Raw genomic sequence first — 70,866 nt, forward strand, 5'->3', positions numbered from 1 at the left:
GTAGCAAACGGCCATATCTCTCGGACGTTCCAATTAGGGCGAGGCACCCATCAAGGCTGCCCGCTCTCACCGTTGCTTTTCGCAATCGCGTTGGAACCCTTAGCGGCCCAGATACGCTCCTCCCCACTACTGAAAGGAATTGCCTGGACAGAGGGATGGGAAGACCGCCTGTCTCTATACGCAGATGACATGTTGGTGTACCTGACAGAACCGGAGCGGAGTGTACCGGCACTGCTGAAGCTTTGTGACGACCAGGGTAGGGTGTCGGGATATACTTTGAACTGGAGCAAGTCAGAAATGTATGTACTGCAGGGCCCATCCCCCGTGCTGGGCGAAACATGCCCTCTCAAAATGGCGGGATCCTCCTTCCGATACCTGGGTGTCCATGTTACGAAGGACCCAGCGGAATTCTTCCAAAAGAACCTGTTACCGCCACTTGAACGCCTGAAACAGGATGTCAAATTCTGGGCGGCGCTACCGCTGACAATGTTGGGTAGAGCAGCACTCTACAAGATGATGTCCCTGCCCCGGTTCCTGTACATCCTGGAAAATACCCCATACCCAGTCGACACTCGATACTTCGGGAGGGTATCCGCGCTAATAGCTGGCCTCATGTGGAATACCCGCCCGGCAAGGATAGCTCAGGCTAAACTGCATAGAGGGTGGTATGATGGAGGGATCGCGCTACCAAATCTGCAACTCTACTATTGGGCCGCCCAATTGAAATCCATTAACCAATGGCTGCACGTACCTCAGGACGACCCTTCATATCGGGCGGACAGAGTGCAATTAGGTACCAACACCCTCCTGACCCCACTCTATGACCAGAGGAAGGTACGTCCACTCGTGGGGCCCACGAAGCTCACTGTGTCACTGTGGCATAAGGCACAAGCGAAACTGGGGTGGAAAGGGAAAATCGCGAGAAAGACCCCTCTATGGGACACGAAGGCCCTGGGTAACCTAAGGAGTAGTAAAGGATTCACGTTGTGGGACAACATAGGTCTGTCCACGGTGGGAGACTTGTGGGACAAGAACACAGTGATCCCCTTCGACCAACTGCGACGGCAATATGAGATGGGGCCCACGGAACTATATAGGTATATACAAGTGAGACATGCCTTACTAACCGCCATTCCCAGTGGCACGAAAATCCCAGAAGCGTCGCCCATGGAAGACAGGCTACTCACAGAATTTATGCAGGAGCGGGCAACCTCCCTCACGTATCGCAAACTAGTGAATAATCTAGCCGACCCGACCATAGCGCTAAAAGCTAAATGGGTGGAGGAGGTAGGGGACTTGGACGAGTCCGAATGGAACGAGGCGTTGGCGGCACCCAAAGAAGTAGGCATATCGGCGAAATTCCGCCTTGTACAACTTAAGATCTTGCATAGGGTGTATTACACGCGAACGATGCTATACGCAATACATAGAGTACAACACCCATATTGTCTGCGAGGGTGCGGGGAGGAAGGGACACTGTTTCACACCTTATGGGAATGCTCCCACATCCAGGAGTTCTGGAGACAGGTTATGCGGACTATTTCGCAAACTTTGGGAGTGTCCCTGACTCCCGAACCACGAAAATGCTTACTCAACGTATGGGAACCCACAGATCTCAACAGACACGGACGACAATGGTCCACATTAGGAATGATAGTCGCCAAACGGGACATAGCGCAGAAATGGGGGGCAGCGACCACCCCGTCACTAGCACAGTGGTGTGCGAACATGGACAGGGTCATGCTAATAGAAAGAACAGTCTACACAGTTAGGGCATGCCCGCATAAGTGGAACAAGATATGGCTCCCATGGAACTCATTCAGGGGGGACATATGTGAATACCTGGAAGAGGAAGACTCACTGACATCAGACGAGGAAGATGAAGAAGAATAGTTAGAATGTAGGGAAGGGGGAACACGAAACACAACTTGAGAGGGCCGTTAGAAGTAAGGAGGGGGAAAGGTAGGAGATGTGATCATGGCATGGGAGGAAGCGGGGAGGTCACCGACCATGGAGGGAGGGACGAAAGCAGACTGCGTAACACTGGACCTGCGTCCATATGACATACAAGCGATAATTAAGGCCGAAGCAGGGGAGCTGTACCCATTGCTAGGGAAACTATAGACCGAAAGTGGTAACTTCTAGTTGATTTTCTTGTTGAAGGTTATAAAATAAAAAATTTGACCTCTATGATTCGCGTTGAGATAATGGCACACCCACAGGGGTGACAGTGAACTGCCGCCGCGCCCCCGGGATGGCGGCTAATGGGCTGTGTAACACATCTAACAACATGCACTACAGTAATATGGCGGCCGGCCCCGGGGTTGTAGGCCAGAAGCTGTGTAATGTGAATAACCAAAAATAAAGGTCTCTTTTAAAAAAAAAATAATAATAAAATACTTAACGACCTCAAAAACAGGAAAGACCCATCTATCCCGGTGATCATATCCGGGCAGCAATGCCAGGACCTGGCCACCTTCTTTGTTAAGAAGGTGGAAGCCATTTACAAATCCTTCACTGTATCCCCTATAGATTCTGCTTCTTCGCATGCTCCTCTCCCCATTCTCACTCTGGCAGCTATCCCCCCTATTTCCCAGTTTGAGTTCCTCACGCTAAGTATGAAAGTCAAAACGGGCTCCCCTATGAATCCTCTGAGGCCTGCCCAATTTAGGGACTCCCTATCTGTACTCCTTACGCCTTTGCGCCAGGTAATCAACTCCTCTTTCACCACTGCTGTGGTGCCTTTGTTAAGAAAGTAAGCTAGGGTGGTCCCTTGCTGAAAAAACCCTCACTGGACCCGACTAAACCGGAATGCTTCCGCCCTATAACTTTACTGCCTTGGGCTGCTAAAGTTGCTAAGGCCCACACCAATAACATCCTCTCGGGCTTTCTGAAAAACACCGGCGTCTTGGATCGTTCCCAGAATGGCTTCCGTCCTGGCCACAGCACTGACACTGCGCTCTTAGCTGTGACCGAACACCTGCAGACCATTCTGGATGAGGGACATAACGCGGCACTGATATCACTCGATCTAAGCGCCGCTTTTGATACGGTTTCTCACCGGATCCTCTTACGTCACCTAGAGAAGGCTGGGGTGGTAGGTCTAGCCTTGGATTGATTTTGATCTTTTCTGTCTGACAGAACATTCCAGGTCACTGCCCCCCCTTTCTCTCCCGCACCCATTCCATCAAGCAAGCGGTCCCGCAGGGCTAGGCCTTGAACCCCGTACTGTTCAACCTGTAGGTTCAACCCTTGGCTACGGTGGCGAGGGACCTTGGCTTGACCATGGTCTCGTATGCTGATGATACGCAGTTGGTGGTGGCCCTCTCTGATGATCCTCGCAGGGCACCTCCAAATTTCGGAGCGGCCTAGCGGCGGTCGCACAATGGATGACCACCAACTGCCTTCAGCTCAACGCTAATAAGTCAGAAGTGTTGTTGGTGGGGAGAGATAAGGGGCTCTGGAGTACGCAATGGCGGCTGGTAACTTAGGGAAGCACCCCCACCCCTAAGTCGGTGTGAAAAATCTTGGGTTCTGGCTCGAATCCACTCATGGGTTTCAGGAGCACACTAAGAAGGTTGCAGGCACCTGCTTTGGCCTACTCCGGGGACTGAGGCCCAAGATGGGTTTCTTCGATTGACTCACCTGCCAGTTAATAGTCCCGGCAACTATTTTGTCCAGACTAGACTACTCTAACTCACTCATGTTAGGGACTAACAAGGCAGAAGTGACTCGTCTACAGCGAGTCCAGAATGCAGCCGCCCGAATCCTATTGAGGCTCCCTAGAACGTGTTCCGTGGCGGGTGCAAAGCTCCATCTACATTGGTTACCCATGTCTAAAATGATTGAATTCAAAACACTGTTCCTGACTTTCAAAATACTAAAGCTTTCATCCCCTGAGATTCTGTCCAACCTGCTGGTTCCCTATGTACCGACCCGCCAGCTACACTCTGCTGAACAATATTTGGCTACGGTCCCTCGAGCGAAACGCCTCAGAGCCGGGGGCCGGTCCTTCCGGTATCTTGCCGCTAAACTGTAGAATTCCCTCCCTATTCAGATCTGTCGCATGGATTGTTTGCTGTCTTTTCGTAAGGCCACCAAAACCTACCTGTTCCCCTTGGTTTAACCTAGCCTTCTTCTGACACTGCTACCAGCACCGGGACGCCTCTTCGCTGAGGCCGCTGCTCACTATATAAGAATACCTAACATAAGATAACATAACATTTGTTTCCTATATTTTTTATGGAAAAATTCCAATAACACATTGGTTCATTTTGAAGCTTTTATTATGGTGTTGTCACTACATCCGTGATAGTGAGGGAAAGAACAGCCAACACGTGTTTCCCCCCTTTACATGACCATCTGGCTGGGGCTTCCTCAGGGCGGTTTAAAAGATTTATTTTGTAGATCAGGTCGTCTTGGTCAATGGATTTCTTAGGATTCTCTAAATTTTGGCATAATGCCACTCCGGGTCATTTCAGTCAGTCGATGACGGAGTGGCATTACGCCGAAATTTAGAGAATCTTAAGCAATCCATTGACCAAGACGACCTGATCTCTAAAATTAATCTTTTAAACCGCCCTGAGGAAGCCCCAGGCCCGAATGCTATGTAAAGGGGTAAAACATGTGTTGGCTGTTCTTTCACTCACTATCACGGATATAGTGACAACACCATTATAAAAGCTACAAAATGAACATATGTGTGATTTGAATTTTTCCATAAAAAATATAGGAAACAAATCTTGCCCTGACAATCCTGTTATGAACCTTACTTACATTAGGGGGTTAGGGGTTTCCCCCTGTCAAGAACAAGCATCCAAGAAGATAACTTTTGCTCAAATATACGGCCAGTAAGGGATCAGGACCTTTTACCCCTATTCTCAGTGAAAGGGTAAATGGCTGGATGGATGAGTGAATAGATGGATGGGTGGAAGAGTGGATGGGTGACTGTATGGATGGATAGGGTGAAAGGTGGATGGATGAATAATGGATGGATGAGTGAAAGGGTGGATGGATGAATGAAATGATGGATGGAAGGATACATGGTGGATAGGTTTGCAAATGGTTGAATATGTTTGTATATAGATGGGCACACAGATGGAAGGACAGAACGAATGGTGAAAGACTGAATGATAGATAAAAGAATGATTACACCTTGTAGCACCCATTATCTTAAGTAGCATTTCCTATACATTGACTTTCACGTTTATGAGTCATTGTTTTTATATAATGTGTGTGTGATGTAATGCACTCCGACACCCTGCCATACATACTTGGGATGAGTAACATTATAAAAGAAATTAAATACACATGAGATGTTCTATGTAAAGATGAGGGGCACCATTGGAGGGTGGTAGGAAGGCCGGACTGGCCGGACTGGGCACTGGGTGTTTCCCTGGAAGGCTGGAAGGGGGGGGGGGGTTGTTTCCCGGTGGCTGGCACTGCAAAGCTCCTTGTATATCCAGTAGTTTTCAATCAACAATAAAAGCGGCCTCACTTATATTCAGGTGTGGTTCACCATTGTCTGGTGACTAATATTCCTGCTGGAGCGAGATGCGAGTTTTGAATCATCTAAGGTAGCAAGCTGCAGGCATGCTGAAAAACAGTGACGTGCACGATTGTCTGAACCTAATATAAACTTGTTTAGACTTGTACTTAAGTGGTTGTCTATTTACTTACTTAATACTATTGCTCGACCTCTTCTGACATGTCTGTAAAACGTACCTTTTGTCCCGAAGTTTTGTCCTAAATTTTGACCTCTTGTCCTGAATTTTTGTCCTGAATTTTGACCCTTTGTCCTGAATTTTTACACTCACCGTCCTGAATTTGCACCCATGCCAGTTGGTCACCCTACTCATAAAACACAGGCAACGTGGGATACTAACACGAACAAAGACAAATAGCATTGCTGGGAACGAACATGTAAAACTGAAGACAAGTGGCAAGCAATGGAGAAAAAAAAAGTATTGAGACAGTGATAGTAACTCAAATGCTGACAAAAGAAAGAAAGACACTGTCCGAGACAAATGATAGACGCAGCTTTTAATGCAAGGGTAAAGTTGAAGGACTTAACAACTGATAGCAGTGATAAAATGTAAGGAGAATGCTGGACCACGGGACGATGGACCCTGGAAACTGGCACTGGTGAGCAGTAGTGCGTCTCGGGCAGTGGTACTGGGAAAACAAGGGCAAACCAAGCTGGAGGCCAGAGACAAACACAGGGGGGCAATGTACGTTATAGCTAAGCAAGAAAACAACGGAGACAAACACAAGGGTGCGATATGTCATAAAAAACAAGGGCACAGCTGGAGACCAGAGGCAGACACTCTCAGTTGTTCTGAAAATGTGAAAAAATTAAGTGAGAGACCAAGACATGTATATGCTCTAAAAAACACAGGCAGGGGAGGAACACGGAATTGCGCGTGGGGGCGGGTGGTTACCAGGCGGTGGGTGACACCTGCGATTCAGCGCAAAGAGGCGTCACTTACGTGGTGCCCCCCCCCCGCCCCCCCCCCCCGACGCATTTCAAGGAGGGGCAGTAGAGACTTCTCCCATGCCAACCTCACCTCTTAAATACTGTCAAGGGTTTATCAGAAAGGCTGGGGCCAGTGCTTGAAATTAAAATAAGTCCGCGCTATATAAAAACGCATAAATAAATACATAAATAAATAAAGAGCCTATGAGAGGTGTGTAGGGTTGGAGGATGTGCGCGAATGGCTGTAGCCACGTCTGGGAAGGACCCTTATTCTTGCGCCCCCTCCCTTTCCCCACTCGTGGGGTGTTGCGGACGGAGACCCCCCTTCGTGTGGAAGGGGCGGCAGACGGAGGCCCGTGTTTGGGGAGTGCACGGCGTTCACGGGGTCCTCAGCCAGGACTCGTGGTCGTTTCCCGGCCCTGAGCCCCCTCTTCCCGCTCGCCTCGAGCCCAGGCCCCGCCTCTGTAGCCGGAGAGGGCCGCCCGCCGCTCCCGGTGGAGGCACACACCTCACCTCGCTGCCCGGACGCGGCGCTCTCGAAACTTCGCACCAGACCATGGCTGCTTCCGCAGAGAAGGGCTCCGTGGCCGTGCCCATGAACCCCGAGGAGCACCCGAAGTGCCAACACCCGCCGCCACCGTACTCGGAGCGCCCTGACTCGGGGCCCTCGCCCCCGCCCTATGTCCTGCAGCCCGGCACCGCGCCGAGCCCCCGGCGCTTCGACACCGTGCAGCTGACTGTGCCCGCCGCCCCGCCGCCCAAAGACTACGTGCTCTGGTCGCTCTTCAATGCCATGCTCTGCAACTTCTACTGCCTGGGCTTCGCCGCCCTCGCCTTCTCCGTCAAGGTGAGCCTGGCCCAAGCGACCCTGGCATCTCTTTCCTACGCTCGCCGGCTCTTTGCTTCACCCATTCGGTTTCCACCCGAGTCGTCATAGTTTTATCTTCTCACATAGTTATTAACTCGGCGTCACTTTCTTACCACCAGTTATTTTCTCCCAATCACTTTCTCTCCTTCACTCTCTAAACTATTACTTTCCGTTACTTTCTCACTTCCTTCCTCCGCATTACTTTCTTACTCCCCTACAACTTGTTATTGTCTCACTCACTTTCTCACGACAATGTCTTTCCCTTATTTTCTTCCTGTTATGTTCTCACTCTTCTTTACTTTCTTACTATCCCGTTATGTCCCATTTAGTAAGCACTCATTTTCTTCTCACTCGTTTCTGTACTCCTGTTGGCCCAATGCCTCTACTTCAATTTATTTTTCTCCTACTCGCGCCTCTTTTCTCTCTCGTTTCATTTATCCCCTACCTCTGTGACCTCACTCTTCCCCTCTTTGTTTTCTGTATAATATCTGGGATAAAGTACCCCCTTTACATTATAAGGCTATTGCTAGGCACTTTAGTGTTCCATGACCACATAAAGGTACTCAACCTTTGGCCTTATTGTTCTATATATATACGGTCATGAATCTACTCTGACTTGCAATATCCCTATAATTAGGGCAGGGGGTATTATTATATGGTCCTAGAACTCCTCAGTGACTTGCAGGGGGTATTTAATTCCTTATAGTACATGGCCATCACCTTTCCCACAAACCACTTATATCTTAGGTGCACAGCTGTTTCATAAAAAATAGAGAGCATGCTTACATGCATGAAGAATAAAAACAGAATCCATAGTGCCAAATTATACAGATGAAGGAAGCTGTTAGGTATTTGTTGCAAAAAGATATTAGAATGAGTTTAATACAAGGCAGTTTTTTTAAAGGAGGCGCATAAGCTTCGAAGATGTGGAAACCTGCAGAAAGATTCTACGTTTTCTATAATTACCTAGGCAGTGAAAAAAAGAAAACGTATTGCCATAAATATCTTTTCTGCTTGTCACTATACAGCTAGGCATTCAGTTTGTTCCTTAAACAGCTGCAGAACTCAACTATAATAAGTAATTACTTTTGAGTTCTGATGTAATTTCTTTATTACAGACCCTCGGTGCAGATCAAAGACATTTAAGACAGTTTTTTATGCATGAATTGCAGAATCCCATGTAACAATAATAATAAAGTATAATAGAAAAGCGCTTTATAATTCTTGCGCTCCTCCTCTCTCTTTTCCACTTCCCTCCTGTACTCTTTTGTCATTCTCCCCCTTTTCTTCACTTCCCACTCTTTGTTTCTCTCTACCTCTCACTTTGCTCTCTGTATCTACCTTCATTCAGACATTATCTCCTCCCGCTTTTTCTGTTTGCACATCCTTATTTTACATATTAATGTGCTTATGTACATAGACTGGGCATGCAAATAAATACACAGACACTGATACGTACCTGTATACATTTAACACACATGCTTGTATGCATACTTAACCTGTTTATAAACATGCACTCCTACATGCACTTACATGTGCATTTGCCCACAATAAAACACACACACAAAGGCACTTGTATGCACAGGTATGGGCACCCACATACACAACGTGTGTACACACATGTAGCTATACATCTTTTCACACTGTCAACTATGCATGCAAATCTGTGCACGTGAACCCAAAATACATATGTAAAGTAAAGAGTCATATGCAGAAGCAGAAATACCAATATTCACACTTACCACCACAGGCACATCTTGCACAGGTGGACACACATGCTAGAGTATACAATTATGCCCACACAAACAAACATACATAAGCGCATGCACAGATATACACAAATGTACACATATAGATTGTATTGGCATTTACATAGTGCTATTGCTCATGGCAAGACGCAGAAGCACATGAATATGTATACACACACATCCATTCAAATATGGGTATACTCACTAGTGTAGAAACACTAGTGAGCACACCCTCGAGAGGGACAGTGGCTAGAGGTTAACACACTTTAACAGTGCGGTAAACCACCGTTACAACGAAACTTTTACAACGGACTACTTTTACAACGCAACTTTTACAACGCAGGAACCATTACAACGAACTACCATTACAACGCATTTTTTTTACAACGCAATACTTTTACAACGCAATACCTTTACAACGTAAGTATTGGTAAGTATATTATTATAATAAAAATGTTATAAGTTTGGGTTTTTAGGTAAAGTGGTATTTTTAGGGTTTAGGGCCAGGTTTGGGTTTTTGGGTAAAGGGGTATTTTTAGGGTTCAGGGCAGGTTTGGGTTTTTGGGTAAAGGGGTATTTTTAGGGTTCAGGACAAGGTTTGGGTTTTTGGGTAAAGGGGTATTTTTAGGGTTCAGGGCTAGGTTTGGGTTTTTGGGTGAAGGGGTATTTTTAGGGTTCAGGGCTAGGTTTGGGTTTTTGGGTAAAGGGGTATTTTTAGGGTTTAGGGCAAGGTTTGGGTTTTTGGGTAAAGGGGTATTTTTAGGGTTCAGGGCTACGTTTGGGTTTTTGGGTAAAGGGGTATTTTTAGGGTTCAGGGCCAGGTTTGGGTTTTGGGGTACATGGATACAGGGTAAAAATAAATAAAAAATAATATTAAATGAAAATAAATTATATTAATTTTAATTAATTACATTAAAAAAATATTATATAATTACCAATACAAGGATACAGGGTAAAAATAAAATAAAAATAATATTAAATTAAAATAAATTATATTAAATTGAATTAATTACATTTAAAAAAATATTATATACTTACCAATACTTACGTTGTAAAGGTATTGCGTTGTAAAAGTATTGCGTTGTAAAAAAATGCGTTGTAATGGTAATTCGTTGTAATGGTTCCTGCGTTGTAAAAATAGCGTTGTAAAGGTATGCGTTGTTAAAGTATGCGTTATAACGTCATACATCCAACAGTGCCCTTAAAACACCACGAGTGCAAGAGCTGTCCCCAAAAAAGTTTGCGCTGTTGGCCAAAACCCTGAATGGATTTATACTTAACTTGGCATGAAAGTAGAGCTTTATACTAAATGCATGCTTTTGTTGGTTTGGTATAAATCTGTTCTGTAGTGTTGGAGATACAAGCGTTTTAAAAAAATGGCAATGGGCTATAAAGGGTTATGCATATCTCTTCCATTTGGGGTCTGCAGTTCACATGCAAGTCCAGAAATTGAAGAAAAAAAAAACGAATAAAGTACTTTTGAAATTGGAAAAAAAAAAGTCCAGAAATTGAAAACTTTAAAATCTGTGGTTTCAAATTTGGAACTGTGGATTCTAAGAGGCGGGTGTATGACAACAATTTCAAAACATTTTAGGACAACCCTTGCGTCGTGTAAAAAAAAAAAAAGGTCTTATGATGGGACAGCTTGGCCACTGCCTGACTCCTAGGCTAAAAGTGAGGGGATCCTAAGGTCTCTCTTTGGGAAAATAGAAACAAATGAAGAGTTGTGGAATCTAGGGTACCTTCCGGGAGCCGCAGATCATCGACACCTAAAATGATGGCCTGATCAATCGTACTAACAAACGTACCTTCGACCGTAGCCAAAAGTGGAGGTTCCTGTGATTTCAAAAATGTGCTGCAGATCCAGGCCAAGCTTCACGGCCTGGTATTGCAAATCTAAGGTAAGGTTCGCCCAGGCATAGGCCAGTGATACTTGCACTGTTTTTTCAGTTTTAAAATATGAAGTTTGAGCTGTGAATGTTAAATGAGGATCCGTGGACCCACCGTCCCCCCAAAAAACACAGCCAGGCAGCTTGGGCACCGGACCTGGTGAGGTTCGACACGACCTGGCAGTGAGGGTTTGCCGCATGCCTAGGGCATTGGCTGCTTGCAGTCTGTTGGCTGCCCATGACAGCATGAGAGTTTGACCTGGCCAGAGGCACGACCCTGCGACCAGCCCCTGCTGCGCAATGCGCTGCAGAGGTTGACCACCTGCGGCACATTGATACCAGGCCCTGTGGCCATCCTATGCTGCACACATCCAAAAGGACTACACAGCAGGAGTTGGCCAGTGCCACCCACTGTTGGTTAGGAATGCTGTATGGGCTATGGCCAGGTCCTGTGGTCAACCCCCACAGCGAAGGCACGAAGGCTGCAGTGCAGGGCTTGGCCGTCGGTGGTAAATTGGGCATAGGGCCTAGCCACCTGCGCAGTCCTAACTTTCACATGGTGCCTCACTCTCATTCACTGTTTTAGTCATCCATCTCTCCTGCTGTTTATTACTGTTGTCCATCACTCCCACTCACTTTCACTCACATTCAAAACAAACAACATATATATTTTTATCTTTTTCAAACCATAACATTTGGTTTTGAAAATAACGTTTTTGTTAACATTTAGTTTTTTGTGTTAACTTTTTTTTTAGTAAATGAAAAAAAAATTCCACGTGAACAATGGGGTAAAAAAATAACACTTCTGCTGGTGGAGAAATACTTGATATTCCCATGCTCTTCCAATTTGCTCTCTGCAAGAGATAATCGTTTGCAGCATCTTGTGGCACACCAAGGAATGCATGTTGGTCTTGCGTCTCCTGCAAGATGTTGTCAGGCGATCATTCTTTAGGAGGGATGAGGTGTTGTTGCCTCACTTAAGATGATGCCCTCACATCAGCTTCCCTTTTCATTTCAGCACTGAACTGCTGTTCATGCCTAGCTCCAAGACGCTTGTGCATTGAGATGTTCAGAAGCAATATTTACCTGCCTACCTCTGCTCAGCTTCAGGTAGTACAAAGCGAACGTCAAGACATTTTTAGGGCTTGGCCTACATCCCACGAAGTGGGTGTGGCTTCAGAGTCCTTTAGAGAGCGGTCCGACAAGCTAACCTACGAATTCCAGAGAAGCGCGTGAATTTTGTTCGTAATTTATGGCAGCTGCATGGCCATTGGCCCTCGCATGGCTGTCTTTTTACAAGCCAGCACGCAATAGGCCATAGTCTGTAGAGTTTCTCCACTTCCTGCATATTCCGTGCGGTGACGCGCAGCAGAAGGCTATAATTCATCAATTACCAGCTGTCAGGGGCCTCGGTAATTGAAGCCAGATGCTGGGCGCGCATTGAGCACTGTCCAGTTAATTATTTTTCATCTGTGTGTGCGCGCATGCTGGCTCCCTGCCAAAGCTTGTGGGCCTGTGGTAATTGAAGCCAGATACCGGGCTCGCTTGCCCCATTCTCTGCTGTGTGCTCCTTCACCGCGCATTTTTTTTAACAATAACGATCGCGAAAGTGATTGCTTTCAATGCTGCTTTATTGCCGTCAATCGCGAAAGTGATTGCTTTCAATGCTGCCTTTATTGCCGTCGCACGTATTTATTTATTTATTAACATGCCGGTTCTTAGTAAAGTACATGTCAAAGGCTAAGAAAAGTAGGTTATTGCAGTGAACTATATCAGTAATGGCAAACCCTTGGTTACAGGACATAAGGATTATTATAGTGTGAGTGCATAGTGCGCAGAGTGCGCATTGTGAAGAGTGCGCAGAGTGCAGATTGTGAAGTAGTGAGTTCAGAGTGAGTGTGCAGAGTGAGTGTGCAGAGTGAGTGTGCAGAGTGAATGTGCAGAGTGAATGTGCAGAGTGCAGAGTAGTGAGTGCAGAGTGAGTTTCCAGAGTGCAGAGTGGTGAGTGCAGAGTGGTGAGTGCGAGTGGTGAGTGCAGAGTGGTGAGTGCAGAGTGCAGAGTAGTGAGTGCAGAGTGAGTTTCCAGAGTGCAGAGTAGAGAGTGCAGAGTAGTGAGTGCAGAGTGCAGGCTAGTGTGTTCAGAGTGCAGAGTAGTGAGTGCAGAGTAGTGAGTGCAGAGTAGTGAGTGCAGAGTAGTGAGTGCAGAGTGAGTGTGCAGAGTAGTGAGTGCAGAGTGAGTGTGCAGAGTGCAGAGTAGTGAGTGCAGAGTGAGTTTCCAGAGTGCAGAGTGGTGAGTGCAGAGTGGTGAGTGCAGAGTGGTGAGTGCATAGTGGTGAGTGCAGAGTGCAGAGTAGTGAGTGCAGAGTGAGTTTCCAGAGTGCAGAGTGCAGAGTAGTGAGTGCAGAGTAGTGAGTGTAGTGAGTGTAGAGTGCAGAGTGAGTGTGCAGAGTGCAGAGTAGTGAGTGCAGAGTGAGTGTGCAGAGTAGTGAGTGCAGAGTGAGTTTCCAGAGTGCAGAGTAGTGAGTGCAGAGTAGTGAGTGCAGAGTGCAGTGTAGTGAGTGCAGCGTAGTGAGTGCAGAGTAGTGAGTGCAGAGTGAGTTTCCAGAGTGCAGAGTAGTGAGTGTTCAGAGTGCAGAGTAGTGAGTGCAGAGTGAGTTTCCAGAGTGCAGAGTAGTGAGTGCAGAGTAGTGAGTGCAGAGTGCAGAGTAGTGAGTGCAGAGTAGTAAGTGCAGAGTGAGTGTTCACAGTGCAAAGTAGTGAGTGCAGAGTGAGTGTGCAGAGTGCAGAGTAGTGAGTGCAGAGTGAGTGTGCAGAGTAGTGAGTGCAGAGTAGTGAGTGCGGAGTAGTGAGTGCAGAGTAGTGAGTGCAGAGTGAGTGTGCAGGGTGCAGAGTAGTGAGTGCAGAGCGAGTGTGCAGAGTAGTGAGTGCAGAGTGAGTTTCCAGAGTGCAGCGTAGTGAGTGCAGAGTGAGTGTTCAGAGTGCAGAGTAGTGAGTGCAGAGTGCATTTCCAGAGTGCAGAGTAGTGAGTGCAGAGTAGTGAGTGCAGAGTAGTGAGTGCAGAGTGAGTGTTCAGAGTGCAGAGTAGTGAGTGCAGAGTGAGTTTCCAGAGTGCAGAGTAGTGAGTGCAGAGTAGTGAGTGCAGAGTAGTGAGTGCAGAGTGAGTTTGCACACTAGTGAGTAGTGAGTGCAGAGTAGTGAGTGCAGAGTAGTGAGTGTTCAGAGTGCAGAGTAGTGAGTGCAGAGTGAGTTTCCAGAGTGCAGAGTAGTGAGTGCAGAGTAGTGAGTGCAGAGTAGTGAGTGCAGAGTAGTGAGTGCAGAGTGAGTGTGCAGAGTGCAGAGTAGTGAGTGCAGAGTGAGTTTCCAGAGTGCAGAGTAGTGAGTGCAGAGTAGTGAGTGCAGAGTGAGTGTGCAGAATAGTGAGTGCAGAGTAGTGAGTGCAGTAAGTGTGCAGAGTAGTGAGTGCAGAGTAGTGAGTGCAGAGTGAGTGTTCAGAGTGCGGAGTAGTGAGTGCAGAGTGAGTGTGCAGAGTAGTGAGTGCAGAGTGAGTTTCCAGAGTGCAGAGTAGTGAGTGCAGAGTGAGTGTTCAGAGTGCAGAGTAGTGAGTGCAGAGTAGTGAGTGCAGAGTGAGTGTGCAGAGTGCAGAGTAGTGAGTGCAGAGTAGTGAGTGCAGAGTGAGTGTGCAGAGTGCAGAGTAGTGAGTGCAGAGTGAGTTTCCAGAGTGCAGAGTAGTGAGTGCAGAGTAGTGAGTGCAGAGTAGTGAGTGCAGAGTAGTGAGTGCAGAGTAGTGAGTGCAGAGTAGTGAGTGCAGAGTGAGTGTTCAGAGTGCAGAGTAGTGAGTGCAGAGTGAGTGTTCAGAGTGCAGAGTAGTGAGTGCAGAGTGAGTGTGCAGAGTAGTGAGTGCAGCGTGAGTTTCCAGAGTGCAGAGTAGTGAGTGCAGAGTGAGTTTCCAGAGTGCAGAGTAGTGAGTGCAGAGTAGTGAGTGCAGAGTGAGTGTTCAGAGTGCAGAGTAGTGAGTGCAGAGTGAGTGTGCAGAGTAGTGAGTGCAGAGTGAGTTTCCAGAGTGCAGAGTAGTGAGTGCAGAGTGAGTGTTCAGAGTGCAGAGTAGTGAGTCCAGAGTGAGTTTCCAGAGTGCAGAGTAGTGAGTGCAGAGTAGTGAGTGCAGAGTAGTGAGTGCAGAGTAGTGAGTGCAGAGTGAGTGTGCAGAGTAGTGAGTGCAGAGTAGTGAGTGCTAAGTGAGAGTGCAGAGTAGTGAGTGCAGAGTGAGTTTCCAGAGTGCAGAGTAGTGAGTGCAGAGTAGTGAGTGCAGAGTGAGTGTGCAGAGTAGTGAGTGCAGAGTAGTGAGTGCAGTGAGTGTGCAGAGTAGTGAGTGCAGAGTAGTGAGTGCAGAGTAGTGAGTGCAGAGTGCAGAGTAGTGAGTGCAGAGTGCGGAGTAGTGAGTGCAGAGTAGTGAGTGCAGAATGAGTGTTCACAGTGCAGAGTAGTGAGTGCAGAGTAGTGAGTGCAGAGTAGTGAGTGCAGAGTAGTGAGTGCAGAGTGAGTGTTCACAGTGCAGAGTAGTGAGTGCAGAGTGAGTGTGCAGAGTGCAGAGTAGTGAGTGCAGAGTAGTGAGTGCAGAGTAGTGAGTGCAGAGTAGTGAGTGCAGAGACAGTGTTCAGAGTGCAGAGTAGTGAGTGCAGAGTGAGTGTGCAGAGTAGTGAGTGCAGAGTGAGTTTCCAGAGTGCAGAGTAGTGAGTGCAGAGTGAGTGTTCAGAGTGCAGAGTAGTGAGTGCAGAGTGAGTTTCCAGAGTGCAGAGTGAGTTTCCAGAGTGCAGAGTAGTGAGTGCAGAGTAGTGAGTGCAGAGTAGTGAGTGCAGAGTAGTGAGTGCAGAGTAGTGAGTGCAGAGTGAGTGTTCACAGTGCAGAGTAGTGAGTGCAGAGTGAGTGTGCAGAGTGCAGAGTAGTGAGTGCAGAATAGTGAGTGCAGAGTAGTGAGTGCAGAGTAGTGAGTGCAGAGTAGTGAGTGCAGAGTGAGTTTGCAGACTAGTGAGTAGTGAGTGCAGAGTAGTGAGTGTTCAGAGTGCAGAGTAGTGAGTGCAGAGTAGTGAGTGCAGAGTAGGGAGTGCAGAGTAGGGAGTGCAGAGTAGGGAGTGCAGAGTAGGGAGTGCAGAGTAGGGAGTGCAGAGTAGGGAGTGCAGAGTGAGTTTCCAGAGTGCAGAGTAGTGAGTGTGCAGAGTAGTGAGTGTGCAGAGTAGTGAGTGTGCAGAGTAGTGAGTGTGCAGAGTAGTGAGTGTGCAGAGTAGTGAGTGCAGAGTGCAGAGTAGTGAGTGCAGAGTGAGTGTGCAGAGTGCAGAGTAGTGAGTGCAGAGTAGTGAGTGCAGAGTAGTGAGTGCAGAGTAGTGAGTGCAGAGTAGTGAGTGCAGAGTGAGTGTGCAGAATAGTGAGTGCAGAGTAGTGAGTGCAGTAAGTGTGCAGAGTAGTGAGTGCAGAGTGAGTGTTCAGAGTGCGGAGTAGTGAGTGCAGAGTGAGTGTGCAGAGTAGTGAGTGTGCAGAGTAGTGAGTGTGCAGAGTAGTGAGTGTGCAGAGTAGTGAGTGTGCAGAGTAGTGAGTGTGCAGAGTAGTGAGTGTGCAGAGTACATAGTAGTGATTGCAGAGTGAGTGTGCAGAGTGCAGAGTGAGTTTCCAGAGTGCAGAGTAGTGAGTGCAGAGTGAGTGTTCAGAGTGCAGAGTAGTGAGTGCAGAGTAGTGAGTGCAGAGTGCAGAGTAGTGAGTGCAGAGTAGTGAGTGCAGAGTAGTGAGTGCAGAGTAGTGAGTGTTTAGAGTGCAGAGTAGTGAGTGCAGAGTGAGTTTGCAGACTAGTGAGTAGTGAGTGCAGAGTAGTGAGTGTTCAGAGTGCAGAGTAGTGAGTGCAGAGTAGTGAGTGCAGAGTAGGGAGTGCAGAGTAGGGAGTGCAGAGTAGGGAGTGCAGAGTAGGGAGTGCAGAGTAGGGAGTGTTTAGAGTGCAGAGTAGTGAGTGCAGAGTGAGTTTGCAGACTAGTGAGTAGTGAGTGCAGAGTAGTGAGTGTTCAGAGTGCAGAGTAGTGAGTGCAGAGTAGTGAGTGCAGAGTAGGGAGTGCAGAGTAGGGAGTGCAGAGTAGGGAGTGCAGAGTAGGGAGTGCAGAGTAGGGAGTGCAGAGTGAGTTTCCAGAGTGCAGAGTAGTGAGTGTGCAGAGTAGTGAGTGTGCAGAGTAGTGAGTGTGCAGAGTAGTGAGTGTGCAGAGTAGTGAGTGTGCAGAGTAGTGAGTGTGCAGAGTAGTGAGTGCAGAGTGCAGAGTAGTGAGTGCAGAGTGAGTGTGCAGAGTAGTGAGTGCAGAGTAGTGAGTGCAGAGTAGTGAGTGCAGAGTAGTGAGTGCAGAGTAGTGAGAGCAGAGTGAGTGTGCAGAATAGTGAGTGCAGAGTAGTGAGTGCAGTAAGTGTGCAGAGTAGTGAGTGCAGAGTGAGTGTTCAGAGTGCGGAGTAGTGAGTGCAGAGTGAGTGTGCAGAGTAGTGAGTGCAGAGTGAGTTTCCAGAGTGCAGAGTAGTGAGTGCAGAGTGAGTGTTCGTTCAGAGTGCAGAGTAGTGAGTGCAGAGTAGTGAGTGCAGAGTGCAGAGTAGTGAGTGCAGAGTAGTGAGTGCAGAGTAGTGAGTGCAGAGTAGTGAGTGCAGAGTAGTGAGTGCAGAGTAGTGAGTGCAGAGTGAGTGTGCAGAGTGAGTTTCCAGAGTGCAGAGTAGTGAGTGCAGAGTAGTGAGTGCAGAGTAGTGAGTGTGCAGAGTAGTGAGTGTGCAGAGTAGTGAGTGTGCAGAGTAGTGAGTGTGCAGAGTAGTGAGTGTGCAGAGTAGTTAGTGCAGAGTAGTGAGTGCAGTGAGTGTGCAGAGTAGTGAGTGCAGAGTAGTGAGTGCAGAGTAGTGAGTGCAGAATAGTGAGTGCAGAGTAGTGAGTGTGCAGAGTAGTGAGTGTGCAGAGTAGTGAGTGTGCAGAGTAGTGAGTGTGCAGAGTAGTGAGTGTGCAGAGTAGTGAGTGTGCAGAGTAGTTAGTGTGCAGAGTAGTGAGTGCAGAGTAGTGAGTGCAGTGAGTGTGCAGAGTAGTGAGTGCAGAGTAGTGAGTGCAGAGTAGTGAGTGCAGAGTAGTGAGTGCAGAGTAGTGAGTGTTCAGAGTGCAGAGTAGTGAGTGCAGAGTGAGTGTGCAGAGTAGTGAGTGCAGAGTGAGTTTCCAGAGTGCAGAGTAGTGAGTGCAGAGTGAGTGTGCAGAGTAGTGAGTGCAGAGTGAGTTTCCAGAGTGCAGAGTAGTGAGTGCAGAGTGAGTGTTCAGAGTAGTGAGTGCAGAGTAGTGAGTGCAGAGTAGTGAGTGTTCAGAGTGCAGAGTAGTGAGTGCAGAGTGAGTGTTCAGAGTGCAGAGTAGTGAGTGCAGAGTGAGTGTGCAGAGTAGTGAGTGCAGAGTGAGTTTCCAGAGTGCAGAGTAGTGAGTGCAGAGCGAGTGTTCAGAGTGCAGAGTGAGTTTCCAGAGTGCAGAGTAGTGAGTGCAGAGTAGTGAGTGCAGAGTGAGTGTGCAGAGTAGTGAGTGCTAAGTGAGTGTGCAGAGTGCAGAGTAGTGAGTGCAGAGTGAGTTTCCAGAGTGCAGACTAGTGAGTGCAGAGTAGTGAGTGCAGAGTAGTGAGTGCAGAGTGAGTGTGCAGAGTAGTGAGTGCAGAGTGAGTTTCCAGAGTGCAGAGTAGTGAGTGCAGAGTGAGTGTTCAGAGTGCAGAGTAGTGAGTGCAGAGTGAGTTTCCAGAGTGCAGAGTAGTGAGTGCAGAGTAGTGAGTGCAGAGTAGTGAGTGCAGAGTAGTGAGTGCAGAGTGAGTGTGCAGAATAGTGAGTGCAGAGTAGTGAGTGCTAAGTGAGTGTGCAGAGTAGTGAGTGCAGAGTGAGTTTCCAGAGTGCAGAGTAGTGAGTGCAGAGTAGTGAGTGCAGAGTAGTGAGTGCAGAGTGATTGTGCGGAGTAGTGAGTGCAGAGTAGTGAGTGCAGTGAGTGTGCAGAGTAGTGAGTGCAGAGTAGTGAGTGCAGAGTAGTGAGTGCAGAGTGCAGAGTAGTGAGTGCAGAGTGCGGAGTAGTGAGTGCAGAGTAGTGAGTGCAGAATGAGTGTTCACAGTGCAGAGTAGTGAGTGCAGAGTGAGTGTTCAGAGTGCAGAGTAGTGAGTGCAGAGTGAGTTTACAGAGTGCAGAGTAGTGAGTGCAGAGTAGTGAGTGCAGAGTAGTGAGTGCAGAGTAGTGAGTGCAGAGTAGTGAGTGCAGAGTAGTGAGTGCAGAGTGAGTGTTCACAGTGCAGAGTAGTGAGTGCAGAGTGAGTGTGCAGAGTGCAGAGTAGTGAGTGCAGAGTAGTGAGTGCAGAGTGAGTTTCCAGAGTGCAGAGTAGTGAGTGCAGAGTAGTGAGTGCAGAGTAGTGAGTGCAGAGTAGTGAGTGTGCAGAGTGAGTGTGTGCAGAGTGAGTGTGTGCAGAGTGAGTGTGTGCAGAGTAGTGAGTGTGCAGAGTAGTGAGTGTGCAGAGTAGTGAGTGTGCAGAGTAGTGAGTGTGCAGAGTACATAGTAGTGATTGCAGAGTGAGTGTGCAGAGTGCAGAGTGAGTTTCCAGAGTGCAGAGTAGTGAGTGCAGAGTAGTGAGTGCAGAGTAGTGAGTGCAGAGTAGTGAGTGCAGAGTAGTGAGTGCTAAGTGAGTGTGCAGAGTGCAGAGTAGTGAGTGCAGAGTGAGTTTCCAGAGTGCAGAGTAGTGAGTGCAGAGTAGTGAGTGCAGAGTAGTGAGTGTGCAGAGTAGTGAGTGTGCAGAGTAGTGAGTGTGCAGAGTAGTGAGTGTGCAGAGTAGTGAGTGTGCAGAGTAGTGAGTGTGCAGAGTAGTGAGTGTGCAGAGTACATAGTAGTGAGTGCAGAGTGAGTGTGCAGAGTGCAGAGTAGTGAGTGCAGAGTGAGTTTCCAGAGTGCAGAGTAGTGAGTGTGCAGAGTAGTGAGTGTGCAGAGTAGTGAGTGTACAGAGTAGTGAGTGTGCAGATTAGTGACTGTGCAGATTAGTGAGTGTGCAGAGTAGTGAGTGTGCAGAGTAGTGAGTGTGCAGAGTAGTGAGTGCAGAGTAGTGAGTGCAGAGTAGTGAGTGTGCAGAGTAGTGAGTGTGCAGAGTACATAGTAGTGAGTGCAGAGTGAGTGTGCAGAGTGCAGAGTAGTGACTGCAGAGTGCAGAGTAGTGAGTGCAGAGTGAGTTTCCAGAGTGCAGAGTAGTGAGTGCAGAGTAGTGAGTGTGCAGAGTAGTGAGTGTGCAGAGTAGTGAGTGTGCAGAGTAGTGAGTGTGCAGAGTAGTGAGTGTGCAGAGTAGTGAGTGTGCAGAGTAGTGAGTGTGCAGAGTACATAGTAGTGAGTGCAGAGTGAGTGTGCAGAGTGCAGAGTAGTGAGTGCAGAGTGAGTTTCCAGAGTGCAGAGTAGTGAGTGCAGAGTAGTGAGTGTGCAGAGTAGTGAGTGTGCAGAGTAGTGAGTGTGCAGATAAGTGAGTGTGCAGAGTAGTGAGTGTGCAGAGTAGTGAGTGTGCAGAGTAGTGAGTGCAGAGTAGTGAGTGCAGAGTAGTGAGTGTGCAGAGTAGTGAGTGTGCAGAGTAGTGAGTGTGCAGAGTAGTGAGTGTGCAGAGTACATAGTAGTGAGTGCAGAGTGAGTGTGCAGAGTGCAGAGTAGTGAGTGCAGAGTGAGTTTCCAGAGTGCAAAGTAGTGAGTGCAGAGTAGTGAGTGTGCAGAGTAGTGAGTGTGCAGAGTAGTGAGTGTGCAGATTAGTGAGTGTGCAGATTAGTGAGTGTGCAGAGTAGTGAGTGTGCAGAGTAGTGAGTGTGCAGAGTAGTGAGTGCAGAGTAGTGAGTGCAGAGTGGTGAGTGCAGAGTGAGTGTTCAGAGTGCAGAGTAGTGAGTGCAGAGTGAGTGTTCAGAGTGCAGAGTAGTGAGTGCAGAGTGAGTGTGCAGAGTAGTGAGTGCAGAGTGAGTTTCCAGAGTGCAGAGTAGTGAGTGCAGAGTGAGTTTCCAGAGTGCAGAGTAGTGAGTGCAGAGTAGTGAGTGCAGAGTGAGTGTTCAGAGTGCGGAGTAGTGAGTGCAGAGTGAGTGTGCAGAGTAGTGAGTGCAGAGTGAGTTTCCAGAGTGCAGAGTAGTGAGTGCAGAGTAGTGAGTGTAGAGTGAGTGTGCAGAGTAGTGAGTGCTAAATGAGTGTGCAGAGTGCAGAGTAGTGAGTGCAGAGTGAGTTTCCAGAGTGCAGACTAGTGAGTGCAGACTAGTGAGTGCAGACTAGTGAGTGCAGAGTAGTGAGTGCAGAGTAGTGAGTGCAGAGTGAGTGTGCAGAATAGTGAGTGCAGAGTAGTGAGTGCAGTAAGTGTGCAGAGTAGTGAGTGCAGAGTGAGTGTTCAGAGTGCGGAGTAGTGAGTGCAGAGTGAGTGTGCAGAGTAGTGAGTGCAGAGTGAGTTTCCAGAGTGCAGAGTAGTGAGTGTTCAGAGTGCAGAGTAGTGAGTGCAGAGTGCAGAGTAGTGAGTGCAGAGTAGTGAATGCAGAGTAGTGAGTGCAGAGTAGTGAGTGCAGAGTAGTGAGTGCAGAGTGAGTGTGCAGAGTGAGTTTCCAGAGTGCAGAGTAGTGAGTGCAGAGTAGTGAGTGCAGAGTAGTGAGTGTGCAGAGTAGTGAGTGTGCAGAGTAGTGAGTGTGCAGAGTAGTGAGTGTGCAGAGTAGTTAGTGCAGAGTAGTGAGTGCAGTGAGTGTGCAGAGTAGTGAGTGCAGAGTAGTGAGTGCAGAGTAGTGAGTGCAGAGTAGTGAGTGCAGAGTAGTGAGTGTGCAGAGTAGTGAGTGTGCAGAGTAGTGAGTGTGCAGATTAGTGAGTGTGCAGAGTAGTTAGTGTGCAGAGTAGTGAGTGCAGAGTAGTGAGTGCAGTGAGTGTGCAGAGTAGTGAGTCCAGAGTAGTGAGTGCAGAGTAGTGAGTGCAGAGTAGTGAGTGCAGAGTAGTGAGTGCAGAGTGAGTGTTCAGAGTGCAGAGTAGTGAGTGCAGAGTGAGTGTGCAGAGTAGTGAGTGCAGAGTGAGTTTCCAGAGTGCAGAGTAGTGAGTGCAGAGTGAGTGTGCAGAGTAGTGAGTGCAGAGTGAGTTTCCAGAGCGCAGAGTAGTGAGTGCAGAGTGAGTGTTCAGAGTAGTGAGTGCAGAGTAGTGAGTGCAGAGTAGTGACTGTTCAGAGTGCAGAGTAGTGAGTGCAGAGTGAGTGTTCAGAGTGCAGAGTAGTGAGTGCAGAGTGAGTGTGCAGAGTAGTGAGTGCAGAGTGAGTTTCCAGAGTGCAGAGTAGTGAGTGCAGAATGAGTGTTCAGAATGCAGAGTGAGTTTCCAGAGTGCAGAGTAGTGAGTGCAGAGTAGTGAGTGCAGAGTGAGTGTGCAGAGTAGTGAGTGCTAAGTGAGTGTGCAGAGTGCAGAGTAGTGAGTGCAGAGTGAGTTTCCAGAGTGCAGACTAGTGAGTGCAGAGTAGTAAGTGCAGAGTAGTGAGTGCAGAGTGGTGAGTGTGCAGAGTAGTGAGTGTGCAGAGTAGTGAGTGTGCAGAGTAGTGAGTGTGCAGAGTAGTGAGTGCAGAGTAGTGAGTGCAGAGTAGTGAGTGTGCAGAGTAGTGAGTGTGCAGAGTAGTGAGTGTGCAGAGTACATAGTAGTGAGTGCAGAGTGAGTGTGCAGAGTGCAGAGTAGTGAGTGCAGAGTGAGTTTCCAGAGTGCAGAGTAGTGAGTGCAGAGTAGTGAGTGTGCAGAGTAGTGAGTGTGCAGAGTAGTGAGTGTGCAGAGTAGTGAGTGTGCAGAGTAGTGAGTGTGCAGAGTAGTGAGTGTGCAGAGTACATAGTAGTGAGTGCAGAGTGAGTGTGCAGAGTGCAGAGTAGTGAGTGCAGAGTGAGTTTCCAGAGTGCAGAGTAGTGAGTGCAGAGTAGTGAGTGTGCAGAGTAGTGAGTGTGCAGAGTAGTGAGTGTGCAGATTAGTGAGTGTGCAGATAAGTGAGTGTGCAGAGTAGTGAGTGTGCAGAGTAGTGAGTGTGCAGAGTAGTGAGTGTGCAGAGTAGTGAGTGCAGAGTAGTGAGTGCAGAGTAGTGAGTGTGCAGAGTAGTGAGTGTGCAGAGTAGTGAGTGTGCAGAGTAGTGAGTGTGCAGAGTACATAGTAGTGAGTGCAGAGTGAGTGTGCAGAGTGCAGAGTAGTGAGTGCAGAGTGAGTTTCCAGAGTGCAGAGTAGTGAGTGCAGAGTAGTGAGTGTGCAGAGTAGTGAGTGTGCAGAGTAGTGAGTGTGCAGATTAGTGAGTGTGCAGATTAGTGAGTGTGCAGATTAGTGAGTGTGCAGAGTAGTGAGTGTGCAGAGTAGTGAGTGTGCAGAGTAGTGAGTGCAGAGTAGTGAGTGCAGAGTAGTGAGTGCAGAGTGAGTGTTCAGAGTGCAGAGTAGTGAGTGCAGAGTGAGTGTTCAGAGTGCAGAGTAGTGAGTGCAGAGTGAGTGTGCAGAGTAGTGAGTGCAGAGTGAGTTTCCAGAGTGCAGAGTAGTGAGTGCAGAGTGAGTTTCCAGAGTGCAGAGTAGTGAGTGCAGAGTAGTGAGTGCAGAGTGAGTGTTCAGAGTGCGGAGTAGTGAGTGCAGAGTGAGTGTGCAGAGTAGTGAGTGCAGAGTGAGTTTCCAGAGTGCAGAGTAGTGAGTGCAGAGTAGTGAGTGCAGAGTAGTGAGTGCAGAGTGAGTGTGCAGAGTAGTGAGTGCTAAATGAGTGTGCAGAGTGCAGAGTAGTGAGTGCAGAGTGAGTTTCCAGAGTGCAGACTAGTGAGTGCAGACTAGTGAGTGCAGACTAGTGAGTGCAGACTAGTGAGTGCAGAGTAGTGAGTGCAGAGTGAGTGTGCAGAGTAGTGAGTGCAGAGTGAGTTTCCAGAGTGCAGAGTAGTGAGTGCAGAGTGAGTGTTCAGAGTGCAGAGTAGTGAGTGCAGAGTGAGTTTCCAGAGTGCAGAGTAGTGAGTGCAGAGTAGTGAGTGCAGAGTAGTGAGTGCAGAGTGAGTGTGCAGAGTAGTGAGTGCAGAGTAGTGAGTGCTAAGTGAGTGTGCAGAGTGCAGAGTAGTGAGTGCAGAGTGAGTTTCCAGAGTGCAGAGTAGTGAGTGCAGAGTAGTGAGTGCAGAGTAGTGAGTGCAGAGTGAGTGTGCAGAGTAGTGAGTGCAGAGTAGTGAGTGCAGTGAGTGTGCAGAGTAGTGAGTGCAGAGTAGTGAGTGCAGAGTAGTGAGTGCAGAGTGCAGAGTAGTGAGTGCAGAGTGCGGAGTAGTGAGTGCAGAGTAGTGAGTGCAGAATGAGTGTTCACAGTGCAGAGTAGTGAAGGCAGAGTGAGTGTTCAGAGTGCAGAGTAGTGAGTGCAGAGTGAGTTTCCAGAGTGCAGAGTAGTGAGTGCAGAGTAGTGAGTGCAGAGTAGTGAGTGCAGAGTAGTGAGTGCAGAGTAGTGAGTGCAGAGTGAGTGTTCACAGTGCAGAGTAGTGAGTGCAGAGTAGTGAGTGCAGAGTAGTGAGTGTTCAGAGTGCAGAGTAGTGAGTGCAGAGTGAGTTTCCAGAGTGCAGAGTAGTGAGTGCAGAGTAGTGAGTGCAGAGTAGTGAGTGCAGAGTAGTGAGTGTAGAGTAGGGAGTGCAGAGTAGTGAGTGCAGAGTAGGGAGTGCAGAGTAGTGAGTGCAGAGTAGTGAGTGCAGAGTAGTGAGTGCAGAGTAGTGAGTGCAGAGTAGGGAGTGCAGAGTAGGGAGTGCAGAGTAGGGAGTGCAGAGTAGGGAGTGCAGAGTAGGGAGTGCAGAGTAGGGAGTGCAGAGTGAGTTTCCAGAGTGCAGAGTAGTGAGTGTGCAGAGTAGTGAGTGTGCAGAGTAGTGAGTGTGCAGAGTAGTGAGTGTGCAGAGTAGTGAGTGTGCAGAGTAGTGAGTGTGCAGAGTAGTGAGTGCAGAGTGCTGAGTAGTGAGTGCAGAGTGCAGAGTAGTGAGTGCAGAGTGAGTTTCCAGAGTGCAGAGTAGTGAGTGCAGAGTAGTGAGTGCAGAGTAGTGAGTGCAGAGTGAGTGTTCAAAGTGCAGAGTAGTGAGTGCAGAGTGAGTGTGCAGAGTAGTGAGTGCAGAGTGAGTGTGCAGAGTAGTGAGTGCAGAGTGAGTTTCCAGAGTGCAGAGTAGTGAGTGCAGAGTGAGTGTTCAGAGTAGTGAGTGCAGAGTAGTGAGTGCAGAGTAGTGAGTGTTCAGAGTGCAGAGTAGTGAGTGCAGAGTAGTGAGTGCAGAGTGAGTGTTCAGAGTGCAGAGTAGTGAGTGCAGAGTGAGTGTGCAGAGTAGTGAGTGCAGAGTGAGTTTCCAGAGTGCAGAGTAGTGAGTGCAGAGTGAGTGTTCAGAGTGCAGAGTAGTGAGTGCAGAGTGAGTTTCCAGAGTGCAGAGTAGTGAGTGCAGAGTAGTGAGTGCAGAGTAGTGAGTGCAGAGTAGTGAGTGCAGAGTGAGTTTCCAGAGTGCAGAGTAGTGAGTGCAGAGTAGTGAGTGCAGAGTAGTGAGTGCAGAGTAGTGAGTGCAGAGTAGTGAATGCAGAGTAGTGAGTGCAGAGTAGTGAGTGTGCTGAGTAGTGAGTGTGCTGAGTAGTGAGTGTGCAGAGTAGTGAGTGTGCTGAGTAGTGAGTGTGCAGAGTAGTGAGTGTGCAGAGTAGTGAGTGTGCAGAGTAGTGAGTGTGCAGAGTACATAGTAGTGATTGCAGAGTGAGTGTGCAGAGTGAGTTTCCAGAGTGCAGAGTAGTGAGTGCAGAGTAGTGAGTGCAGAGTAGTGAGTGCAGAGTAGTGAGTGCAGAGTAGTGAGTGCAGAGTAGTGAGTGCAGAGTAGTGAGTGCAGAGTAGTGAGTGCAGAGTAGTGAGTGCAGAGTGAGTGTGCAGAGTAGTGAGTGCAGGTAGTGAGTGCTAAGTGAGTGTGCAGAGTGCAGAGTAGTGAGTGCAGTGTGAGTTTCCAGAGTGCAGAGTAGTGAGTGCAGAGTAGTGAGTGCAGAGTAGTGAGTGCAGAGTAGTGAGTGTGCAGAGTAGTGAGTGTGCAGAGTAGTGAGTGTGCAGAGTAGTGAGTGTGCAGAGTACATAGTAGTGAGTGCAGAGTGAGTATGCAGAGTGCAGAGTAGTGAGTGCATTGTGAGTTTCCAGAGTGCAGAGTAGTGAGTGCAGAGTAGTGAGTGTGCAGAGTAGTGAGTGTGCAGAGTAGTGAGTGTGCAGAGTAGTGAGTGTGCAGAGTAGTGAGTGTGCAGAGTAGTGAGTGTGCAGATTAGTGTGTGTGCAGATTAGTGTGTGTGCAGATTAGTGAGTGTGCAGAGTAGTGAGTGTGCAGAGTAGTGAGTGCAGAGTAGTGAGTGTGCAGAGTAGTGAGTGTGCAGAGTAGTGAGTGTGCAGAGTAGTGAGTGTGCAGAGTAGTGAGTGTGCAGAGTAGTGTGTGTGCAGAGTAACGTGTGTGCAGGATGAGCAGTGTGTGAGTGTGCAGGGTGAACAATTCCAATCCAAACCACATAATTCCTTTACACACCACATGCATACACTCCATAACACATGGCTAAAAGAACTTGCCATTTACAATGCCATTAGCTCTAACTCAAATAAATCCGAGACCTATTGCATTTCCAATGCTTGTTTTTCACCTGCTGGGATGGTAACCATTTTTCAGACACTGTAAGCTGGTGACTATTTTAAACCCTTAGGCTGAAGATCTTCCTGTTTATTTGTCCCTCTGGATTTCCCTTCTCCTGTTTTTCTCGGCGAGAAGCCAAAGGAGCAAAACGTTTTGGAATCCCAAACAAGAAACGTACATCAAAAAACAAAAAAAAAACATTCTCCTTTACTGCTAAGATCTCCTATCACAAGGAGGTCAGTTATCTTTGCAGGAAAGCCAATATCTGTATGAATGAGGACTAGTACAGTCTCAGAAAGGGATCAACCCTCGGCAATGGTTCACAAGGTTCCTGGAAATTATCCTAGGTGAGTCTGGAACACCCGGGAACGTCCAACCAGGCTTGCAATATGGTAGCACTGGTCTTTTTGCAGGAGCAGCGAGCTAAACATCCTGCAAAAAAGAACAACTGATTGGTTAAATACTCCACACTAATGAAAACAAGGCAATAGCCTGTTGAAAAAGGAGCCCACGCTTTGGGGGGCTGGATTTTCACTTTCGACTCAGAGACCGAGAGATTTGAGCTTCTGCTGTGACCAAAATATTTGCACAGGGACTTGGACAGAGACAGCAAGCATCAGGACTGTTGGAAAGGCGATCCCAGGGGAGACAGAAGATGTCTGACTGCCCGCCCCGAGACTCACCTCTCTCTATGGAATAGGCAGAGCGCCGTAGGGAGGCCTCCTTGGCGAGGCTCCTCGCCTACAATCGTACCAGCTGAGCAATCACACTACTACAGACGGACACCACACGACGGGATATTCACAAGTATCTTTATATAAGAAATGAAGGTACGTTCTTAGCAGGTTAGCAGGCAGGGATCGAGGGATCCTTAATGTCGTGGTTTCGGGACTAGTGGGGTAGCGGGACAGTCTTGGCACCAACTAGTGCGTGGATAGTTCAGGGGGTCAGGCCGCGACAGCGTCAGCAGGGCCTCGAAGGTGGTTCAGCTTGGTCAGGCCGCGACAGCGTCAGCAGGGCCTCGAAGGTGGTTCAGCTTGGTCAGGCCGCGACAGCGTCAGCAGGGCCTCGAAGGTGGTTCAGCTTGGTCAGGCCGCGACAGCGTCAGCAGGGCCTCGAAGATGGTTCCGGTGCACGAGTTCGGATCAGGATCAGCCGCGACAAGGTCAGCAGGGCTTCGACTCCAAGATACAACTGGAGTCCTAATCCAGGGCTGGCCCAGATATAGGACTGGAGTCCTTTGATGTCCGGACCCTCGCGCCGGGGGTCAGAGGGGCCGGGATGAAGGTGTCCAGACACCCAGCAGGGGGGTGGAGCCAGGGCCCAGGGAGGCTGGAGGGCGATCGATACTCCCCTCCTCCGGGATCCGCCAAGTGGCCACTCTACCACCTGGGAGGATCTTGGTGCCTCGATGTCGGGGCTTCGCTGGAGCCGGGGCCAGGGATGTCTGCGGCCACGTGCTCGGGACGTGATGGGCCCAAGATGGAGTCGGGCCGGAAATGGTGGCCTGGCATGGTCGCCAGACCGGCAGTGTTGGCGAGCAGGGTCCGCTGGGGTCCCAGGGGGGGGAGCCGTGGGTTGCCAGGGGGCTGCTCTCGTCGATGGTTCGTGTTCAGGGGGGTCGACGGCGGGTCGACGGAGGCCGGTGTCGTCCCGGGCCCGCCATGCGGGAGGGGTAGGACCACGCCATGAGGCTGGGTCCAACACACGTCCCCTCCAGCTGAAGGCGGGGAGAGTCACCCATCTTCCTGGGTATTCTCCTCGTCGAGGCGGAAGAAGCGGGACAGGCCGTCAGCGTTGGCGTGGTCATTGCCAGGGCGATGCTCCACAGTGAAGTCCATCCCTTGGAGGGAGATGGACCATCGCAGCAGCTTTGGGTTTTCGCCACGCATCTGCATCAGCCACCGCAGGGGCCGGTGGTCAGTCTGGACCCGGAAGTGGGTGCCGAAGAGGTAGGGCCTGAGTTTCTTGAGGGCCCACATGACGGCGAAGGCCTCTCTCTCAATGGTGCTCCATCGCTGCTCTCTGGCCAGCAGCCGCCGGCTGATGAAGGCCACAGGATGGTCAATCCCCTCGGGGTCAATCTGAGATAGGACCGCCCCAATGCCGTGCTCCGAGGCGTCGGTCTGGACTACGAACTCCCGGCTGTAGTCAGGGGCTTGGAGCACAGGGGCGGTGCACATGGCTGTTTTCAAAGTCCACCTGACATGCGGGCGTCCACGGTACTTTCTGGGGCCGGTTCTTCGAGGTCAGTTCAGTGAGGGGACCCACAATGCTCTCATAGTTTTTTATAAAGCGCCGATAATATCCAGTGAGCCCCAGGAAGGCTCGGGCGGCTGTCTGGCTGACCGGGGGCTCCCAGGCCATGATGGCATCAATCTTGGGTTGGAGGGGAGCCACGTGGCCGCTCCCCACTTGGTGTCCCAGGTAGGTCACGGACCCTTGACCTATTTGGCACTTGCTGGCCTTTATTGTTAGTCCGGCCCGTTGGAGGGCCGTCAGGACCTCCCAGAGGTGCTTCAGGTGTTCGGCCCAGTGGAGGCTGTACACTGCAATGTCGTCTAGATAGGCGGCGCTGAATTCTTCTAGCCCCGCCAGCACTTTGTTCACCAGTCTCTGGAAAGTTGCTGGGGCGTTTTTCATGCCGAAGGGCATCACCTTGAATTGGAAGTGGCCATCGGGTGTGGAGAAGGCCGATCGCTCCTGGGTGCAGGGGTGAGGCCGATCTGCCAGTACCCGGCTGTGAGGTCGAAAGTACTGAGGTACTTGGCGGCTCCCAGGCGGTCGATTAGTTCATCGGCCCGGGGGATGGGATGTGCGTCGGTTCTGGTAACAGCGTTTAGTCCCCGGTAGTCGACACAAAACCTGAGTTCTGGAGGGGTGCCAGGTGCGGCGGCTTTGGGGACCAGGACAACTGGGCTGGCCCAGGGACTGTCGGAGGGTTCGACCACCCCCAGGGCCAGCATTTTGGTAACTTCCGTCTGGATGCAGGCCCGAACTCGGTCGGGAACTCGGTAGGCCCGGTGTCGTACTGGTTGGCTGTCCCCGGTGTCGACATCGTGGACACACCACTGGGTAACCCCGGGGGTGAGGGAGAACAGGTCCGTAAATTGTTCCAACAGTTCTTGGCAGTCTCGGCGCTGTGCGGGGGTCAGGTCGGAGGAGAGAGAGATTCCCTCGACGGAGCCGTCTTTCTCAGCGCCCCTTTTACGAGGTCGGGCAAGGGCTCGGAGTCGTCTTCGGCCCCATCATTGGTAGCTAGCAGCAGGCTCAGTTCTGTGCGGGTGAAATGAGGTTTGAGCCGGTTGGCGTGCAGGACCCGGAGGGGGTTTCGGAGTGACTCCATGTCCACGAGATAGGTGACGGGGCTCTTGCGCTCGATCACTTTGAAGGGGCCCGACCATTTGTCCTGGAGGGCACAAGGTTCGACCGGGGACATGACCCAGACCTGCTGGCCGGGCTCGAACTCGATGGATGAAGCGTTCTGGTCATACCAGCGTTTCATGTCTTCCTGGCTGGCCTCAAGGTTGGCCTCGGCAAGGGCCCGGAACTTCCGAGTCTGGCTTCGGAGGGTCAGGAGATACCGGTAGACATCCGGCGGGGCGTCTTGGACTGTAGTTTCCCAGCCTTCTTTGACCAGGCTGAGGGGACCTCGGACAGGGTGCCCGTACAAGAGTTCGAAGGGGCTAAACCCCAGGGATTTCTGTGGTACCTCCCGATAGGCGAACAGGAGGCAGGGCAGCAGGACGTGCCCTTTGCGGCGGAGGGGTTCTTCTAGGCCCTGGATCATCCCCTTGAGTGTTCGGTTAAACCGCTCCACAAGTCCATTACTCTGGGGGTGATACGGGGTGGTGAACTTATATGTGACCCCGCACTGTTGCCACAGGGACCGCACATACTTCGCTCGCTATAAAGTTTGTGCCCCGATCACTCACGACTTCTCGGGGGAACCCCACTCTGGAGAAGATCCCCATCAGTGCTCGGCCCACCACGGGAGCCGTTATGGTGCGTAGGGGGATGGCTTCGGGATAGCGGGTGGCATGGTCCACCAGGACGAGGATGAAGCAATGCCCTTGAGAGGTTCGGGGGTCCAGGGGCCCCACAATGTCGATCCCCACTCGCTCGAAGGGAGTGGTCACCACTGGAAAGGGTTGGAGCGGGGCCTTCACCTTCTCCCCGCTCTTTCCGCTGGCTTGGCATGTAGGCAGGTGCGGCAGTGGTTATGCACATCGTTGCGCATTTTCGGCCAGTAGAAATGGGTCACCAGGCGGCTGTAAGTTTTGTCCTGCCCCAGGTGCCCGGCGAGGGGCACATCGTGTGCCAGGTTCAAGAGAAAGTCTCTGAATCGTAGGGGAACCACCAACACTCGGCTGGCCCCCAGCTCGGCAATTTTCTGTTCACTGTATAGGAGGCCGTGGTCCCAGTATATCCAGTGGGACCCCGAGGTGTCCCCGGCAGCTTGGGCCGTGGCTTGCTGTTGGGTCCCCTCGAGGGAGGGGCAGGCCTTCTGTTCCTGCCGGAATTGTTCTCGAGTGGGACCACCCTCCTGGCGCCATTGGGCTAGTTCGGGTATGTCGCTGAGTTTGGCGCTGCCTTCTCGGTCATGCTCTGATGGCTCGGGCTCGGATTCTTCATTGACTGCGGGCGGTGGTGGCGCGGGCCACTCCGGCTCTTCAGACGAGGTGGCCTCGGGTGCCGCCGGGGCCCGGGCAGTCATAGATCGGGTCGTAGCGCAGACCCAGGGGCCCCACAATGTCGATCCCCACTCGCTCGAAGGGAGTGGTCACCACTGGAAAGGGTTGGAGCGGGGCCTTCACCTTCCCCCCGCTCTTTCCGCTGGCTTGGCATGTCAGGCAGGTGCGGCAGTGGTTATGCACATCGTTGCGCATTTTCGGCCAGTAGAAATGGGTCACCAGGCGGCTGTAAGTTTTGTCCTGCCCCAGGTGCCCGGCGAGGGGCACATCGTGTGCCAGGTTCAAGAGAAAGTCTCTGAATCGTAGGGGGACCACCAACACTCGGCTGGCCCCCAGCTCGGCAATTTTCTGTTCACTGTATAGGAGGCCGTGGTCCCAGTATATCCAGTGGGACCCCGAGGTGTCCCCGGCAGCTTGGGCCGTGGCTTGCTGTCGGGTCCCCTCGAGGGAGGGGCAGGCCTTCTGTTCCTGCCGGTATTGTTCTTGGGTGGGACCACCCTCCTGGCGCCATTGGGCTAGTTCGGGTATGTCGCTGAGTTCGGCGCTGCCTTCTCGGTCATGCTCTGATGGCTCGGGCTCGGATTCTTCATTGACTGCGGGCGGTGGTGGCGCGGGCCACTCCGGCTCTTCAGTCGAGGTGGCCTCGGGTGCCGCCGGGGCCCGGGCAGTCATAGATCGGGTCGTAGCGCAGACCCACTCTGGTAGTCCCATCATTCCTAGATGTTCTCTCCGCTCGACTTGGGCCCAGGGAGAGCTCTCGAGGTCGTTTCCGAGGAGGCAGTCCACGGGGGTGTCGTCCCGGACGGTCACCTTGAGGGTGCCCGACACCCCCCCCACTCGAAGGGGATTCGGGCCATCTGACACAGAGTCTCGGAGTTGTCGGCGGCCCTCACAGGGCATCGCACGTTGGGTATGATCTGTTCGGGGGTCACCAAGTGGCAGCAGACGGCCGTCACACTGGCTCCCGTGTCTCGGAGGGCTTCGGTCCGTCGTCCATTGATGTGGACCCACTGATGGTATTTTTGAGTGTTGCTCGGTAGAGGGGCTTGGGGGACATGCCTCTTTCGCCCAGGCAGGCTAGGGCCATGGCGGCCGGTTCATACTCGGTCTGATCTTCATCGTAGACCTCTTCGCCTTCTTCTCCCCCTTCCCCCAGGGCCGCGGCAGCGAACTGGCGGGTCAGAGGCCCGGTGGTGCCGGGGCGCTGGTTCATGGGGCAGAGGGGGTCACTGGCATAGTGACCGGGCCGCTGGCATCTGTGGCAAGTAATGTTCGGGCAGGGCCCCGGCCGTGCTGGAGGGGGTCCTCTTCTGGTCAGGGTTGGCGAATGTTTATTCTGGGGGGACCCCCGAGACGGGCTCCGGCCCGGGGCCGCCGGGAAGTCTCGGCTCCTGTTCTGGCCTCCTCCGCCACCACGCTGGCGGGGGTGCCCCTGGCTGTTCCGTCCCGTTTCTCCTATCGGGGTCCGGGGGACCCGGGTGCTCACCCATCGATCAGCTCGACGGCGAGTTTTCGGGGCTCGGTCAGCTTGCTGTCGAGGAGATGCTGTCTGAGCTCGACAAAGCAGTTGTTGGAGAGGTGCTCCCAAACGATGAGGTCGAAAAGCTGCTCGTAGGTGGACACTTTGCTGCCCTTTATCCATCCTGCCAGGGCCCGGCTATAAAAGTTTACGTATTCCACCCACGTGGTACCGGGGATTTTTTTGCAGTCTCTGAACCTCTGTCGGTACATCTCGGGAGTGAGGCCATACCGGGTGAGCAGGGCGTCCTTCATGTGGTCATAGGAGGACATCACTTCCTCGGCCAGCTTGAGCAGGGTGTCCCTCCCTTCGCTGACAAATCTCCCCCATAAGCCGGGACCCCAATCTTTTCGCGGGATGCGGTGCGCGGTCATGGCAACTTCATACGCCTTGAACCATTGCTGGATATCGTCATTCTTGTAGTATTCCTTGACGATATCTTTGGGAATGTGGACCTTCGGGTCGGCAGGAGGTGGAGGGTCCCGGGTTATCGCGGCGCCAGCCTCTTCGGTCTTGGACTTGATCTCTAGTTCTTTGAGGCCACGCTCGTGTTCGTACGTGAGCTTTTTTTCTTCCAATTCCCTTTGCCTCCGCCTCTCTTCCAGATCTCCTTCTAGTCGTAGTTGCTCAATGGCCATTTTTTTTCCTGCTAATTGAAGTTCTCCATCCAGCCGGAGTCGGGCGAGCTCTAGTTCATGGAGCCGACTCCTCTCTCGCTCCCGGGCGTCTTCGTGGGAGAGGCCCGGTTCTCTGTTGGCGGTTCTTTCTTCCACTGGGGCTATGACCGTACTCAGGGGTACTTCTAGGATAATGTCATCGTTAGCCTGGGGTGGGGTCGCTCTGGTCTCCACCCATGTTTGCAGCGCGTCTTTGAAATCGTCTTTTGTGCTTAGTCCGGTGGTAGCGATACCCAGGGCTTTGCAGAATTGTTTGAGTTCTTTATGGGTGTACTCCTCTAATCGTTCCTTCTGGAATTCTGTGGTCGTTCCGGTTTCCTTAGTAGTCATCGTGGTTGTGGGTCTGTGTTGGTAGTGGCGAATTACTCGCTGTACGATTTGCGCGGGCTCGGATCCCGTCGCTTGCCACCAATGTTGGAAAGGCGATCCCAGGGGAGACAGAAGATGTCTGACTGCCCGCCCCGAGACTCACCTCTCTCTATGGAATAGGCCGAGCGCCGTAGGGAGGCCTCCTTGGCGAGGCTCCTCGCCTACAATCGTACCAGCTGAGCAATCACACTACTACAGACGGACACCACACGACGGGATATTCACAAGTATCTTTATATAAGAAATGAAGGTACGTTCTTAGCAGGTTAGCAGGCAGGGATCGAGGGATCCTTAATGTCGTGGTTTCGGGACTAGTGGGGTAGCGGGACAGTCTTGGCACCAACTAGTGCGTGGATAGTTCAGGGGGTCAGGCCGCGACAGCGTCAGCAGGGCCTCGAAGGTGGTTCAGCTTGGTCAGGCCGTGACAGCGTCAGCAGGGCCTCGAAGGTGGTTCAGCTTGGTCAGGCCGCGACAGCGTCAGCAGGGCCTCGAAGGTGGTTCAGCTTGGTCAGGCCGCGACAGCGTCAGCAGGGCCTCGAAGGTGGTTCAGCTTGGTCAGGCCGCGACAGCATCAGCAGGGCCTCGAAGATGGTTCCGGTGCACGAGTTCGGATCAGGATCAGCCGCGACAAGGTCAGCAGGGCTTCAACTCCAAGATACAACTGGAGTCCTAATCCAGGGCTGGCCCAGATATAGGACTGGAGTCCTTTGATGTCCTGACCCTCGCGCCGGGGGTCAGAGGGGCCGGGATGAAGGTGTCCAGACACCCAGCAGGGGGGTGGAGCCAGGGCCCAGGGAGGCTGGAGGGCGATCGATACTCCCCTCCTCCGGGATCCGCCAAGTGGCCACTCTACCACCTGGGAGGATCTTGGTGCCTCGATGTCGGGGCTTCGCTGGAGCCGGGGCCAGGGTTGTCTGCGGCCACGTGCTCGGGACGTGATGGGCCCAAGATGGAGTCGGGCCGGAAATGGTGGCCTGGCATGGTCGCCAGACCGGCAGTGTTGGCGAGCAGGGTCCGCTGGGGTGCCAGGGGGGGGAGCCGTGGGTTGCCAGGGGGCTGCTCTCGTCGATGGTTCGTGTTCGGGGGGGTCGACGGCGGGTCGACGGAGGCCGGTGTCGTCCCGGGCCCGCCATGCGGGAGGGGTAGGACCACGCCACGAGGCCGGGTCCAACAAGGACCCATTAAAGGGCAGTGATCTGGTGTGGTATCTAGCAAGGATGATGATTTGAAGGTGTTAATAACTTCAAAGGTGGAAGAGCAGATCATTTTGCATGTGAAGCCCTAATGTGGACATTTTTACATACTCCAGAATAGAGAAGAAAGTAAAAGCATGAAAGGTGACAAGCAATTTGTGCGACCAGGTCATGCAGCACAGACTTTCAAGACAAAGGGCAGGAAGAACTACTTCAAGCCGTGAATCGGAAAGAAGGCCCAAGGTTGCAGATATTCTCCACATACTGCAATAAATGTAAAAAAATAATTTGTTCTGGGGAAATTAACAAAATTGTCCTCTCTCGTGCAATGAACCATCCCCTAATAAAATACCACAATGTCTTCTCCACAAGTTTGAAGAAGTGAAGAACACAAAATACAGTTTAACTAAATAGTTAACAAAACTTTAAAAAAAGAAAATATTGAAAGTATAAAAAATGATCCAAACAAAAGGGTTCTACTCCAAAAACCATTTGAATAGAAAATACCGTGGTGTTGTCTGACCACAGTTAATTGAGTCTGAGGACATGCACAGTGGGTTGGGTGTAGGACCCAGCCAGTCGCGGCTGGTAAGACTCGTGGGTGGCCGGTCACACGGGGGGAGGGGGGTTTAGAGGGGAGGGGAGGTCTAATTAAAAAAAAAAGTTAACTTACCTTCGCCGGCCTGATCCTCAGTAGTCGGTCCCGCATCGTCTTCTCTGAAACAGGAAGCAGCGACAGGCAGCCTCCCTCCCCTCCCTTAAGCCAATCACAACGCTGAAAAGGAAGCAATGTGATTGGCTGGGATGCTGACCACACAGGCGTCTATCGGGAGGCCATTTTCTCCATGTAGGCCTACATGGAGAAAAGGGAGAGTGCGCATGCCGACCAAACAGCGCCCTCAGAGTGGGCAAGCCACTCCTCCCCTGCCCTACGGCAAGACCGCCCACACGCCTGCCCCAACCAAACCCTTCTGCTTTCTCGCAGTGCGAGAAGCAGAAACATAAAATGGTATTTTATAATACCATTGTATGTTTTTGCTTCTCGCACTGCGAGAAAGCAACGAGGCGACGCTCCTCCGCCCACATGGAGAAGCCGCCCCTGGACACAGCTGCAGGACAAGTCCTGCTGGGTAACACAGCCCTGCTGGCATCCCCTACTGCAAATGCCTCAGAGCCATAAACAGAGGGGGTTGGCAGCCTGGCACGGGACTGGGCACATGTCCTGGCTGGAGCTGATGCCCTGTGGCCAACTTCCGCTCAGCACGGACAAGGGCTGTGTGGTGTGGAGGATGTCCGCCTGCGAGATTAGTGCAGGGCCTGGCCTTGTATTGCAGGTTTGATAATTGCATTCAAAATCTTTTTAAAAACTCGTGATGTTTAGTGAAAAAAGCAAACTCAGTTATGATTCTGTCTCAAACGTGACAAAGTACAGAAATTTGCCAGTTATGGTTTTGTGGGCGCAAGCCATCATTTGCTCCATGTCTTTGTACTTCCTATGACAACACACATGATATCATCGATGATTTCACATGTGACATGTTTAACGTCACTTAATGACACCTAATGATATCTCTGCACCCAACAAAGAAAGTTATGGAACTAAAAAAATAGAAACATGGACACGTATTGAAGTCAGGACAGGGCCTGGCTGCAGCTCTGGCCACACTACCAACCCCTACCTGCCCATTGGTGAAGGCTCTGCACAACAGGGTTGGGCAACAGTTGGCCGTCTTTAGTGGGCTCAGTAGAGGGCTTAAACAAGGCAAAGTCTTGTGTCCAACTCCGCTGTGCATTCCTCTATTGGTTGCTCACAGAGGGTTGGGTGCAGGGCCTGGCTGTGCTTAACAGTGGTTGGAAATCGAGTACATCATGTAAAACATTAACCCCTTCCCTGCTTATGACGGAACCACGCTGTCATGAGCCACGGGCGGCGTGTGCTCATGACGGCGTGGTTCCGTCATGCTGCGGCCGCTCCTCCCACGCGCACTGATTCCCCCCCTTTTGCGGGGAAATTAGTGAGTGGGCTGGGTCGTGACGGAACCACGCCATCATGCGCACAGCTCGCCCGTGACTCTTGACGGCGTGGTTCCATCACAAGCATGGCGGCGCCGTGCTCACCCCCTACCCCTACAGCACCACGGCAGGATTAGCGCCTGTGGCCAAGGGGTTACATTCCAGGAAAAAACAAAAGTGAAAAGGTGAGTTATGCTTCTGGGTCAAACATGCTAAACCACCAAAATACGCCGGTTACGTTCTAACTCGTTATAAACCGACAAGCAGTGATGTTATAAATGTCACTTGTGATGTCATTACTGATGTGATGTCATATGCAGCACAAGGTGTGGCTCAAGTATTAGTTTGCACTGCGAACCATAACTGGTGAATTTCTGTGGTTTGTCGCATTTGAGCCAGAACCATAACTCAGAACCTAACTGTTTTTTCAGTGAATATTACATATATTTCTTTAGGCTATACAAGTCCTTAATAAAACACTGATGAAAAGAAAATCCTAATAGTTATGTCCTCTACATCCCAAAACCATATTATGGCACCCATATAAGGAACTTGAAGTGTAAACATGGTTGGACGAAACTACACCAGATTCATGAGACAGGCAGCGCCTGACTTCTTTCTGCGTCTTGAAGACACAGAAAGAAGTCTAGCGCTGCGTGTCTCGGCCCGTGCAGGTAAGAGTGGTTGGGCGGTGGGGCCGGGTTGAGGGGCGGGGTATTTCGACAGACGATGACGAGGAAAAATTAAATAAATAATTAATTATCCCTCGTCATCGTCCTTCGAAATACCCCCTCCCCCCTCACCAATTAGAGGGGATACTTTACATATGGTTTACACCCTATTTCGAGTATATAGACTTGTATACACCCTGAATATGGCAGATGGGACACCTGCCCCATTTCGTCAGATGTGGGTATCCGTCCAGCGCTAAGTCAGGGCGTCAGTGTCTACACCATAAAGGTAAAACCACCTTAAATTGATGATTTGAAGTAGCTAAGCAGCCTTAACTCCCACTCACACATAATGGCATTATATGTGACAATATTGATGACATCACTGGTGACAACACCACATTCACATCACCTCACATCATCACACATTCACATCATCTCTGAAGTCGCTTAGCAGCTCTGAATTCCTCATGCGGTTGGGCGCACACTTTTTTTGTTGTGACCATCAAGCTACAACACCGCAACCTGTGAAGTGAGGTGCAGCACTCAGCCCCTGCACCGAAACTACCTTCTGGGCAGCCTGTGGCTGTGCCAGGCATGCCTTGGCCACAGTGCTTGCTTTTTGCCCAGGTCCGGTGCTCACTACCCCTTCCTCTAGGCCTTGATAGGATGGATCTTTGCCTATATGCAGCTGGGAGGACACAGCTGAACATACGTAGCTATGTTCCGCTGCAGAGAATGGTCTTAAAGGGGGCATTACATGACGCAGCTCTTCCATACCCATCTCCTGGGACATGCGTTAGCAGTCCAGAGCAGCCGTACTCCAGGCCCTTGCCTTTGGCCAGGTGCTGCACTCAGCATCCCTTTCATCTCAGCATATCATAAGATGCCAACCTTTTGGTGTCTCATGTGATCTATAACATCATAGACCCCATAAGGTCACGACACTGGACCAATAGGTGTAGGATTGAAGTTTGCATGTGTTCAGTGCTTGTGTGGAGGCAGGTCTCTCTGTTGTGGAGCGCTCAGAAGTGCTTTTCTTTGCACATTTGTTTCTGCCTGAATCTGCATATCTAGGACTGGATTTTGTCAAACCCTTTTGATTTTGCTACAGTTATATGTATAATATAATAATGTGTGCAATGTACTTATTCAGGCGTTTCAGCCCACCTTTTTCATTCAATGGTATGTTATTGTGTCATTCACATAGTTCTTCAGCCCACTACAGCATGGAGCAATGGGTCAGCTAACTTCACTGTAAGTGACATGATTTTGCCCTTTCTCAAGGAGCATATCCACACGCAAAGTAGTTAATTTTAGTTCAAAGGCCTACTATGGCAATGGTTGCGCTTTTTTTTTCTTAATTGAGGAGGCACAGCAGCTTCCTCATTTCAAACCCGATAAGATCCACGACAAAACGAGCAAGCAGACAGCATCGACCGACCTCTGAGCTTTGCCAATGCGTGTTACCTGGATGTTTGTGTGTGTCACGCAGTGCTGTATGTTTTGCAACAAAACAGATAACCATTTCTTGTAATTTGGTGCCCTCTCCTGTTTGCATTTCAGTACTACAGTATTATTCGACTATTTAAAAGTAGAGTAGATGGAGTGGGAATTTTAATGTAAGAGTCTAGTTGTCTTGGGAATGAGTGAGTTACGTTTGTGGTTAGTTATGTGTGGAAGGAGTGATATTTGAAGGAGTAGGTCAATTCTACAAAGCTACCAGTTTTATAAAGGGCTACCTATCTTATACTTCTAAACAGTCTGCCTTGATCCTAATCTTGGCCCTAGTACTTTTCAGTGACTTGTAATTCTTTCTCCAAGTCTCCCCAGCCAATGTTCTGTATTGAAAAAAACACTGGTACCCCTAACACTGATGCCATTAAATAAAAATCAGGTGATTTTTTTTGTGTGTGTGAGGGCGAGGGGGAAGTTGTTTTTTATTGTACCTTGCAGGGCTCACTAACATTCCAGGGATTCTTGGTACTGAGCACAATAGACTCCTAAGCAGCTAAAAAGAAAGGTAGTGTTAAGGAGCAGAAAAAAACCAGGTGTTACGCTGGTTACCACATTTAATATCCGCGGTGCACCAAAGAGGAAGCGGGAAGTACATTACAAAGATTCAGCACTAAAAGAGAGTGGCTGCCAGAAGAACCTGATTGGAAGAGCACAGAAGTAACTTTGGTTGATGGCACCAGAGACTTCGTATTAAATAGTTGGATCAAATACACCTCAAGCCTTTTGAGCACGAGAGTCCTTTAAATGAAACACCCTTGCTCACACACTTGTGCAGTACGCAGCGAGGCCAGAAGTGTCAGCACTTGAGCTCTTGCAGAATCCTACAGCAACATCCTTTAGCAATTGAAGGAAGCAGCTGGGATCGTCTTCACCGGGGATAGAAGAAAGAAACATCAGGATGTCACTTGGCTTAAAAACTGAGGGGAGAGGTTCACAGTCGGTTGTAGGAGCCAGAATTTACTCCACATACTCAGGGACAGAAGTTTTCATCAAGGTAGGGCAGGTTCCAAGTTCAAAGACCCGATAGAGGTTCGGCCTCTGCGAATCATGATTCCGACTTTCGTGGAAGTTTAAACAAGTTATTGCTCATCAATGAGTTGAGAACACGTATGTGGACCACAAAGCGGAAGACCCAAACCATTAGATTTCTTTACATACAATGAACGAGTTGTGTGTTCTAGTCATACACATGGAAATCAAATGAAAGTTTGAGTTCGTTTAGAGGCTGGACATAAGCAACAAATTGAAAAGGGCTGATGGACAAGTCCTGCAGACCTCTGTGTGCCAAAGAGTGGACATAAGACGTTGAAGGACGCCTACACTTGATGTAATGCAGACAAGAGCTATTTCCAGGTACCCATACACGAGTACAGAGTGATTGGCAGTTTTGAATGCTGTGCATATGTCCGTAATGATGGCTGCAATACCATCAAATCCAAAACTGCTCTGAGTTCATTCAGAATCTATTTAGTGCTTGTTGTGGGAGCAGAAACCGACCTATGTAGGCTTATTGGCATCAGATATCAATGCATGATCATCTAATTAATTATAGCACACTTTTGTTGGGGGTAAGCAAAAAACAAAATCACTCAGTGGTTTAGAGTGAAATGGAGAAGAGTGAAGTGGCGTAGAGTGGAGGGGTGCAGGGTATAGTACAGAGGTGGAGAGTAGAGTGGCGTAGAGTGCAGTGATGCAGAACAGATTAGAGTGTCGTGGAGTGATGCAGTGTGCAGTGACAGAGATTGCAGTAGAGTGACGTAGAGTTGAGTGGTGCAGAGTAGAGTGCAGTGGCATAGAGTAGAGTAGTGCAGAGAACAGTGGCATAGAGTGGTTCAGGACAGAGTGGAGTGGTGCCGGATAGAGTGCATTGCCATAGAGTAGTGGCGTAGAGTGCAGTATAGGGATCAGAGTAGAGTGACAGACTGGACTGGTATAGAGTGGAGTAGTGCAGAGTAAAGTGGAGTGGCCTAGACTGGACTTGTTTGGTGCAGTGGTGCATAGCAGGATGGGGTAGAGTTTATTGGCATAGAGTAGAGTGGTGCAGAGTAGAGTAAAGAGGCAGAGAGTGAGGCATTGCAGCGCCAGCCCAACTAAGAACTGCCCGATTATGAAGCATGACACCCCTTGGGGTGTGTGAGGGCTGTTGTTCCTGATGGATCAGATCCCCTAATGTGATCCATCTGGTACTTCCGACCACTCTTCCTCTCAATCCTCCCTTTCCATAGGAACTGCATACCTCTGAGTGTACATGCACCTCAGGAGCCTGTGTTCCGTACCTTCATTTTCTCCCTGACCCTCCCTTTGTGCATTAGTGTTATGTTACAGCATCATAAACTGCATCACAGTAGAGGCATGAGCAGACTCCTGGAAAGAGTAATCTGCATTCCTCTATAAACGCCCTACCTTTGAAGTCACCGAAAGAAAAGTAAACATCAAGCTCCCATGGAAAAAGGAGCCTTAGTATTTTCCAGTCATGTCAATCAGCAGTTCTTCAAGTCTAATTGAACTGGAATCTGGAACATAGAGTACGAAGATGCATAATGTTATGTAGATTGAAATGTTTAGCAGGGTGAGAGGGTGTGGCATAACAGCCAGAACCCCTAACTTTGGAGCTGGGGATCCAGTTTTGAGTCTCGGCGTCGGCTCAACCTACTGTGATATATTTGGCAAATCACCGAATGTCACCATGCCTATGGACAGCGCCAAGAGACCCTCACAGGTGATTAGCTACGCTATAAAAATCCAATTTTTTTTAAGTTTATCAACAGAGATTTTTAATATTGCTTAAAAAAATATGCTATGGAAATTGCCCAGTTAGTTAATTCATTTGCTGTAAACAAAAAATGTTTTGCTCCTTTTTTTGGTCTCGTAGAGGCGTGGCTTAAGCAGCTGAAAGCTGCTAGCCACGCCCTACAAGAGATTTTGTTGTAAAAAGGGCCCTGTAAGCCCCGCCCCTCCTTATCATTGGGTAGCGTCAGCGTTTAGGGTAAACACTGGCTTCCCATTGAAAAGGAGGGCTTTCAGTTGACGCCCTGTCTGCTTTCTAGACAGCCCCTCCGGACAGGAGATGTGCACGCGCACTGCACATCTCCTGTCCCCGGAGGCTGGCAGCGCGCACAGGCATTCCGAGGGCTTCTTCACTCCCCCCCCCTCCTCGCGTGTCAAGCAAACCTCGCACACCTCCTCGATAAGTCCACCCCTCCACACTAAAGCATCCGTAAATACTGGTTCTTGTCTTAGCACAATAGCAACTTCCTTCATTGTGCGCCGAGTAAACGTGAAAGTGAAACAATGAATAAACAGCGTGAAGCTCTAAGAAATCATTAGTAATATGTCGTAATAACAGATAGACATAGTACAGCAAGGGGAAATAGCCTTAAAAATGTATGACATCTTTCTATGATAAAATGTGTTATTTAGGCTCCAGCACGGCTCGGTTACACTTAAGGCCATCTGGAATAGGGGCGTGGCTATCAATGGTGCAGCAGGTGCAGTGGCACTGGGGTCCAGTGACCTCAGAGCCCAGGAACTCAGGTTATTGCTGCAATTTACTAGTAATCGAGCGGTGGGGGCATTTTCCTTGCCTGCACAAGACCCCTGGCACTCTTACTACGCTGATGATCATGAAATGGAGTACGTGCTCAAGATCACACAAAATGTGTAGTCCCCTCACCACACTCTTAATTGCTGATCACAAATATTGCATGTAGTCTCAACGTCCCTTAAGGGGCGTGTGCAGTGATGACTACTTCAGAGTTATGTACAGATACGTGCCCGACTGTCAAAACATTATATTCAGGCTCTGAATATAGCATGTTTGGAGCTAAAGTGCACACGGGTAGCAAGACGTCTGCGAGCTCTTTCTTTAAGGTGCTTCTAACTAGGCCGATTAGTCCTTTAAATAGTCCCCGGACATGGCGCACCTTTGGACTGATGCATTGGTGATGCTGAGAAAGAAGGCACGACTACAGTTTCCCGATGTTAATTTTTTTCTGCTGGCTGAGAGCCAATACTATGATATGCTTTCTCCTAACAGGACTGACTCTTCCATTCATCTGCCTGAGGTCGATAGCTCTCGTACACTTAAGATGTGATGTAAGAAGGGCTCTTGTATAAGAGACGTCAGCCACCCCTACCCCCACCCCCACGTTGACGACTATAAAAATACTGAGCTATTGTTAAAAATGTTACTATGCAAGTAGAATTGTGGCCAGAAGTATAAAACTTGTTTTACTTTCAGCTGACAACCCCGTGCTGCGCTGTACTATCTGGAGCAGCTGCTTTCAAATAGGATTTTCTGATCTGGCCCCCCACCCCCAAGCAGTGCCCATGCAGCGTGTGCCACTTTCCTGCCTTCCCCACCAGAAGCCGGGCCAGAGTTTTAGCACTGATGCGGAACCCGAGCATTCATTGCCTCCTGCCTTCATACCGAGTTGCGGTCAAACTGAAAGCAAATAATTCCTGTCACCATTTCTGTTACTCTGCGTTTTTACTGTTTTTAATGAACATGTGTGAAACGCATTTCTCAGCAAGTTGTCATAGGAGAGTCGGGCATCCTTATCGCTGGAATGTCTGATTACAGAATACCACTTTCCTGCGACGAGCCAACAGCGCGCTCAGGCCATCCAGGGCAAAGCATCTCTCAACCACACATCTACCCATCCTCTTACCCACTCATCTAACCACCCTCTTACCCACTCATCTAACCACCCTATTACCCACTCACCTAACCGCCCTCTTACCCTCTCATATCACCATCCTCTCATCCATTTATCCATAATTTCACCCACCTATTCAACCATCCTCTCACTCATTCATTATTCTATCCACCCAACCATCCATCTTTCACCCACCCACACATGCATCCTTCTAGCCACCCAATCATCTTTCACCCACTCAGTGTTCATCCTTTCACCCACTCATCCATCCATCCATCCATCTTTTCACCCACTCATACACCCATCCTCTCACAAATGTATCCATGATTTCATGCACACACTCATCCATATATCCTTTTATCAACCTATTATTTCAACAGCTCATCCGTCCTTCCTTTTCAGGTCTCGCTGAGCGAACGTGCATGCGTTCTCAGCGAGTCTTAAGTAAGGGTTCTAGAATTATGCACCCAAAGGTGGATTGCCTACAGTGCATGTGTGCGGGCGTGGGCACGTGCACATCATTTGGCAGCCTGTGAGCCTCGGCATCAGACTTCAAAGGAATCCGCTGTCCCACCCCCACCACGCAATGCCGAGAGCTTGTTATCTTCTTCTGGTGTCCGTCTCACCCTCTCGTGCACTTTGTTCCTCTGTCTCTTCTTTTTCTGTCCTCTCTCCCCTTTTCACACCGTCTCCCTCCCGCCTTTCTTCTCCCTCCCCTTTCCTCCCATCCTCCTATCTCTCTCCTCTTTCATGCTCTGTCCCCGTTTTTATTATGTCTTTTTATTCTCTTTTACGATTTCTCTCCAGTCCCCTCGTGCTCCATTTTTATTCCTCTTTCCTTCTTTCTGCCTTGCTGTCCCCTCCCTACTTCTCCCACTAACACCTCATATTTCTCTATTTTCTCTCCTCCTCTCAACATTCTGCCTTCCACTCACTTCTGTTGTTCTCTGTCTCTGTTACTAATGTCACTTTAGACCCGTTTACATGCTCCCCTTTCTCCTTCGTTCGCCGTGTCATTAACGCCACAGCATCACTCGTCACCACCACAACATCACTCGGCGCCACCACAGCATCAATCTGTGCAACCATTCAACAACAACTGGTTCAAATATGTTCTCTCAATGTTTAAAGCTTTATTCCAAATGTCACAAAAAGATGTTAATATTTCACTTCTGTTCTTGGATTTTCGTCACAATAAAATACACTGAACATAATCTTCACAAAAGTTATTTACAAAAGTTTAAGGTATTGCCATTATAAACTACAATAACTTTTATTTAAGTATTAATTATTAAAAAAAAATCAAAACAATTGTTATTTATAATATCCATACATCTACACAAGTCACGTAAATACAACACATATTGCATTACAAATGCTATAGGTGTCACATTTGCGAAAGTTAAAAAAAAGTATTGGCATTGTAAATGACAAAGCTATTAATTTCGAAATTTTCAAAACCAACACATAAATTAAAAAATTGTCATTTACAATACCAATAGCCCAAACTTTCCTAATGCGAGACCTATTGCTTTGCAAATGCTTGTTGAAGTTGTAGTAGATCTCATTTTAAGATCTAAATCTCTAATAAAAACTCAACTGGAAAAAGGAGCCCGACATTTGACCTTTGTGTTTAAATGTACAGCAAATGTGGCAAGATAAGAACAAGGTTTAAAGGCCTTTATACAGAAAGTGAGAGCTCTAAAGAATACAGTAACAAGATTTGGGTAAAGGAAGGGACAAACTTAAGCTGGACAGTCTAAAACAAATGGAGCCAGCAAATAAAAAACAAGGAAATGTGAGTGACAAACCACAAAACCAATGGTAAATAATAGGTAAAATGCTTTCACAGGGAAGCTGTCTGAATGTCCTCAAGATGTCTTCAGCTGTCTGGTAGGCTTCGACCTAAACAACGTGCAGACACCCTCTCCATGAGCAAAAACCCAGCTTTGTGGTTTGCCTGTATTAAGTGGAGCGTCTGGAACGCCACTGTGATGTACCCTTGAGCAGGTGCTGCACATGCTGACACGCAAGAGCCGCCAGTGTTTATACATGTCTCAGGCCAGGAGGCTTTGACACTTTCAATCATCTGACCAGAAAGCCACCCCGATGTGGGGCCAAAAACCCCTACATACCTTTCCCACGTATTACTTTGAATGGTGAGAGCGGAGGCAATATTAAAAATAGAAACACAATTACTCGTGGGGGTTCCCTTCACTGTTAAAAGCAATAGTACAGGGTCCTGTGGGAAAAGTTTTAAAGTTAGTCTAAGCACAGTGTTATTAACTTCCAGTGCAAAATCTGTGCTAGAGATCACACACTCCTTTCTTTGCATGATGGAGTAAAGGTGTGCATGTGACAAAGTAGCCAAATTAGGAAGAGAGCAGCTTTCATTAATTTTTGTAACTTTACTTTGAAAGGCAAACTCACTCTCAGAGGGTTGCTTGTCCTTGCTCTGCATAGGTAGTTACATTGTGATGAACTGGTATCTTTGGTCTTTCATCCATGATGCCATCCTATTCCTTGCTGCTGATGGTTACCTTGCAAGAACATTGATCAGGCCGATAAAACAGGGCTGGGGAATATCAAAAGCAATGGCATATTAAAGGCTCCCTCAGCAAGCTGTGAATGGCTTCAGAGAACCAGCAGAATATTTAGGATGAGGGAGGCTGAAGTCATGGCCAGCAGTCTCAGCCCAGCCCATGGCAGCCGAGAAGGCCTTAGCCCAGTGTCCGTTGCATTTCTGTCAGGACATGTACCCTTGTGTTCCAGGTCTTTCAGGATACAAACTTGCCCCTTGGCTTATGAGTCTTGCGCTGCAGTGCTTGGGTCTTACAGTGCCTTTCCTTCACATATCAAGTCCTGATTTTTTTCTTTGTCTTTTCAGTCCCGAGATCGCATGGTCATGAGGGATGTCGCAGCCGCACGACGTTATGGCGACAATGCCCGGAAGTTGAATATTGCCACTGTCGCAGTGGGCATCGTCACCATTGCTTTCTTCTTGCTGAAAGTCGGCCTTGGACACTGGGGCTCATAAAAGCCTTGAGAAGTGGATCTGCACATGTTTTCCTACGCTGCAGCGCACGCAAGGCCCACAATTACCCAGGTACAATTGCGACCAAACCGCCATCTTGGAACAGGAAGGCCAGAGCAGTATCTGTCATCGTGTTCGTGCATGACAGACAAGACTTGAAACACCACGGTTCCAGGACAACCTTCAATCCGAAGAGATTGACTTGTGAATGTCATACGATTTACTTTACCCACTCATACCTGCCCTTCTCTACCTTTCGTGGACATTAGCCATTTTGGCCTTTCAAATGACTGACTCTGCCCAAGACATACTGCCTTGCAGAGGTGAGCCCGGTACGCAATGAACTCCCTCTAGTAACCATGCAGAGACTCGCCAGACATGAGTTAACCCTGGGGATGGGGAGGAAAAGGAACTTGTGGAGGAAATGAAATCCATCACTCTGAGCCATGCTCTCTTAAATGACTGTTAACCGCAACTCTTGTCTAAGCCTAGCTCGACAGCATTGTGTGTAGGTCAGCTGAAAGAAAGCTTAATGCTCAGGCCATCATTCTGTTTTTTTAACAATTATATTGTTACATTTCTCTCTTTATTACAGTGCGAATAAATACGATTCTTCGATACATCTGCCTTGTCAGATCAATGTGTTATGTCCTTGAATTCAATGTCAAACAACCTCTTTGTTCATATGGGGTTTTAGTTGCACTTTAGTGGGCTTAAATGTTTAGGTTTAACAAAACAAAGGTGTCCTTTTCGGCTACAACCACTAGATGGTGGAACCGTGATACCCCTGCCCATCTGCAATCCCAGTATTATGTGTAACTTAACCCTTAGTGGTATATAGGAAGCCTGGTGACTTTCCCAAAAGTCTAGTGCCGGCCTGTCTAGAAATCCCCAGCTTTCCTCTTGGCCAACCATGCGACATGTCACTGTACTTCAGTCTCTCATGAGTCGTCTGTCCGTAAAGAAATCCCCTATACGTCTTGCTGTCAGCGATACATACCGCAAGTTTAACATCCTGCATCACCATGAAATTCAGCCTCCAATCAACATCTGACAATGAATTCACTGGCCCCAGGGGAAGACATCCACTGTCTGCATCGTGACCATTCCACATAACACCCTGACCAAGGCAACTCCCTCAATCCATCTCCCACCCAACACAATCAGCCCACCATTCTCCCGTCCAATCAATGACCTTGCAGAGCAGCAGAATTTTTTTTTTTTGAAGTACAGGCATCCGGCTCCACCAGTGCTAAAAGCGTCGACCACCTTAGCTGTGCCGCCAACCCACTCTTTCCTCATGCAATTGGGCACATGCTTTTTTTGTTGTGACCATCAAGCTACAACACCACAACAACCTGTGAAGTGAGGTGCAGCACTCAGCCCCTGCACCGCAACTACCTTCTGGGCAGCCTGTGGGTGTGCCAGGCATGCCTTGGCCACAGTGCTTGCTTTTTGCCCCGGTCCGGTGGAGAGTGAGGCATTGCAGCGCCAGCCAAACGAAGAGCCAAATGAAGAGCTGCCCAATGATGAATCATGACAGTCCCTGGGGTGTGTGAGAGCTGTTGCTCCTGATGGATCAGATCCCCATATGTGATCCATCAAGTATTTCCGACCACTCTTCCTCTCAACCCTCCCTTTCCATAGGAGCTGCATACCTCTGAGTGTACCTGCACCTTTGGGAGCCTGTGTGCCATACCTTCATTTGTCCAGTGTCCCTCCCTTTGTGCATTGGTGTTATGGCACAGCCTCATAAACTGGATCACAGTAGAGGCACGAGCAGACTCCGGGGGAGATTAATCTGCATTCCTCTATAAAAGCCCTCCCTTTGAAGTCACCGAAAGAAAAGTAAACACCAAGCTACCCATGGAAAAAGGAGCCATAGTATTATACAGGGTCAGTCAGCAGTTCTTCAAGTCAAATTGAACTGGAATCTGGAACATAGAGTGCGAAGGTGCATAATGCGATGTAGATTGAAATGTTTAGCAGGGTGAGAGGGTATGACGTAATGGCCAGAACCACTGACTTCGGAGCTCGGCATCCAGGTTTGAGTCTCGGCGTCTGCTCAACCTACTGTGATATATTTGGCAAATAACTGAATGTCACCATGCCTATGGACAGCACCAAGAGACCCTCACAGGTGATTAGCTACGCTATAAAAATCCAAGTGGTTTTTTTAAATTTATCAACAGAGATTTTTATAATCACTTAAAAAATATATGCTATGGAAATTGCCCAATTAGTGAATTCATTTGCTGGTAAAAAAATGTCTTGCTCCTTTTTAAAGTTATATTAATGGATCTAACTTGTATATTGTAGATCTCATTTTAAGATCTAAGGGCCAAATGTAGGTAATTCCATTTTACAGACTCTAAAATACCAAATCATACCGATTCGGTATTTTAAATTCGGAAAATGGTATGTAGGTTAAAAATTACCGAATGGTTAAGATTCGGTAATTACCGAATCGGTATTTACCGATTCAGTAATTGCCTGCAGGCCCATAGGAATGAATGGATGGAATGAATCGTGGAGAAGCGTGGCTCAATGGTTAGAGCAGCAGACCATGCTGCAGAGGTCTGGCCTGGGACCAGGGTTCTATTCTCACCTCGGCGGCTCTTGGAATCAATTTCCCCGGACCTGATAATTCTCGCCTCGGTGCCTAGTCTAATCATGGGTCCCACTCTGTGACTCTGGGCAATAGCTTGCTTAATCTCCACAACGGCCCCAGCAGCGCTTGGATGCCTGGCTTCACCTTGGGAGTGCCCAGGAATGGACATTTCACAGGAAAGCCGGTATGAATACAGCGCTATGAGACCTCTGGGTAGAAGTGCGCTATATAAATACAAACACAATGAATGTCAATTACCGATTCGGTAAAAGGGGGAAAACATGTTGCAGACATACATGGCAGTGTTGTAAAAGCAAAAAAAATGCTTTTTCAAAGGTTTTTATTATTTACCACCAACTGTAGTTGGTGTTAAATAACGAATCCTAAAATTGGAAAATCACTCATTTGAGTGCTCCCTACATATCAGGATTCGGTAATTTACCAAATCGGTATTTAAGAATTCGGTAATTTACTGATTCCTTAAATTACCGATTCGGTAAATTACTGAATCCTTAAAGTAGGCCCCTACATTCCAAATGGCAAATACCGGTCGATAACGGCCGAAATTTGGTAATTTCGGCCGTTACCGACCAGTATTGGGCGACCTACATCTGGCCCTAAATCTCTAATAAAAACTGAACTGGAATAAGGAGCCTGAGAATTTGACCTTTGTGTTTAAATGTACAGCACATGTGGCAAAATAAGAACAAGGTTTAAAGACCTGTATACAGAATGTGACAGCTCAGAAGAATACAGTAACAAGATTTGGGCAACGGAAAAGACGAACTTAAGCTGGACAGCGTAAAACAAATGGAGCCAGCAAATAAAAAACAAGCATTGGAAATGCAACCAGTCTCGGATTTATTTGAGTTAGACCTAATGGCATTGTAAATGGCAATGTCTTTTAGCCAAGTGTTATGGAGTGTATGCATGTGGTGTGTAGTGAAATTATGTGGGTTGGATTGAAATTGTAGCAATGGTGGCATGCTGCGCTCTAGATGAATATGTTTAAAAGTAAAGTGCACCATACTGCGATTGCTACAATAGTTAATTGTGGATGCGTTAACAATTGATGTGTGCACTGAAGGCTGGTGGTGTGTGTGCCTGTAGAAATTGTGCACTGATGGCCGGTGGTGTGTGCCTGGTGGAAGCGTGCACTGGCAGTGTGGTTGTGTGTGTGTGGTTGAGTCTGTCTTGGTGTGTGTGGATGGATGGATGGGTTTTTATATAGCGCAATATCACCGCCAGGTCTCAAAGCGCTTTGCATTGGGAACCCGTCCTGGTTTTTCCCTGTGAGATAGCCCCTACTGGGTATCCCCAAGGTGAAAGCCAGGCATCCCGCCGCGGGGGGCCGTAGTGGAGATTAAGCAAGCTATTGCCCAGAGTTGCAGAGTGTGAATCTGTGATTCGAGTAGGCACCGAAGCGAGAATTACCGAGTCCGTGGACATTTTGGGCTCAAGACCTTGCCGAGTCGGGAATTGAACCCTGGTCCCGGGTCTGATCTCAGCGTCCGGGTCTGCCTCCTCTAACCAGTGAGCCACACTTCTCCACTGTGTGTGTGGTGGTCTGTGTGTGTGTGTGTGAGTGGTGTGTGTGTGTGGTGTGTGTGTGGTCTTATGTGTGTAGTCTTATGTGTGTGGTGTTATGTGTGTGTGGTGGACTTAGTTTGAGTTTTCGTACCCTGCACACTCACACACTGCCCCTACACACTCACACACTGCTCACCCTACACACTCTCACAATGTTCACCCTGCACACTCACACACCCTGCACACTCACACAATGCTCACCCTACACACTCACACAGTTCACCCTGCACACTGACACAATGTTTACCCTGCACACTAACACACTGCGCACCCTACACACACACTGCGCACCCTACACACACACACACTGCTCACCCTACACACTCTCACACTGCTCATCCTGCACACTCACACACTGCTCACCCTACACACTCACACACTGCTCACCCTACACACTCTCACACTGCTCATCCTGCACACTCACACACTGCTCATCCTACACACTCACACAATGTTCACCCTCACACTCTGCTCACCCTACACACTTACACAATGTTCACCCTGCATGCTCACACACTGTTAACCCTGCATACTCACACACTGCTCACCTTGCATGCTCACACACTGCTCACCCTGCACGCTCACACACTGCTCACCCTGCACACTCACACACTGCTCACCCTACACACTCACACACTGCTCACCCTACGTAATGCGAAAAGACTTAGCTCTGCCCTTTGGCCTGTGTTGTAATCGTACAGTAGGTTGTGAGTAGTTGCCTTTGATTGGTTGGGGCGTCCCCTCCTTGCTGCTCCCCTCACAGAGGGCCGGCTGCCTCCATGAAGCTCCCAAGACACGTGTTCAGCTTTTCTCTGTTTTAGCTCCTGTGTGTCAGTGCACCGTGTAAGCGCACAAGTATACCCTGCTCTCTCTGGAACACTCACACTGCTGAGTCTCTCTCACACTGCTGAGTCTCTCTCACTCTACTGTCACTCTCACTCTACTGTCACTCTCACTCTGCTGTCACTCTGCTGTCTCTGGTCCGTGCTGCGGCGTTCTCTGGAGCACGTGCGGCTCTCGGACAGAGCGAGGGCTGGCGGCAGCACCACTCCCCTCTGCGCGCCGGTCTCTAGTGACAGACAGGAGCAGGAGCTGAGAGCCCTGACAGCAGCAGTGTCTCAGCAGTGCATTCCAGGCACTGACTGGCGGCGCCTGGGACTACGTCATAACAGCGCGCCCGTCTCCCGGACACCGTTCCTCGCCGTTAGGTGTGTTTTATGCTTTTTTTGTTTTTTTAATGCCGGGGCAGAAGGGGCCCGGTGAGAGGGAAGGGCAGGCGTGACGGAGGGAGGAGAAGGACCGCTTCGTTCCTTTCATATTAATTGAGACGGCTTTCGCTAAAGCCCTAGGCCGCGGCGCCCAGCTCGGTGTCGTCGGCGGCTGTTAAGATGTCCGCGTGGCCGGGCCGGGGTCACGTGACAGGCTCCGCTGCTTTGTGAGTCCCAAGGCAGGTAAAGGAGCGGTAGCGGCGGCGGAGCGAGAGGCGCCGGTAACCAGGGCACCGGGGCGGCTGGGCACTGAGGGGTGCTGTCGTGATTCTTAACGCTGAGGGGTATTGGGGCCGTGTACTGGAACAGAGCACCAGGGACAGGAAGATCTCAGAGGGGAAAGCGGGCGGGCACTGGTATTAACGGGGAGGGGACTATGGTTTGGGTGCTGTGAGAGAAGGCTGTCAGAGGGACTCACGAAGAGGGTAAACCTAGCGAGCGGGGGCAGACAGTGAGGCCTTCTGGGGGTTGTGGTAAACATAGAAGTGCCCTGGAAGGGTGGGAGTTTGTGGGGCAAAGGTCCTGGGAGTGGAAGGGTGAATTTTAGGATCTGGGAAGTAGCACGCAAAGGAAGATAGACAGCGAACCCCGAGAGTCTGTCAGGGAGTAGACCTAATGGGACCACCGAAGGGAGAGGCGGCGTGTACGCCCCAGGGAGGGCAGGCATAGGAGCCTTGTAGACGAGCCGCCCTCAAAAGTGAGAGTTATACTGTAGACTCTCAGAGGAGGTGTGCACAGAAAACCAGACGACGAAGATGAGCGGCTAGGTTTAGAGCCTAGAGGCGCTAGGAAGGGGAGAGAGGTTATGGAAGGGGGTTGTGGAAGACCCTAGAGGGGACACACATTCATATCGAAATATGGCTAGAGATAGTGGACCGTGCTTGCAAAGCTTTGTGGATGGTGACCATGTTTACGAATTGCTAGGGGTTGAGGCAATGCAAAGAACTGGGGTTTGCAATATAGAGTCACTGGAAGCTGTGGGTTGATAATTCATGCCCTGAGAAGTTGGGGTGTCAAATTGAAGACTAACTAGACTTTGAGTGGAGTAGAGGCCATGTCAGTTTTGTGTGCTCTCACTGGTATGAGTCGTAGTATATAGTGTGCATGGGACTGAACTTGCTTCCCTAATTGTGGGGAACCGAGCAGAACGCAGCAGGTGGTGTGGGTGACTATGGACTGCCTTACAGTTGTGCAAGGAACGCTTTTCGGAGGAGTGGTGGATTTAAAGAATGGAAGATTACCCATTTTTTTCTGAACCGGCAGGCAGGTGTACACTACGAGGAAATGTGCGTGTTGTGGAGATGAGGCGGATGGAAAAATAATTGAGGGCTTAGAAGATTCTCGTTCAGAGCGATTAAGGACAGGAAGAGCCGTTTTAAATAAAATAAATAAAAAGCTCCTACGCTTAGAAATTTAGTAGTTCTGCTATGGATCAGGTTGACGGGTGTTGGACTCGTTGTTTGGTAGGATTTTAAAGTTTCTTTGGAGATGGTGGGAAGTATGTTCTTGTGGGGGATTAGAAATTAATTATGCCATTTCTTTATTTGGCTACAATAATTGTGACTGACCACTCATGGAGATGAGAAATGAAAGCGAACTACAAAAAAAAAAAGCCCGTGAATGGTGCGCGCGCACGCCACTGCGAGCATATGTTTTGAATTATCGCGGCTGTTAAGCCGCGATAAATCAAAACATATGGCCTCTGGAGAGCATAACAGACACCAATAGGCCATGGGTGTAGCTACGCAACCACCCATGGCCTATTGCGTGTTCTGTTAAAAAACAGCGCGCACGCAAAGGCCAATGAAAATGGACCTTGGAAATAACACGCACGAACTGCGTGAAATTTCCAGGTCCATTTTCAAATCCCCAGGAAAAGGACTCTCGCTGCGCGACACTGCATGCGCAGTGTACGGCAGGCCCGAGCCCTAACAAGGAAATGTGAGTGACAAACCACAAAGTCAATGGTAAATAATAGGTGAAATGCATTCCCAGGGAAGCTTTCTGAATGTCCTTAAGATGTCTTCAGCTGTCTGGTAGGCTTCGACCTAAACAACGTGCAGAAGCCCCTCTCCATGAGCCCATACCCAGCTTTGTGGTTTGCCTCATTTAAGTGGAGCGTCTGGAACGCCACTGTGATGTACCCTTGAGCAGGTGCTGCAGATGCTGACACGCAAGAGCCGCCAGTGTTTATGCATGTTCTCAGGCCACAAGACTTTGACACTTTCAATCATCTGACCAGAAAGCCACCCAGATGTGGGGCCAGAAACCCCTACATACCTTTCCCACCTATCAGAATACAGAGGCACAGCTGGACCTAAAATTTAGAGGGTGGCTAAGATTTTGAATGGTGAGAGTGGAGGCAATATTAAAAACAGAAACACAATTACTCGTGGGGGTTCCTTTCTCTGTTAAAAGCAATGGTACAGGTTCCTGTGGAAAAAGTTTTAAAGTTAGTCTAAGCACAGTGTTATTAACTTCCAGTGTAAAATCTGTGCTAGAGATCACATACTCCTTTCTTTGCATGATGGCGTAAAGGTATGCATGTGACAAAGTAGCCAAATTAGGAAGAGAGCAGCTTTCATTAATTTTCCTAACTTTACTTTGAAATGCAAACTCACTCTCAGAGGGTTGCTTGTCCTTGCTCTGCATAGGTAGTTACATTGTGATGAACTGGTATCTTTTATTTTAGTTGGTGTCTGCCTGAGCAGGACACTACTGATGCCCATTGGTCTTTCATCCATGATGCCATCCTATCCATTGCCACTGATGGTTACCTTGCAAGAGCTTAGATCAGGCCAATAAAACAGGGTGGGGAACACCAAAAGCAATGGCATATCAAAGGCTCCCTTAGCAAGCTGTGAGTGACCTCAGAGAACCAGCAGAATTTAGGATGAGGGAGGCTGAAGTCATGGCCAGCAGTTTCAGCCCAGCCCATGGCAGCCGAGAAGGCCTTAACCCAGTGTCCGTTGCACTCCTGCAGGATACGTAACCTTGTGCTCCAGGTCTTTCAGGATACAAACTTGTCCCTTGGCTTATGAGTCACACACTGCATCTGCTTAGGTCTTACAGTGCCTTTCCTTCACATACCAAGTCCTGATATTTTTTTGTCTTTTTCAGTCGCGAGATCGCATGGTCATGAGGGATGTCGCAGCCGCCCGCCAATATGGTGACAGTGCCCGGACGTTGAATGTTGCCACTTTCGCAGTGGGCCTCGTCACCATCGCTTTCTTTTTGTTGAAAGTCAACATTGGACACTGGGGCTCATAGAAGCTTTGAGAAGTGGATCTGCACATGTTTTCCTACGCTGCCGCGCACGCAAGGCCTACAATTGCCCAGGTACAATTGCGACCAAACCGCCATCTTGGAACAGGGAGGCCTGAGCAGGATCTGTCATCGTGTTCGTGCATGACAGACAAGACTTGAAACCCCACGGTTCCAGGACCACCTTCAATCCGAAGAGATTGACTTGTGAATGTCATACGATTTACTTTGTCCCACTCGTACCTGCCCTTCTCTACCTTTCGGGACATTAGCCATTTTGGCCTTTCAAATGACTGACTCTGCCCAAGCCATACTGTCTTGTAGAGGTGAGCCCGGTAGGCAATGGACTCCCTCTAGTAACCATGCAGAGACTCGCCAGACATGAGTTAACTCTGGGGATGGTGAGGAAAAGGAACTTGTGGAGGAAGGATATCCTTCACTCTTAGCCATGCTCTCTTAAATGACTGTTAACTGCAACTCTTGTCTAAGCCTAGCTCGACAGCATTAGGTGTGGGTCAGCTGAAAGTAAGCTTAACGCTCACTCCGTCATTCTGTTCTTTTAACAATTATATTGTTACATTGCTCTCTTTATTACTGTGTGAATAAACATGATTCTTCGGTACCTCTGCCTTGTCAGATCAATGTGTTATGTCCTTGAATTCAATGTCAAACAACCTCTTTGTTCATATGGGATTTTGGTTGCACTCTTGTGGGCTTAAAGTTTAGGTTTAACAAAACAAAGGTGTCCTTTTCGCTTACAACCACTAGATGGTGGGATCTTGATACCCATGCCCATCTGCGACCCCAGTATTATGTGTAACTTAACCCTTACTGGTTTAAAGGAAACCTGGTGACTTTCCCGAAAGTCTATTTGTAGAATAAAAAGCATTTTTAGGGGTTCACTGATGCACTGGTCCTTAAACCAACAAAGAAGAGATTGGCACGGAAGCTGGAATATCAAAAAAAGTTTATTAACCTCACATGAGAGAGACTGCATCAATACGGTACCCTCAGGCCACTGTAGGAGGCAGTCCATGGAGTACAGACACCCAGGGTCTTTTATGCCCAGTTAATAGCTGGGTTAGCATGGAGACTCAAAAAGAGGTAGTACAAGTGTACAGATAAATACCATTTTTACATATATGGACTAACAGAAAATACTTAGTCAACAAAGTAGGAGGAGTAACAGAGTTGCTGACATCATTTAAAATAGCCTGACAGCTACTCTAAGAGCAGGTGCATTCTACCAGCAAGGCCTTTCTGAGCATGTGCAGTGCTGTGGCTCAGTACTGAAGGAGTTAATTATAGTTCCTGACCCAAGTGAAATACAAGAGCAGGCAACAGTGAAGAAGGAGAAAGCACATGGCTAACTAAAATGGCTGCCAAAAACAAAATGGCTTCAGCCGATGCTAACATCCATTTCAGCTAGTTTCCACAGATGTCTGTTTTAGCATTATCTGAAGACATCCGCTATGAATTAATAGAAGTATGGAAGTTATCCTGCACATATATCCTCATAATCCATTAATATCCTGATCCACTGCTAGGTGGGCATTTATATTCTAAACATTTCGTTAAGCGGGTATATATAAGGTTTAGACAGGAGCACAAAGGGAACAGAGCAGGTCATAATGAACACACCATCCAGTCCAATTCTAAGTTTCTGGGCTCCAATGTATTTCAGTGAACATCTATTTCAACTTCAGAATAGCCAACAGCACATGTCTAATATAATATCTTAATAAAAAATATTTTTTAATAGACCTTTCTAGTGTTCTTTCTATGAGGGCTAGAGTACCAATTAATAAGATTCTGAGGAGGGCAAATTAATATTTGCCAACTGTTCTAAAAAACGTTTCTGTTGCAGAATAAACATTATTCCAAATACTAATATTAAAGAAAATACAAGGATCATTACAAAAACAATTTTTGCTTCAGGGGACCAGGAGGACCAAACTGGGCCATGGGATATAGGACGAGGAGCCGCCAAAGGGTTGTTTCTCCTCAAAAATGGGACAACCAAAAGGGTACATTGCTAAAAAGTACTTAAATAATAGAAGCCGCTGTACAACCAGCCAGCGGGGAGTCTTCTCCCTGTGTCCATCTGAGCCTCACAGGCAGGCTCCTATCGTTCATCAAAAGTTCTTTTCCAATGGTGGTGCTGCACAACTTGCAACTCAAGAAAAAAATCACGGCCCAGTATTAAGGGAAACGGTCTCCTTTCAGGATAGGGCAATCACCCTCCAGGGCAAATGCCCTCAGCGATCCTGTCCAGTGTCTCAGGCAGTGCACCAGTTTTTTTCACTCTTATCTAACAGGCACCAAAGGCACAGCACCCGTACCCTGAACTCAAGTCCTTCCCTAACTCATGTGTTGCTTCGCTGGCGCATTACTCTTTTGTTGGGGCCACAGATTGTACCCGGTGTGCTCAGGCATCCCTTTATCAACAAACAGAGGTGCAGACTTGCATTCACTTAAGGACCAGGACTCGGAGGCCTGATGCTGGTATATCTGAAGCAACCCTTGTTTCAAAGGGGGTCTCCTCAAGCAAAAGCCTCCTTGCCGTCCTTGTCGGTCTGTGACACTCTGACCTGGGCATCAAAAACTTGATCCATGCAGATAATTCTCCATCCTGATTTGTGACACCATCTTTCATCCAAGACAGTATCAGGGGTGCACACTTCTTCCAGTTTTCCACCTTCACTGCTGTTATAGTTGCCAGCAATGCCTGTGCTGGTTCCCTTTACCTCAGCTTCAAGCTGGACCTGCGCTGACTCCCCAGGCTGGATCCGATGTCCGGGCCCCTCTGGCAATGGTTGTAGGGCAGCAGATATCTATTGGTGGACAGAACAAAAAATCTTTAGACAAGGAATACAAATAATCTATCAACAGAGAGAATACTCTATTTCCAAAATTCTTCTTTTGGCTTGGGGCGCCCCATACATTAGCAAGGCACCCAAGAACCACTTCATCTATTTGAGAGTAAAAAACACCCTGGACCTATTTACGAGTATAAAAGGAACTTTTTGTTGAACTGACAAGAGTAAAATGTTACACTATTTGAAGCAGTCAAGGAAGTGCATGTTTATTTACTAAATTCTGAGGGAAAAAGAAAAACAATACGGACATACTCTAAATACTTACATTTGTGAATTCCTATATTATTTATCTGAAGAACCTCAAGAAAGGGAATTTTTAGAACAAGCATTCTTTTGTGCTTTTTGTCTTAACAAGCTTGTGTTTCATAAGTCATAACCTTTCACTACTTGTACAGGACTGCAGACACTTCTAAAATGATTCTTATGTAAAAACACCTACATTTTACGCTTAGGACCATGTCCTTTGTTATAGCCACAGCATGAACATGTAAAACTGCTAATTCAACAGGGATTCTTATTACATAAATAACTAACAAAACCTCAACATAGTGGGTACGTGAATTTCTCCAGCTGTTCACCAGCTCTAATAAGGGCTGTCAGCTCAATTACACTGACTAATAAGAGACTTGTAATGCCTTTGCAAAACTGTATGTAGCATGAGAATAACATAAACAATAATGGTGTTCTCACCTGAGAATTGTAGAACAAAAACTACCCACATACAGTTCCCCTTTGAAGGTCAAATAAGGGAACAGCAATCTAGACTAATCATCCTTTCATAATTTCATCAGACAGGATGGACAGTAACATGGTGCATTTTTTTATTCTTTTTATTAATTCTAACAATTTTAAAACAGTATTACTGAATAGCCAATTAGATGTCTCATGGCCATTCCTAAACAGCTTAGACAGGCTCAAGAGAGTGTGAGAAAAAAAAGAGAGAGAGAGCACATAAATCAAGAAAAAGACAATGTGTTACTTACTTTTAGTTACCCTTAATTTGCCCAGGAGCTAATCTCCCTAATCTCCCCTTGTTCGACAGTAGGTAACCTGAAAACAGGTGAACTCCTGTCGATAATATTTACCTGAGCTAGCTAGAAAACATTAATAACCAACTACCAATTCCTTTAGCAATTGTACTAGTGTAACATGAGGGCACATGAATGCAAACTGAATTATTTCATTCCCTCCTTATTGTAGCCCTTGCACAGTAATCTTTAAATTAAAAGCATTATTTCTATATACATGGCAGAGCTATGCTCTACACAGGGCCCACATACGTTACTAACTTTCCTTTGCTTCCTATGACTGTGCAAAATCTGCCTAGTCTTTTGCAAAAATAATAAGCAAAGCTTCTCTTTCTCTTTGCGCTGTCATCCCTTCCTTCTGAATCTTTTCCGAGGTCGAAGTGCCAAAGCAAACCTATTAGAAAACCCCTCCTATGTGGGTATTTTGCTGGTCTGCTAAATACAGAACTCGACCTCTGCCCCTTAAACCTGCTGTTCCGTGTCTGTGCAAGGCTAATTTCATGCAGCGATCACATTTGAAAGTATCTCTCGAGAAGCATTACTGAGGGACGTCCATCCTGATGTTTAAAAGGTAGAATCTAACTTCTACTGTTTTTTTAATGCTTATTTTTATTTGTGTGCAGTGTGTGGTGTGCTTTCTAGCAGTATAGAGGCCAGCTGCATTTTCTGCAGCCATGGGTGCCAGGACTGCCTTTAAAAAGTAAATTGTGCCCAAACTCAACTTTGGTGGTAGGGGCACTTAGAATGAATAACCTACAATGTTTTTGGCACATTAGGTACCCCCAGGATCTCCCCTAGGTATCCCAGTGGTGGTGGTGGGGGGAGTCAGAAATGTATAAGGGACGCCCTTACAAAATACGTTTTTTTTTATGCCTGGGTAAAGTGAAGTGCTGCTCAAATTCAACTTTGATGCTAGGAGCTTATATATTTCACAGTAGGATTATTAGACATTATAAAGATAATAAAAAAGAAAAACTATTTTAGTGCAGTTATTGTTAATAATTGTTTGTGTAGTCCTTTTTTAATAATGATCACTAACTCTTTTAATGTTTCCACATATGAAAAGCAAGCCTCATTCCTTTCCTTTTGCCTTTAAATGTATGTATTTATAACACTAAGCACAGAAGCTGTACTGAAACATAAAATAGTTTGTGTCACTTTTTAAAGGGCAGTAATTATTTACCATCAGAACCAAAGATGTGCTTATGTAAAAAAGCAACAAGAAAGAAAGTCCCTACTGTGAATCCTTTCCCTTTCATAAAACAAAAACGATATTTCTAACTTTCAAAAATCAGTAGTTGTTAACGCACGTGCCTTCATGCTGTACTAGTTTAAAACCTAGTTCCCACAGCTTGATCTGCAGCTTGTGGCCGGCATAGCCATGTGTTGTTTATTCAGCTGTGCTTAACGACCAGCAGGCATTAATTTCTACGCCTTCAGAAGAAAAATCCTTTGCTGTATTGTAATGTCCTGAAAAAGTTTGATCTCTGTCTGTTTTGACAGACAGCTTCCTCTCAGTCAGACAGCGTTAAACAGCTGTTTGAAAGCTCTTTTTCTGGTCCTGGAATTTTGAGCACGGTGCAGTCTATTTAAAACACAGGCATTCCAAGCCAGCACAAATCTATCGTCTTGTAATGTGGAAAAAGTCACATTTATTTCAGCAGCAACCAATTTACTTAGATGATGTGAATACCTTTTAATATTAATATCTAAGAATAATGCTGTAACATTTTATATTGAGTCCTACTTATGCAAAGCACACACATTTGTTTTTTATTTTCTTTCTACAAGGCCTATTTTTTCCTATTGAGTGTTAATTCTAATCTTTCTTTACCATTGTGGCAATATTAACACATCTATACTTTTTTACTGTTTCACTTTTAATGGTAGCGTGCAGCTATTTAGCATATGTTACATAATTCATTCCTTGAATTTTAAAATGTAGTTCTTTCAATGACATTTGCATAACAGAATGACGACAACAAACCAAACTGAGCTCATTCCAGACATTTTCAAGAAGGGGGCCATACACTCAAAACACACAACACTGCTTGTTAGGGCAAGCTATTCTTACACAAAAAACATAGTCACTACACATTGAAACAAGTACTTCACAAACCACATAGACACTTCAAAAAAACAATTAACCCACATATCTACACTTAGGACAAAAGCAAGAGACAGCCCAGAGACTGTACTCAAACCAAACCTTTTGTAAATAGCAATTATAAGTCATATTTACAAATGAAAGGACTGTAAGAAAAGAGGTACAGAGATTACAACAAGACAAATAGACAACCAAAAGACTGACATGTTAAAAAAAAAAACAGGCTCGAGCCTCAGACCTCTTTCCAAAATATACCAAATTACCAGGTGGGCTGGCAGAGCACTCCAAATCGCTCCATATCACCATTTGTTCCATAGTGTACTATTCATCATGGAAGAAATACCATATTTTAATGTATGTAAACCTATTTAGGTATCCCCTCTTGGGGAATCAGCTGAGTACTTTCTAAATCCATATTGGTACCTCCAAGACAGCAACACTTTCTACGAAGTGTGCTAAGAGCAGGCTTGCCAAAAATATTATAGCATAGATAATATTATAACAAAATGGTACTTAACTTAAACTGTACTGTTCATGAATTCAACAATTTAAGAAAAATCTCCTCATTACCTGCTTTCATTTGCTGCAGCAAATGAACAAACAAACCAGAGTCTTGGCCAAGCTAATCCAGACAAAAGTGTTGCTACAGCAACCTTACCAAACCAAAGTCTCCAGCTTCCAACTGCCAACTTCTGAGTCACCTAACGGTCATTTTGAAATACTCACGCCAAAGAAGATCTCAGTCGGGAGCAGCCATCACCTAGAAGGTCAGATCAGGAAAACCGGAGATCACGTCGGTCTTCAAAGACAAAGGCAGGGCTCCTCCTTATCCCCTCTCCTATTTAATTTATACCTGACCCCCCTTATTCGATCCCTACGAGGTAGTAATGTCACCGCGTTTAATTACGCGGACGACATCCAGCTGGTCTTCGACATTAACTCCTCGGACCAGTCCATTGACAATTTTCAGTCTACCCTCTGTCATATCAATGACTGGATGGGGGTGAATCACCTCAAACTTAACCCCGACAAGACAGAGTTGGTCCTTGTCGGGGGGGCTGCTAACCCATGGAAATCCACCAGTCGACTCAGCAAAAAGTCTGGGGGTTATCATCAGTAATGACCTCACGATGAAACCCCAGATCAATGCTGTAGTCTCTTCTAGCTTCTTTCAGTTACGGAAAATTCGAAAGATTGCTAGTTTCCTGACCACTGAGGCTCTTACCCTGGTCCTGCTAGCTTTAGTCATTTCCAGGATAGATTATGCTAATTCCCTCCATGTCGGCATTCCGGCCTACCAACTGAAGAGGCTGCAACTTGTCCAGAACCAGGCCGCACGTCTCATTTACCATCAACCTAAACACCAACACGTCCGTCCTTTGCTGAAATACCTCCACTGGCTCCCTGTCTGTGAGCGCTGTAAATTTAAATTAGGCTGTATTATTTTTTAGTCTCTGACCAGCATGGGCCTGTCTTTTATTTTCTCACTATTGCACCCCTATGTTCCCTCCCCCAACCTCCGTTCTTCCCACCTGGCCCTACTTAAGGTCCCGGCATTCAAACATAAGAAACAGGGAGGACTGAGATTCTCATTCCTTGCTCCTTCCCTCTGGAATACACTCCCTTTAGGTATAAGACTTGCTTCCCCCTACACCCGTTTCAGGTCTCTTCTTAAAACTTATTTGGTTTGTAATGCTTACAATTAACGCTCTTCGCCCTGCGGACTGTCTGTCTCCCCATGCTCAAGCGCCAAGACACCGCCAGGTGTTAGTTGCGCTTTATAAATATTTTTGACATTACATTTACATTACAAAGGGTCTCCTCATGAAGGGGTACCTTCCTCAGTGGATTCCTGCCTTCCGTCATGACCACACTCTTGGATGGCCGCGTCGCCGATGAGGTCCACGTTTGGGTGCCAATTTGTAGAATAAAAAGCTTTTTTAGGGGTTCACTGATCACCGGTCCTTAAACCAACAAAGACTAGATTGGCACGGAAGCTGGAATATCAAAATAACAAGTTTATTAACCTCACATGAGGGAGACTGCATCAATAGGGTACCCTAAGGCCACTGTAGGAGGCAGACCATGGAGTACAGCCACCCATGGTCTTTTATGCCCAGTTTATAGCTGAGTTAGCATGGATACTCAAAAAGAGGCAGTACAAGTGTACACACAAATAGCATTTCTACATATATGGACTAACAGAAAATACTTAGTCAACAAAGTACGAGGAGTAACAGAGTTGCTGACATCAGTTAAAATAGCCTGACAGCTACTCTAAGAGCAGGTGCATTCTACCAGCTAGGCCTTTCTAAGCATGTGCAGTGCTCTGGCTCAGTACTGAAGGAGGTTATTATAGTTCCTGACTCAAGTGAAATACAAGAGCAGGCAACAGTGAAGAGGGAGAAAGCACATGGCGAGCACATGGCTAACTAAAATGACTGCCAAAAACAAAATGGCTTCAGCTGATGCTAACAGCCAATTCAGCTAGTTTCCACATAGTGCCGGCCTGTCTAAAAATCCCCAACTTTCCTCTTGGCCAACCATCCTACATTTCACTGTACTTCAGTCTCTCTCCCGAGTCGTCTATCCGTAATGAAATCCCCTGTATATCTTGCTGTCAGTGATGCATACAGCAAGTTTAACATCCTGCATCACCATGAAATTCAGCCTCCCCTCACATCTGACAATTAATTCACTGGCCCCAGGAGAAGACATCCACTGTCTGCATTGTGACCATTCCACATAACACACAGACCGAGGTAACTCCCTCACTCCACCTCTCACCCAGTCATCTGGCTGCAATAGTGCTAAAAGAGTCGACCACCTTAGCAGTGCCACTGACCCACTCTGTCCTCCATGTGCCTACGGAATAGGAATAATTGTGCACTCACCTGGGGTTTTGAGGGCAGTGGGCTTAGTCTTTACTAGTCACCATGTGAAGCTCCACCACAGACCTAATGGGCATTTGTAATAACAGGGACACAATGCAGGTAGGGTTGAAATTACAACTCAACAACAGACCGAACCCCAAGCAGCCAGAGCCACACTGGTAATAAACACTACTACTATAGAGTACATTTCCAATAAACTCAACATATGAATTCTACACTAAGATTCCTTAAGCCTCAAACAATTACAAGGCTGGTGCCAGAGAGGACTGCATCATAACACATCCCCTCTTTCACACAAAATATCAAATTGAGAAATAACATTAAATGGCCTCACCAAAAAGTTCATTGTCATCACTGTTTCCCCCTCTGGTTATAGATTGATAGGCGATATGGCCTTGACGTTATGCTTGTAGGTCGGCTGATCATTGAGGAGCACTCCTTCCACGCTACTGAGCTCATTACTTTGGCTTTCAGTTGGTCGAAGTCACAATTGCTGAAGCCCTAGGACCCTACTACCTAGCATTAACTCAGTGTCTGTCTTGTACCATTATTATTATTATTATTATTATTATTATTTATTTTCTTATAAAGCGCTAACAATCATCCAGAGTAGGATATCACGGCGCTGTAGTAACTATTGTGCGTGGTGGGTTGACATAGGTCGTATTAGATTAGTCTGGTTTAGGGAAGAGGAAGGTTTTCAGATGTTTCCTGAATGCCAAGTGGCAGTCCGTGAGTCGGAGGGCCACGGGCAGTTCGTTCCACTTGGTTGCGGCTATGTGAGAGAAGGCTCGCTCTCCCAGCCTGGCTCTCTTCACCCGAGTGGTTCTTGCTCTTGCCGTAAATTGAGAGCGAAGATTTCTAGTTGGAGCATAGAACTGGATCCTGTTTCGAAGAATAAGTGGGCCAGTGTTATATAATGCTCTGTGTGCTATATACATCATTTTGAAGGTTGCTCTTTGCTTCATTGGCATTCAGACTAAGCTTATTTTTTTTTCTCGCAATTGTGTATTCCTGGTTACTGAGCAGACCTCTTTCTGCTCACAACCTATATCAACCCAGGTGACTTAAAAATTGTCCTATGTGCTATCCAGGGACAGTCTATAGAGGCGAGAAGTTTTATGGGATATCATGACTACTGTAAATTAAGGTGTCCCAGTCATTGGCACTGCATAGAGTTAAGATCGCCACACCTCTCATTGTGCTTTCATCACGCCCCCTCACCCTTTCACTGAGTGACCTTGGAGTGATGTTGTGCTCCTTCTCTCTTGGTTTTCTCATACCCACTAGTTTTCCTCATCTCAATGGAAATAAGTCCTGACCCCAAAGGTTCCAAAGCCTTCCTCATCAATTACCCAACTGACCTCTCTAAAAATGTGGCAAAAAAATACAAACATCGCGTACTCTAAGCCAGACCGGAAACAATATTCTCTGACCCTTACTTCTGCACCAACAAAGGTACTCTGGTAAATGACCTTATCTTCTATACCAGAAAACAGGCATGCTGGCGAACCGTGCTACACTCCATGCTTTGAATAACACGTTCTAAGAAAACTTCTCATGGCCTTAAACTTACAACTTCTCCCTCGTCCACCGTCAATGCCACCACCACTATTTCCCTCTACAATAATGGTATCATCTTAATACAAGCCTCCAATAACAACCTAGTTAAGATGGCTAATATTTACCCTACTCTTAAAAAAGTGGTTTATGACAAGTCCACCTTATTATACCACCTCGTCCCAGTTGGCTCTAACCAGTACGCCCCCTTTAGCAGTTGTGAATTCTCCACTCTCCTGTATCCACTCTCCTCCTTCTGTGGCTTCCAGAGCTGCCTTGTCTCCTATAATTACTTCTCAACCTGCTAGATCACCCTCCCAGCTGGTGGGTATCTCTACTGGCTCACTCTCTACACCGACGGTCAGTCCGATACAAGATGACGTTCGAGCAGAGAGGATCCTTCAACCCTCTCAGTCTTCTCGATTACTTTTTGATGTCGCTTCCCCAATACCTATAACTTTGCCTCAGGCTAGACTAGGCTCTGGGTAATGTTTCTCTCCACCGGCCTCAACAGGCTTACACAGAGGTCCTCTGTTGCCCCTCGTGTCTCCCTCTCACTCATCACCCCGCGCTGCACCTTCTCACCTCAGAGCTACATGACCTGAAAGCCCTCGCAACATATCTTTTCCCTAGAATCAGCGCTATCATCACCTCAACAACTAGGCCCAAAGCGTCCACCAAGGATAGTGATCAGATGGGTTAGCCTTCTACCCCCATATCGGAATCCATTTCCCCTCCCAATACCACCGCCAGTCACATTAGATATGAGTCCCACCTGGAGTCCTCTGATCTCCTTGCCCAACATAAATCCTGCTGTACATGGCCTAAATCTAACTTGAGCCCTCCGAGACAAATGCACCCCATCCATTCCATTTCAACCCGAACAGAGTTCCTCCTCTCAATCTTAGAGGCAGCAATACTGACAATCTTACCCGAGTGAACGTCAACCAGACTCCTTCCCCTCCAAATCCTATGTGACTTAAATGTGTATTACTTAATTGGAGGTCTGCCAGTAAACACGCCTCCGAAATCTTCAACCTCATCCAACACAATGATCTAGACATTATCATCCTTACAGAAACGTGGCTAAATTCCGCCTCCACTCCTCTTCTAGACCTCCTTGTACCTCCCACTCATGACATAATTAGGCTGGACAGATCTCTGAAACAGGGTGGTGGCCTAGCCTGTATTCACAGGAACACGCTGTCGATATGTCACTTAGAGTCCTCTTCACCTTCCTCTTGTAATTACCTCTGTCTCAGCATCTCTAGTAAGAACATACCGGTTTGCAGACTTCACACTTTTAACCACCCTCCGGGGGATTATCTCCCCTTTATTGAGCATCTAATGGAAATCAACACCAGCAATGCTGACTCAGCGGTGTTTCAAATCTTCCTTGGTGATCTCAACCTTCACTGCTCTAACCCCAATGACCCTGCTGTAGCTTGCCTTAAATCTTTCTTAATTGATCAAGATCTGACTAAGCACTGTGACCTACCAACTCACATAAAAAGAGAAACTCTAGACCTCATCATCTCCAAAGGACACTCTGGATTCCATTACTCTGTGTGACTGGTCCGACCACTACAGCATCCTCTTTTACATCAACAAAGAAGTGTTCTTAAAGAAGGCTCAACCAATGAAAACAAATATATGGAAAAGGGACCTAAGCTCAATTAACTCTGATGAGCTTACTGCCCACTGTAAATCTGCCCTCTCCTCCCAAGGTGACCTGGTTGAGGTGCAGTCGCTCACCGACACTTACAATTCAACTATCTCCGACATCATTTATAACATTGCCCCACTTCGACAAAAAAATGCTTCAACAAAGATATCCAAACCGTGGTATAATGAAAACATAAACACGGAACGCCGTAACTTAAGGGTAGCTGAACGTTCTTGCCGATCCAATCCCTCCTCGGATCATTTAAAATTCCTTAGAGTTACCAGGAGATCTTACAGCAAACAAATCAAGAGTGCTAAGGCTGACTTTTTCAGATCTCAGCTGGATCAAGCTGCAATCCCCTCCAAGAAACTTTTCGAATTGGTCAAACAGCAATCAGTCGTCGGTCCTAACCATGCGGATCCTGGTGGCAACCCACCTTCATGCGATGATTTTTCCGCTTTCTTCACGGAGAAATTAAGACTCATCTCCGTTGATCTCGCCACCAAGAAGGTTCTATCACCTTCATCCAGTTCAGCCTCACTCATTGTCCCCACTGAAAACCACAATTCGACCAACCTAGAACAAAGCGTCATGGGGCACCTTTACCCTTCTTAGTGACAATGACATCTACAGTGTTTCTGCTGAATATTAACCTCTCCAACCACTCCAGTGACCCGTTGCCTCCCTCCATCTTCAAAGAAATCAAGCTTGCTCTCATTCCCACCTGGACAAGGACCGTTAACGCTTCTTTGCTTCAAGGTACGATACCCGAGTGTCTGAAAGCAGCTCAGGTATCTCCTATACTAGAAAAACCTAACGCTGTCAAATCTGATCTCAATAATTTCCGCCCCATTTCCAACATCCCCACCTTAGCAAAGCTCCTAGAAAAATGTGTACAATCCCAACTTTTTGCTCATATAGACAAATACCAACTCCTTGACCAACATCAATCTGGCTTTAGGAAGGGTCACAGCACTGAAACTGCTCTCACTCACGTAATTGATGACATTCTAAAAATGCTTGATCTAAATGAATCCTGCCTCCTGGACCTTTCCTCTGCCTTCAACACCATTAACCATGACAACCTCTTATCCATCTTGCAAAATAGAATGGGTTTCTCGGATCAGGTACTAAAATGGTTCTCATCCTTCCTTCATCACAGATCACAAAGAGTCAAGGCAAACCATTCTCTCTCTAAGCCTTCTCCTGTTCTCATGGGAGTCCCCCAAGGGTCCACTCTATCTCCTATTCTTTTCAACCTTTTCTTAGAACCTCTTGCAAACTCTCTAACCTCCATGAACATTCTTTTTCACATGTATGCTGATGACATGCAACTCTATCTGAAAATTTCATCCCCGAAAAACATCATCTCGCTCAATACCACCTTACCATCTACTCACAACTGGTTAACTGGAAACCACCTCCTACTTAATACTTCCAAAACGGAATCCTGTTCATCTCCCCTCCGAACCACATCCCCAAACTAGACCAATGGTTGAATCACCTCACTGCTCTCAATTGCACTCCTCTTGTCATAGACTCAGCCAAGTCACTTGAAATCACCTTGCATAAGCACTTGAATATGAAAAATCATATCAGCAACATTTGTAAGGGATCAAATCTCTTGTTGAGATCACTCAGAAATATCAAACCTTTCCTTCCACTAAATGATTTCAAGAAGGTGGTCCAAGCGCTTGTCCTTCCGAGCCTGGACTATGGCAGTGCTACCCTCTGGGGCCTTCCCAAATACGCCCTGGTGCCTCTAAGAGCTTCCCTAAATGCTGCTGTGAGACTGGTTACTGATACCAAACGAAACAAGCATATATCCCCGTACTAAAATCGCTCAAATGGCTGCCCTATGAACCACGAATCCAATTGAAGATTGCTGTTCTGACGCACAAAGCTCTTCACCTCAATACCCCCTTGTACCTGGCTCAAAAACTGGAACTATCTGTGGGAAAAGAGCCTCAAGAAGTGCTTCGACCTTCCTCCTGAAACCACTCATTCTTAACAAAAAGAGATCTTGTCACAGAGCATTTTCAGGCACTACCCCAAGGATATGGAACTCCCTTCCACCGGAATTACGCAAAATCTCTTCAGTGTCAATGTTCAAATTTGAAGCCAAAAGATTCCTAATGAACAAATTCTTACCCTAAGAGGAATTGTCGGTACTTGCTTGCTTTTCATTGTTTCCTACTACCAACTACTATGGTACCACTCTGTGTTACGGCTCTTCTCTACTGCATACGTTTGACCCTTACCTGTCGACCGCCCGCTCTTGCTGCTTGAGATACCCTCAGGGCTACATTTGTTCTGTAATCTGTGAATTTTTTTTCTCATTCATGTTACATGTTTGTGGGCATTGCATTGCATTTTTGTCATTCCTCCCATGCATATTGTAAAGCGTTCTGATATCCCTTGGGATCTTGTTTGCGCTATATAAAACTTTATAAATATATAAATAAAGACACACAATTGAAAAACAACACAGTGACTGAACCAAAATAACCGACTATAAGATGAATAATATTAGGCACAAAAGACAGCAAACTCTATAACCTAAATCTTCATGACAACATTTATTTCGCATTGGACATTCCCTATTACAACCACTGACAAAACTTTAATATACTTGGTCCTTGACACAAGTTTTGTCCGTGAGACAACACCCTTTCACAGCTCTATATAACATCATGTCACCTCTTAGACTCTCAGGGATTCTGACACCTTTGCTGACACTTGCTCACAGAGCTTGCTCACGTCCAGTCATCTCTTGTAACGCTTCTCCATCAAAACTGTGCACGGAGAGGAGTTTGTCTGGCTGTCCATCAGAAGTGCACAACGTATGTACCCCTTCATGGTAACTGTTATTGCTGTATGCCCACTATATAGCAGGAGTAGCCTCAGCCAGTGGCTACCTCCACACTACAACCCATTGGAGACAATCACATTCATACTCTCCACTAGTCCACTCACTTAGGGTTGATACAGAGCTAACTCATTAGTAAAACTCTAACGTCTTCTATTCTCGGTCAGTTCACATTTAAGCAAATTGTGCTCCACTGTAGGTTAA

General features: G+C 48.0%; 1 protein-coding gene across 2 annotated transcripts; it reads left to right on the plus strand.

The window, feature by feature from the left end:
- Window positions 1-6,893: 6,893 nt before the first annotated feature.
- On the plus strand, window positions 6,894-56,273 carry LOC144824801 (dispanin subfamily A member 2b-like). 2 transcript variants are annotated; one of them, XM_078683805.1, is made up of 2 exons: window positions 6,894-7,322; window positions 55,516-56,273. In XM_078683805.1, exons 1-2 carry the CDS (start codon window positions 7,032-7,034, stop codon window positions 55,663-55,665), a joined length of 441 nt encoding a protein of 146 aa, XP_078539931.1. In that variant the 5' UTR covers window positions 6,894-7,031; the 3' UTR covers window positions 55,666-56,273. The 2 variants fall into 2 exon arrangements, with proteins under 2 accessions (XP_078539931.1, XP_078539930.1); XM_078683804.1 differs by lacking the exon at window positions 55,516-56,273 and adding an exon at window positions 46,780-47,540 and having other exon boundaries at window positions 6,900-7,322.
- The last annotated feature ends 14,593 nt before the right edge of the window (window positions 56,274-70,866 follow it).

Source organism: Lissotriton helveticus, chromosome 3_1, assembly GCF_964261635.1.
Source record: "Lissotriton helveticus chromosome 3_1, aLisHel1.1, whole genome shotgun sequence".
Lineage (NCBI taxonomy): Eukaryota > Metazoa > Chordata > Amphibia > Caudata > Salamandridae > Lissotriton > Lissotriton helveticus.

Coding starts and splice junctions, on each gene's coding strand:
- LOC144824801 (XM_078683805.1), top strand. CDS start 7,032: ATGGCTGCTTCCGCAGAGAAGGGCTCCGTGGCCGTGCCCATGAACCCC. Junction 7,323..55,515: donor CCCTCGCCTTCTCCGTCAAG/GTGAGCCTGGCC, acceptor TGTCTTTTTCAG/TCGCGAGATCGCATGGTCAT.